At 42.7% G+C, this 72,089-nt stretch overlaps 2 protein-coding genes across 2 annotated transcripts; one reads left to right on the top strand and one right to left on the bottom strand.

Moving 5' to 3' along the window:
• Positions 1-33,014: 33,014 nt before the first annotated feature.
• On the top strand, positions 33,015-38,237 carry LOC125511179 (receptor-like cytoplasmic kinase 176). Its single transcript, XM_048676481.2, has 6 exons — positions 33,015-33,497; positions 35,636-35,961; positions 36,206-36,341; positions 36,458-36,600; positions 36,687-36,810; positions 37,560-38,237. Exons 1-6 carry the CDS (start codon positions 33,440-33,442, stop codon positions 38,069-38,071), a joined length of 1,299 nt encoding a protein of 432 aa, XP_048532438.1. The 5' UTR covers positions 33,015-33,439; the 3' UTR covers positions 38,072-38,237.
• A 274-nt stretch (positions 38,238-38,511) lies between these two features.
• Positions 38,512-40,079, bottom strand: LOC147973542 (putative F-box protein At2g36090). Its single transcript, XM_087522109.1, has 2 exons — positions 39,758-40,079; positions 38,512-39,686 (listed from the first exon to the last, which is right to left on the bottom strand). The coding sequence occupies exon 2, from the start codon at positions 39,578-39,580 to the stop codon at positions 38,636-38,638; it is 945 nt and encodes a 314-aa protein (XP_087378235.1). The 5' UTR covers positions 39,581-39,686; positions 39,758-40,079; the 3' UTR covers positions 38,512-38,635.
• Positions 40,080-72,089: the final 32,010 nt, after the last annotated feature.

Raw genomic sequence — 72,089 nt, forward strand, 5'->3', positions numbered from 1 at the left:
CCTTGTTAATTGTCTTTTATTCATGCTATAATTGTGTTATCCGGAAATCGTAATACATGTGTGAATACATAGACACCAACATGTCCCTAGTAAGCCTCTAGTTGACTAGCTCGTTGATCAACGGATAGTCATGGTTTCCTGACTATGAACATTGGATGATTGATAACGAGATCACATCATTAGGAGAATGATGTGATGGACAAGACCCAATCCTAAACATAGCACAAGATCGTATAGTTCGTTTGCTAGAGTTTTTCCAATGTCAAGTATCTTTTCCTTAGACCATGAGATCGTGTAACTCCCGGATATCGTAGGAATGCTTTGGGTGTACCAAAGTCACAACGTAACTGGGAGACTATAAAGGTATACTACGGGTCTTCATCAACCTCTCCTCCCCCCTTGCTGGATCAAGAAGGAGGAGACGTCACGCTGACCGTACGTGTGTTGAACGCGGAGGTGCCGTCCGTTCGGCGCTAGGATCTCCGGTGATTTGGATCACGTCGAGTACGACTTCCTCATCCCCGTTCTTTGAACGCTTCCGCGCGTGATCTACAAAGGTATGTAGATGCAATCCGATCACTCGTTGCTAGATGAACTCATAGATGGATCTTGGTGAAACCGTAGGAAAATTTTTGTTTTTTTCAACGTTCTCCAACAGTGGCATCATGAGCTAGGTCTATGCGTAGTTATCTTTGCACGAGTAGAACACAATTTGTTGTGGGCGTAGATGTTGTCAACTTTTTTGCCGCTACTAGTCTTATTTTGCTTCAGCAGTATTGTGGGATGAAGCGGCCCGGACCAACCTTACACATACGCTTACGTGAGACCGGCTCCACCGACTGTCATGCACTAGTTGCATAAGGTGGCTGGCGGGTGTCTGTCTCTCCCACTTTAGTTGGAGCGGATTCAATGAAAAGGGTCCTTATGAAGGGTAAATAGAAATTGACAAATCACGTTGTGGCTTTCACGTAGGTAAGAAAACGTTCTTGCTAGAACCCTATTGCAACCATGTAAAACTTGCAACAACAATTAGAGGATGTCTAACTTGTTTTTGCAGCAAGTGTTTTGTGATGTGATATGGCCAAAGTTGTGATGAATGATGAATGATATATATGTGATGTATGAGATGTTCATGCTATTGTAATAGGAATCACGACTTGCATGTCGATGAGTATGACAACCGGCAGGAGCCATAGGAGTTGTCTTTATTTTTTGTATGACCTGCGTGTCATTGAGAAACGCCATATAAATAACTTTACTTTATTGCTAAACGTGTTAGCCATAGTAGTAGAAGTAATAGTTGGCGAGCAACTTCATGGAGACACGATGATGGAGATCATGGTGTCATGCTGGTGACAAGATGATCATGGAGCCCCAAGATGGAGATCAAAGGAGCTATGTGATATTGGCCATATCATGTCACTATTATTATTTGATTGCATGTGATGTTTATCATGTTTTTGCATCTTTTTTACTTAGAACGACGGTAGTAAATAAGATGATCCCTCATAATAATTTCAAGAAAGTGTTCCCCCTAACTGTGCGCCGTTGCGACAGTTCGTTGTTTTGAAGCACCACGTGATGATCGGGTGTGATAGATTCCAACGTTCACATACAACGGGTGTAAGACAGATTTACACATGCAAACACTTAGGTTGACTTGACGAGCCTAGCATGTACAGACATGGCCTCGGAAGACAGAAGACCGAAAGGTCGAGCATGAGTCGTATAGAAGATACGATCAACATGAAGATGTTCACCGATGTTGACTAGTCCGTCTCACGTGATGATCGGACACGGCCTAGTTAACTCAGATCATGTTATACTTAGATGACTGGAGGGATGTCTATCTGAGTGGGAGTTCATTAAATAGATGAACTTAATTATTATGAACTTAGTCTAAAATATTTACAATATGTCTTGTAGATCAAATGACCAACGTTGTCCTCAACTTCAACGCGTTCCTAGAGAAAACCAAGCTGAAAGACGATGGCAGCAATTATACGGACTGGGTCCGGAACCTGAGGATCATCCTCATAGCTGCAAAGAAAGATTATGTTCTAGAAGCACCGCTAGGTGACGCACCTGTTCTCCCTGTGGAACAAGACGTTATGAACGCTTGGCAGACACGTGTTGATGATTACTCCCTCGTTCAGTGCGGCATGCTTTACAGCTTAGAACCGGGGCTCTAAAAGCGTTTTGAGAGACACGGAGCATATGAGATGTTCGAAGAGCTGAAAATGGTTTTTCAAGCTCATGCCCGGGTCGAGAGATATGAAGTCTCCGACAAGTTCTTCAGCTGTAAGATGGAGGAAAATAGTTCTGTCAATGAGCACATACTCAAAGAAGGACGGCAAGGGAGTTGCCGCGCCCGGCAAGCAAGCTGCCGGGAAGAAGCCAAAGAATGGACCCAAGCCCGAGACTGAGTGCTTTTATTGCAAGGAAAGTGGTCACTGGAAGCGGAACTGCCCCAAATACTTAGCGGACAAGAAGGCCGGCAAAACGAAAGGTATATGTGATATACATGTAATTGATGTGTACCTTACCAGTACTCGTAGTAGCTCCTGGGTATTTGATACCGGTGCAGTTGCTCACATTTGTATCTCAAAGCAGGAGCTACGGAATAAGCGGAGACTGGCGAAGAACGAGGTGACGATGCGCGTCAGGAATGGTTCCAAGGTCGATGTGATCGCCGTCGGCACGCTACCTCTACATTTACCTACGGGATTAGTTTTAAACCTCAATAATTGTTATTTAGTGCCAGTTTTGAGCATGAACATTGTATCAGGATCTCGTTTAATTCGAGATGGCTACTCATTTAAATCCGAGAATAATGGTTGTTCTATTTATATGAGAGATATGTTTTATGGTCATGCTCCGATGGTGAATGGTTTATTCTTAATGAATCTCGAGCGTAATGCTACACATATTCATAGTGTGAATACCAAAAGATGTAAGGTTGATAATGATAGTCCCACATACTTGTGGCACTGCCGCCTTGATCACATAGGTGTCAAACGCATGAAGAAGCTCCATGCAGATGGACTTTTAGAGTCTCTTGATTACGAATCATTTGACACGTGCGAACCATGCCCCATGGGTAAAATGACCAAGACTCCGTTCTCAGGAACAATGGAGCGAGCAACCAACTTATTGAAAATCATACATACTGATGTGTGCGGTCTAATGAGTGTTGAGGCTCGCGGTGGCTATCGTTATGTTCTCACCCTCACTGATGATTTGAGTAGATATGGGTATGTCTATTTAATGAAACACAAGTCTGAGACCTTTGAAAAGTTCAAGGAATTTCAGAGTGAGGTTGAGAATCAACGTGACAGGAAAATCAAGTTCTTGCGATCAAATCGTGGGGGAGAATACTTGAGTCACGAATTTGGCACACACTTAAGAAAATGTGGAATAGTTTCACAACTCACGCCGCCTGAAACACCTCAGCATAATGGTGTGTCTGAACATCATAATCGCACTCTATTAGATATGGTGCGATCTATGATGTCTCTTACCGATTTACCGCTATCATTTTGGGGCTATGCTTTAGAGACTGCCGCATTCACTTTAAATAGGGCTCCATCGAAATCCATTGAGACGACATCGTATGAATTATGGTTTGGGAAGAAACCTAAGCTGTCATTTCTAAAAGTTTGGGGATGCGATGCTTATGTCAAGAAACTTCAACCTGAAAAGCTCGAACCCAAGTCGGAAAAATGCATCTTCATAGGATACCCTAAAGAAACTATTGGGTATACCTTCTACCTCAGATCCGAAGGCAAGATCTTTGTTGCCAAGAATGGATCCTTTCTAGAGAAAGAGTTTCTCTCGAAAGAAGTAAGTGGGAGGAAAGTAGAACTTGATGAAGTATTACCTCTTGAACCGGAAAATGGCGCAACTCAAAAAAATGTTCCCGAGGTGCCTGCACCGACTAGAGAGGAAGTTAATGATGATGATCATGAAACTTCAGATCAAGTTGCTACTAAACTTCGTAGGTCCACAAGGACACGTTCCGCACCACAGTGGTACGGCAACCCTGTCTTGGAAATCACGTTGTTAGACAACGGTGAACCTTCGAACTATGAAGAAGCGATGGCGGGCCCGGATTCCGACAAATGGCTGGAAGCCATGAAATCCGAGATAGGATCCATGTATGAAAACGAAGTATGGACTTTGACTGAATTGCCCGTTGAGCGGCGAGCCATAGAAAATAAATGGATCTTTAAGAAGAAGACAGACACGGATGGTAATGTGACCATCTATAAAGCTCATCTTGTCGCTAAGGGTTATCGACAAGTTCAAGGGGTTGACTACAATGAGACTTTCTCACCGGTAGCGAAGCTGAAGTCCGTCCGAATCATGTTAGCAATTGCCGCATTCCATGATTATGAGATATGGCAAATGGACGTCAAAAAGGCATTCCTTAATGGTTTCCTTAAGGAAGAATTGTATATGATGCAGCCAGAAGGTTTTGTCGATCCTAAGAATGCTGACAAGGTGTGCAAGCTCCAACGCTCGATTTATGGGCTGGTGCAAGCATCTCGGAGTTGGAACATTCGCTTTGATGAGATGATCAAAGCGTTTGGGTTTATGCAGACTTATGGAGAAGCCTGCGTTTACAAGAAAGTGAGTGGGAGCTCTGTAGCATTTCTCATATTATATGTAGATGACATACTTTTGATGGGAAATGATATAGAGCTTTTGGACAGCATTAAGGCCTACTTGAATAAGAGTTTTTCAATGAAGGACCTTGGAGAAGCTGCTTATATATTAGGCATCAAGATCTATAGAGATAGATCAAGACGCCTCATAGGTCTTTCACAATGCACATACCTTGATAAGATATTGAAGAAGTTCAATATGGATCAGTCTAAGAAGGGGTTCTTGCCTGTGTTGCAAGGTGTGAAATTGAGCTCAGCTCAATGTCCGACCACGGCAGAAGATATAGAAGAGATGAGTGTCATCCCCTATGCCTCAGCCATAGGTTCTATTATGTATGCCATGCTGTGTACCAGACCTGATGTAAACCTTGCCGTAAGTTTGGTAGGTAGGTACCAAAGTAATCCCGGCAAAGAACACTGGACAGCGGTCAAGAATATCCCGAAGTACCTGAAAAGGACTAAGGAAATGTTTCTCGTTTATGGAGGTGACAAAGAGCACGTCGTAAAGGGATACGTCGACGCTAGCTTCGACACAGATCTGGATGACTCTAAGTCACAAACCGGATACATGTATATTTTGAAGGTGGGGTAGTAAGCTGGTGCAGTTGCAAGCAGAGCGTCGTGGCAGGATCTACATGTGAAGCGGAGTACATGGCAGCCTCGGAGGCAGCGCATGAAGCAATTTGGGTGAAGGAGTTCATCACCGACCTAGGAGTCATACCCAATGCGTCGGGGCCGATCAAATTCTTCTGTGACAACACTGGAGCTATTGCACTTGCCAAGGAGCCCAGGTTTCACAAGAAGACCAGGCACATCAAGCGTCGCTTCAACTCCATTCGTGAAAATGTTCAAGATGGAGACATAGATATTTGTAAAGTACATACGGACCTGAATGTAGCAGATTCGTTGACTAAACCTCTCCCTAGAGCAAAACATGATCAACACCAGAATTCCATGGGTGTTCGATTCATCACAATGTAACTAGATTATTGACTCTAGTGCAAGTGGGAGACTGTTGGAAATATGCCCTAGAGGCAATAATAAAAGGATTATTATTATATTTCCTTGTTCATGATAATTGTCTTTTATTCATGCTATAATTGTGTTATCCGGAAATCGTAATACATGTGTGAATACATAGACACCAACATGTCCCTCGTAAGCCTCTAGTTGACTAGCTTGTTGATCAACAGATAGTCATGGTTTCCTGACTATGGACATTGGATGTCATTGATAACGAGATCACATCATTAGGAGAATGATGTGATGGACAAGACCCAATCCTAAACATAGCACAAGATCGTATAGTTCGTTTGCTAGAGTTTTTCCAATGTCAAGTATCTTTTCCTTAGACCATGAGATCGTGTAACTCCTGGATACCGTAGGAGTGCTTTGGGTGTACCAAACGTCACAACGTAACTGGGTGACTATAAAGGTATACTACGGGTATCTCCGAAAGTGTCTGTTGGGTTGACACGGATCAAGACTGGGATTTGTCACTCCGTATGACGGAGAGGTATCTCTGGGCCCACTCGGTAATGCATCATCATAATGAGCTCAAAGTGACCAAGTGTCTGGTCACGGGATCATGCATTACGGTACGAGTAAAGTGACTTGCCGGTAACGAGATTGAACAAGGTATACGGGGTTGCTTGAATCCTCGACATCGTGGTTCATCCGATGAGATCATCGAGGAGCATGTGGGAGCCAACATGGGTATCCAGATCCCGCTGTTGGTTATTGACCGGAGAGCCATCTCGGTCATGTCTGCATGTCTCCCAAACCCGTAGGGTCTACACACTTAAGGTTCGGTGACGCTAGGGTTGTAGAGATATGAATATGCAGTAACCCGAAAGTTGTTCGGAGTCCCGGATGAGATCCCGGACGTCACGAGGAGTTCCGGAATGGTCCGGAGGTGAAGAATTATATATAGGAAGTGCATTTTCGGCCATCGGGAGAGTTTGGGGAGTCACCGGTATTGTACCGGGACCACCGGATGGGTCCCGGGGGTCCATCGGGTGGGACCACCCATCCCGGAGGGCCCCATGGGCTGAAGTGGGGAGGGGAACCAGCCCATAGTGGGCTGGTGCGCCCCCCTTGGCCCACCCCCTGCGCCTAGGGTTGGAAACCCTAGGGTGGGGGGGGGCGCCCCACTTGCCTTGGGGGCCACTCCACCCTTGGCCGCCGCCCCCCCTCTCCTAGGGCCGGCGCCCCCCCCCCCTTGGGGAGCCTATATAAAGGGGGGAGGGAGGGGCAGCCGGACCCTTGACTCTTGGCGCCTCCCTCTCCCCTGCTACACCTCTCCCTCTCGCAGAAGAACGGCGAAGCCCTGCTGCGGTGACTGCTGCATCCACCACCACGCCGTCGTGCTGCTGGATCTTCATCAACCTCTCCTCCCCCCTTGCTGGATCAAGAAGGAGGAGACGTCACGCTGACCGTACGTGTGTTGAACGCGGAGGTGCCGTCTGTTCGGCGCTAGGATCTCCGGTGATTTGGATCGCGTCGAGTACGACTTCCTCATCCCCGTTCTTTGAATGCTTCCGCGCGTGATCTACAAAGGTATGTAGATGCAATCCGATCACTCGTTGCTAGATGAACTCATAGATGGATCTTGGTGAAACCGTAGGAAAATTTTTGTTTTCTTCAACGTTCCCCAACAAAAATAATTACAAACAAAACTCCCCCGGGACTGTTGTTAGTTGGAGGCACTTGTTGTTTCGACCAAGCCATGAATTGATGCTTGTTGGTGGAGGGGGAGTATAAACTTTACCATTCTGTTTGGGAACCGCCTATAATGTGTGTAGCATGGAAGATATCACCATCTCTTGGTTATTATGTTGACAATGAAAGTATACTGCTCAAAATATTATTCACGTCTATTTCAAAACCAAGCTCTGGCACCTCTACAAATCCCTGCTTCCCTCTGCGAAGGGCCTATCTATTTACTTTTATGTTGAGTCATCATCCTCTTATTAAAAAGCACCTGTTGGAGAGCACCTCTATCATTTGCATTCATTACTGTTAGTTTACGTTGAGTATGACTTGACTGGATCTCTTTTACCATGAATTACAATGTCTAGTCAGTCATTGATCTTTAAAGGTGCTCTGCATTTATGTTTTGCGGTCTCAGAAAAGGCTAGCGAGATACCATCTTGTTATATCATATTATGATTGTTTTGAGAAAGTGTTGTCATCCGAGATTTATTATTATTTCTCGCTAGTTGATTATGCCATTGATATGAGTAAACATGAGACCTAAGAGTTATTGTGAATATGGTTAGTTCATAATCTTTGCTGAAATCTTGAATGCTGGCTTTACATATTTACAACAACAAGAGCAAACATAGTTTGTAAAAGTTTTTCTTTATCACTTTCAGTTTGTCAATTGAATTGCTTGAGGACAAGCAAAGGTTTAAGCTTAGGGGAGTTGATACGTCTCCGTCGTATCTACTTTTCCAAACACTTTTGCCCTTGTTTTGGACTCTAACTTGCATGATTTGAATGGAACTAACCCGAACTGACGCTGTTTTCAGCAGAATTGCCATGGTGTTATTTATGTGCAGAAACAAAAGTTCTCGGAATGACCTGAAACTCCACGGAGATTATTTTTGGAAATAATAAAAAATACTGGCAAAGAATCAAGGCCAGGGGGCCCACACCCTAGCCACAAGGGTGGGGGCGCGCCTGCCCCCCTGGGCCCGCCCCCTGCCTCGTGGCCCCCCTGGAGCTCCACCGACCTCAACTCCAACTCCATATATTCGTATTCGGGGAGAGAAAAATTAAGAAGAAGGATTCATCACGTTTTACGATACGGAGCCGCTGCCAAGCTCTAAACTCTCTCGGGAGGGCTGATCTGGAGTCCTTTCAGGGCTCCGGAGAGCGGAATCCGTCGCCATCGTCAGCATCAACCATCCTCCATCACCAATTTCATGATGCTCACCGCTGTGCGTGAGTAATTCCATCGTAGGCTTGCTGGACGGTGATGGGTTGGATGAGATTTATCATGTAATCGAGTTAGTTTTGTTAGGGTTTTATCCCTAGTATCCACTATGTTCTGAGATTGATGTTGCTATGACTTTGCTATGCTTAATGCTTGTCATTAGGGCCTGAGTGCCATGATTTCAGATCTGAGCATATTATGTTTTCATGAATATATGTGAGTTCTTGATCCTATCTTGCAAGTCTATAGTCACCTACTATGTGTTATGATCCGGCAACCCCGAAGTGACAATAATCGGAACCACTCCCGGTGATGACCGTAGTTTGAGGAGTTCATGTATTCCCTGTGTGTTAATGCTTTGGTCCGGTACTCTATTAAAAGGAGGCCTTAATATCCCTTAGTTTCCACTAGGACCCCGCTGCCATGGGAGGGTAGGACAAAAGATGTCATGGAAGTTCTTTTCCATAAGCACGTATGACTATATTCGGAATACATGCCTACATTACATTGATGAATTGGAGCTAGTTCTGTGTCACCCTAGGTTATGACTGTTACATGATGAACCGCATCCGGCATAATTCTCCATCACCGATCCATTGCCTACGAGCTTTTCCATATATTGTTGTGCTTATTTACTTTTCCGTTGCTATTGCTATCATCACTATGAAACACCAAAAATATTATTTTTGCTATCGTTACCTTTTGCTACCGTTACCACTACTATCATATTACTTTTCTACTAAACACTTTGCTGCATATATTAAGTTTCCAGGTGTGGTTGAATTGACAACTCAGCTGCTAATACTTGAGAATATTCTTTGGCTCCCCTTGTGTCGAATCAATAAATTTGGGTTGAATACTCTACCCTCGAAAACTGTTGCGATCCCCTATACTTGTGGGTTATCAACGTCCACTCCAAGTCCTCTGGATCACGTTTGTTCCAAAAATCACGTTCCCGAAGGTTTCATTCCGTTTGGACTCCGTTTCATATTCCTTTTCTACGGAACACTGAAATAGGCAAAAAACAACAATTTGGGCTGGGCCTTTGGTTAATAGGTTAGTCCCAAAAATAATATAAAAGTGTAAAATAAAGCCCATTAACATCCAAAACAGATAATATAATAGCATGGAACAATCAAAAACTATAGATACGTCGGAGACGTATCAATCCCCCTCTAGGCGACATCCACGATCTTTCAAAATGATTCCACACATCTTTGTGCTAAGCGAGGTTGTTCGCTTAATGTGACCGAAAGCTGGTTGGACTCCACTCCTAGCTTCCTGATCAACAGCCTCCTGGCTGACTGGTCGGCGAATGCGTTCGTTGAATAAAGCTCTCAATTTCCCTCGCAAAAAATGAATTTCAAAATGGTAAACTTTTGAATATTCTGATCTTCAGATGTTTTCTCCAGTGAGTTAGCTGATTTAAGAGTTCTTTTTTCAAAAAAACTTATGATCTATTCATCCTCAATCATGATAGTAAAGTGAACACCAGAAATAATAAAAAATTCATTTAGGTCGGTAGACCACCTGGCAGCGATTAAAAGCATTGAAGCGAGCCGAAGGCGCGCCGCTATCATTGCCCCTCTCGAGCCAGACAAAACTTGTTGTAGTACACAGTCAGAAGTCACCGTGCTAAGGCCCCATAGAATCAGCGCACCAGAACAACAAACGCCACCGATGAAGAGTAGCGTAGATCGGAAGGATCCAACTTGAGAATACACGAACATAGACAAACAATGACCAAATCCAAGCAGATCCCTCCAAAGACAGATTCGTTGGAGACACACATCCACACGCCCACCGGCAATGCTAGATGCACCACCGTGGCGGGGACTAGATGAAGAGAACCTTATTTCATCTTCATGGAGCCGTCGCCGTCTCGCCTTTCTAAGCAAGAAAAAACCCTAACAAAACTCAAGGAAACATCTAAAAATGGAGCATCGTCTTGTAGCTATAAAATTCAGGTTTCTTTCTTTGAATTTCCATTGGAAGTTGCTGTAAGTGTGAACCACACATGCACAAGTTTATCCGTTGGGTGTATGTGCGGTTCCCTATCGGTGCAACAAACCATGGGTCTGTTGCCTAGACTGTTGATACGTCCATTTTGCATCATATTTTCTTACTGTTATTTATAATGTTTTTATCCATAATAATGCCTTTTAGAGTAATTCTAATGCCTTTTCTCTCATAATTTGCAAGGAACGCACCAAGAGGAAGAATTCCGGCAGCTGGAAATCTGGACCTAAAAAAGCTACGTCAGGCTACCTATTCTGCACAACTCCAAATAAGCTGAAACTTCACGGGGATTTTTATGGAATATTTAAGAAATATTGGAGCCAATAACTACCAGAGGGGGACACCAGGTGGGCACAACCCATGTGGGCACGCCGAGCCCCCAGGCGTGCCCTGGTGGGTTGTGGCCTCCTTGGCCCACCTCCGGTGCCCATCTTTTGGTATATAAGTGATTTTGACCTAGAAAAAAATAAGGAGAGGACTTTCGGGAGAAGCGCCGCCGCCTCGAGGCGGAACTTGGGCAGGAGCACTTTTGCCCTCCGACGGAGAGATTTCGCCGGGGGAACTTCCCTCCCGGAGGGGGAAATCATCGTCATCGTCATCACCAACAACTCTCCCATCTTGGGGAGGGCAATCTCCATCAACATCTTCAACAACACCATCTCCTCTCAAACCCTAGTTCATCTATTGTGTTCAATCTTGTTACCGGAACTATAGATTGGTACTTGTGGGTGACTAGTAGTGTTGATTACATCTTGTAGTTGATTACTATATGGTTTATTTGGTGGAAGATTATATGTTCAGATCCAATATGCTATTTAATACCCCTCTGATCATGAGCATGTTTATTATTTGTGAGCAGTTACCTTTGTTCTTGAGGTCACGGGAGAAATCATGTTGCAAGTAATCATGTGAATTTGATATGTGTTCAGTATTTTGATAGTATGTATGTTGTGATTCCCTTAGTGATGTCATGTGAATGTCGACTACATGACACTTCACCATATTTGGGCCTAAGGGAATGCACTGTGGAGTAGCAATTAGATGATGGGTTGCGAGAGTGATAGAAGCTTAGACCCCAGTTTATGCGCTATTCCGTAAGGGACCGATTGGATCCTAGAGTTTAATGCTATGGTTAGAATTTATTCTTAATATTTTTCTCGTAGTTGCGGATGCTTGCGGGAGGGTTAATCATAAGTAGGAGGTTTGTTCAAGTAAGAACAACACCTAAGCACCGGTCCACCCACATATCAAATTATCAAAGTTGCGAACACAAATCGAACCAACATGATGAAAGTGACTAGATGAAATTCCCGTGCACCCTCAAGAACGCTTTGTTTATCATAAGAGACCGTTTTGGCCTGTCCTTTGCCTCGAAAGGATTGGGCCTTCTCCAAGTTGCTTTCCACTCAAATCCTTCTTCCATCATAGCCAAATCGATGAGAGAGAATTGAGTGTTGGGGAGACTATCATTTGAAGGACAAGAGCAAGGAGTTCATCATCTACACACCATCTATTACCTTTTGGAGAGTGGTGTCTCCTAGATTGGTCAGGTGTCGCTTGGGAGCCTCCGACATGATGTGGAGTTGAACCAAAAAGTTTGTAAGGGCAAGGAGATTGCCTACTTCGTGAAGATCTACCCGAGTGAGGCTAGTCCTTCGTGTACGGAAGCCATGGTAGAGTAGACAAGGTTGCTTCTTCATGGACCCTTCATGGGTGGAGCCCTCCATGGACTCAGACAACCTTTACCCTCCGTGGGTTGAAGTTGTTGGGGAACGTAGTAATTTCAAAAAAATTCCTACGCACACGCAAGATCATGGTGATGCATAGCAACGAGAGGGGAGAGTGTTGTCTATGTACTCTCGTAGACCGAAAGCGGAAGCGTTAGCACAACGCGGTTGATGTAGTCGTACGTCTTCACAATCCGATCGATCAAGTACCGAACGCACGGCACCTCCGAGTTCTGCACACGTTCAACTCGATGACGTCCCTCAAACTCTGATCCAGCCGAGTGTTGAGGGAGAGTATCGTCAGCACGACGGCGTGGTGATGATGATGATGCTCTACCGACGCAGGGCTTCGCCTAAGCACCTCTACGATATGACCGAGGTGGATTATGGTGGAGGGGGGCACCGCACACGGCTAAGAGATCAAGAGATCAATTGTTGTGTCTTTGGGGTACCCCTGCCCCCGTATATAAAGGAGTGGAGGAGGGGGAGGGCCGGCCCTCTCTATGGCGCGCCCTAGGGGAGTCCTACTCCCACCGGGAGTAGGATTCCCCCTTTCCTAGTAGAACTAGGAGCCCTTCCATGTAGTAGGAGTAGGCGGGAAGGAAAGGGAAGGGAAAAGGAGAAGGAAGGAAGGGGGCGCCCCCCTCCCTAGTCCAATTCGGACCAGCCCATGGGGAGGGGTGCGGCCACCCTTTGAGGCCTTTCTCTCCTTTCCCGTATGGCCCATTAAGGCCCAGTACGAATTCCCGTAACTCCCCGGTACTCCCGAAAATACCCGAATCACTCGAAACCTTTCCGATGTCCGAATATAGTCGTCCAATATATCGATCTTTATGTCTCAACCATTTCGAGACTCCTCATCATGTCCCAGATCTCATCCGGGACTCCGAACTCCTTCGGTACATCAAAACACATAAACTCATAATATAACCGTCATCGAACTTTAAGCATGCGGACCCTACGGGTTCGAGAACTATGTAGACATGACCGAGACACGTCTCCGGTCAATAACCAATAGCGGAACCTAGATGCTCATATTGGCTCCTACATATTCTACGAAGATCTTTATCGGTCAAACCGCATAACAACATACGTTGTTCCCTTTGTCATCGGTATGTTACTTGCCCGAGATTCGATCGTCGGTATCTCAATACCTAGTTCAATCTCGTTACTGGCAAGTCTCTTTACTCGTTCCGTAATACATCATCCCGCAACTAACTTATTAGTTGCAATGCTTGCAAGACTTGAGTGATGTGCATTACCGAGAGGGCCCAGAGATACCTCTCCGACAATCGGAGTGACAAATCCTAATCTCGAAATACGCCAACAAAACAAGTACCTTTGGAGACACCTGTAGAGCACCTTTATAATCACCCAATTACGTTGTGACGTTTGGTAGCACACAAAGTGTTCCTCTGGTAAACGGGAGTTGCATAATCTCATAGTCATAGGAACATGTATAAGTCATGAAGAAAGCAATAGCAACAAACTAAACGATCAAGTGCTATGCTAACGGAATGGGTCAAGTCAATCACATCATTCTCCTAATGATGTGATCCCGTTAATCAAATGACAACTCATGTCTATGGTTAGGAAACATAACCATCTTTGATCAACGAGCTAGTCAAGTAGAGGCATACTAGTGACACTCTATTTATCTATGTATTCACACATGTATTATGTTTCCGGTTAATACAATTCTAGCATGAATAATAAAAATTTATCATGATATAAGGAAATAAATAATAACTTTATTATTGCCTCTAGGGCATATTTCCTTCAGTCTCCCACTTGCACTAGAGTCAATAATCTAGTTCACATCGCCATGTGATTTAACATCAATAGTTCACATCACCATATGATTAACACCCATAGTTCACATCGACATGTGACCAACACCCAAAGGGTTTACTAGAGTCAATGATATAGTTCACATCGCTATGTGATTAACACCCGAAGAGTACTGAGGTGTGATCATGTTCTGCTTGTGAGAGAAGTTTAGTCAACGGGTCTGCCACATTCAGATCTGTAAGTATTTTGCAAATTTCTATGTCAACAATGCTCTGCATGGAGCTACTCTAGCTAATTGCTCCCACTTTTAATATGTATCCAGATTGAGACTTAGAGTCATCTGGATCAGTGTCAAAACTTGCATCGACGTAACCCTTTAAGACGAACCTTTTGTCACCTCCATAATCGAGAAACATATCCTTATTCTACTAAGGATAATTTTGACAAATGTCCAGTGATCTACTCCTAGATCACTATTGTACTCCCTTGCCAAACTCAGGGCAGGGTATACAATAGGTCAGGTACACATCATGGCATACTTTATAGAACCTATGGTTGAGGCATAGGGAATGACTTTCATTCTCTCTCTATCTTCTGCCGTGGTCGGGTTTTGAGTCTTACTCAACTTCACACCTTTGTAACACATGCAAGAACTCCTTCTTTGACTATTCCATTTTGAACTATTTCAAAATCTTGTCAAGGTATGTACTCATTGAAAAAACTTATCAAGCGTCTTGATCTATCTCTATAGATCTTGATGCTCAATATGTAAGCAGCTTCACCGAGGTCTTTCTTTGAAAAACTCCTTTCAAACACTTCTTTATGCTTTGCAGAATAATTCTACATTATCTCCGATCAACAATATGTCATTCACATATACTTATCAGAAATGTTGTAGTGCTCCCACTCACTTTCTTGTAAATACAGGCTTCACTGCAGGTATGTATAAAACTATATGCTTTGATCAACTTATCAAAGCATATATTCCAACTCCGAGATGCTTGCACCAGTCCATAGATGGACCGCTGGAGCTTGCATATTTTGTTAACACCTTTAGGATCGACAAAACCTTCTGGTTGCATCATATACAACTCTTCTTTAATAACTCCATTAAGGAATGCAGTTTTGTTTATCCATTTGCCAGATTTCATAAAATGCGGCAATTGCTAACATGATTCGGATAGACTTAAGCATAGATACGAGTGAGAAACTCTCATCATAGTCAACACCTTGAACTTGTCGAAAACCTTTTGCGACAATTCTAGCTCTGTAGATAGTAACACTACTATCAGCGTCCATCTTCCTCTTGAAGATCCATTTATTTTCTATGGCTTGCCGATCATCGGGCAAGACAACCAAAGTCTACACTTTGTTCTCATACATGGATCCCATCTCAGATTTCATGGCCTCAAACCATTTTGCGGAATCTGGGCTCATCATCGCTTCCTCATAGTTCGCAAGTTCGTCATGGTCTAGTAACATGACTTCCAGAACAGGATTACCGTACCACTCTGGTGCGGATCTCACTCTGGTTTACCTACGAGATTCGGTAGTAACTTGATCTGAAGTTACATAATCATCATCATTAGCTTCCGCACTAATTGGTGTAGTAGTCACAGGAACAGATTTCTGTGATGAACTACTTTCCAATAAGGGAGAAGGTACAATTACCTTATCAAGTTTTACTTTCCTCCCACTCACTTCTTTCGAGAGAAACTCCTTCTCTAGAAAGGATCCATTCTTAGCAAGGAATGTCTTGCCTTCGGATCTGTGATAGAAGGTGTACCCAACTTTCTCCTTTGGGTATCCTATGAAGACACATTTCTCCGATTTGGGTTTGTGCTTATCAGGATGACATTTTTTCACATAAGCATCGCAACCCCAAACTTTAAGAAACGACAACTTTGGTTTCTTGCCAAACCATAGTTCATATTGTGTCGTCTCAATGGACTTAGATGGTGCCCCTTTTTAATGTGAATGCAGCTGTCTCTAATGCATAACGCCAAAACGATAGTGGTAAATCGGTAAGAAACATCATAGATTGTACAATATCCAATAAAGTACGGTTATGACGTTCAGACACACCATTATGCTGTGGTGTTCCAGGTGGCACGAATTTGTGAAACTATTCCACATTGTTTTAATTGAAGACCAAACTCGTAACTCAATTATTTGTCTCCGCGATCAGATCGTAGAAACCTCATTTTCTTGTCACGATGATTTTCCACTTCACACTGAAATTCTTTGAACTTTTCAAATGTTTCAGACTTATGTTTCATCAAGTAGATATACCCATATCTACTCAAATAATCTGTGAAGGTCAGAAAATAACGATACCCGCCGCGAGTCTCAGCACTCATCGGATTGCATACATCAATATGTATTATTTCCAATAAGTCAGTTGCTCGCTCCATTGTTCCGAAGAACGGAGTCTTTAGTCATCTTGCCCATAAGGCATGGTTCGCAAGCATCAAGTGATTCATAATCAAGTGATTCCAAAATCCCATCAGCATGGAGTTTCTTCATGCGCTTTACACCAATATGACCTAAACAACAGTGCCACAAATAAGTTGCACTATCATTATTAACTTTGCATCTTTTGGCTTCATTATTATGAATATGTGTATCACTACGATCGAGATCCAACAAACCATTTTATTGGGTGTATGACCATAGAAGGTTTTATTCATGTAAACAGAACAACAATTATTCTCTAATGTAAATGAATAACCGTATTGCAACAAACATGATCAAATCATATTCATGCTCAACGCAAATACCAAATAACACTTATTTAGTTTCAACACTAATCCCGAAAGTATAGGGAGTGTGCGATGATGATCATATCAATCTTGGAACCACTTCCAACACACATCATCACTTCACCCTTAACTAGTTTTTGTTCATTCTGCAACTCCCGTTTCGAGTTACTACTCTTAGCAACTGAACCAATATCAAATACCGAGGGGTTGCTATGAACCCTAGTAAAATACACATCAATAATCTGTATATCAAATATACCATTGTTTACTTTGCCATCCTTCTTATCCGCCAATTACTTGGGGTAGTTCCGCTTCCAATGACCAGTCCCTTTGCAGTAGAAGCACTCAGTTTCAGGCTTAGGTCCAGACTTGGGTTTTTTCACTTGAGCAGTAACTTGTTTGCCGTTCTTCTTGAAGTTCCCCTTTCTTCCCTTTGCCCCTTTACTTGAAACTAGTGGTTTTGTTTACCATCAACACTTGATGCTTTTCTTGATTTCTACCTTCGTCGATTTCAGCATCACGAAGAGCTTGGGAATCGTTTCCGTTATCCCTTGCATATTGTAGTTCATCACGAAGTTCTACTAACTTGGTGATGGTGACTAGAGAATTCTGTCAATCACTATTTTATCTGGAAGATTAACTCCCACTTGATTCAAGCGATTGTAGTACCCAAACAATCTGAGCACATGCTCACTGATTGAGCTATTCTCCTCCATCTTTTAGCTATAGAACTTGTTGGAGACTTCATATCTCTCAACTCGGGTATTTGCTTGAAATATTAACTTCAACTCCTGGAACATCTCATATGGTCCATGACGTTCAAAACGTCTTTGAAGTCCCGATTCTAAGCCATTTAAGCATGGTGCACTAAACTATCAAGTAGTCATCATATTGAGCTAGCCAAACGTTCATAACATCTGCATCTGCTCCTGCAATAGGTTTGTCACCTAGAGGTGCATCAAGGACATAATTCTTCTGTGCAGCAATGAGGATAAACCTCAGATCATGGATCCAATCCGCATCATTGCTACTAACATCTTTCAACTTAGTTTTCTCTAGGAACATATCAAAAATAAAACAGGGGAGCTAAACGCAAGCTATTGATCTACAACATAGATATGCTAATACTACCAGGACTAAGTTCATGATAAATTTAAGTTCAATTAATCATATTACTTAAGAACTCCCACTTAGATAGACATCCCTCTAATCCTCTAAGTGATCACGTGATCCATATCAACTAAACCATGTCCGATCATCACGTGAGATGGAGTAGTTTCAATGGTGAACATCACTATGTTGATCATATCTACTATATGATTGACGCTCGACCTTTCGGTCTTAGTGTTCCGAGGCCATATCTGTTATATGCTAGGCTCGTCAAGTTTAACCTGAGTATTCTGCTTGTGCAACTGTTTTGCACCCGTTGTATTTGAACGTAGAGCCTATCACACCCGATCATCACGTGGTGTCTCAGCACGAAGAACTTTCGCAATGGTGCATACTCAGGGAGAACACTTGTACCTTGATAATTAGTGAGAGATCATCTTATAAAGCTACCGTCGAACTAAGCAAAATAATATGTATAAAAGATAAACATCACATGCAATCAAAATATGTGACATGATATGGCCATCATCATCTTGTGCCTTTGATCTCCATCTCCAAAGCATCGTCATGATCTCCATCGTCACCGGCATGACACCATGATCTCCATCATCTTGATCTATATCAATGTGTCGTCACATGGTTGTCTCGCCAACAATTGCTTTTGCAACTATTGCTATCTTATAGCGATAAAGTAAAGCAATTATTTGGCGCTTGCATCTTATGCAATAGAGAGATAACCATAAGGCTTTTGCCAGTTGCCGATAACTTCAACAAAACATGATCATCTCATACAACAACTTGTATCTCATCACGTCTTAACCATATCACATCACAACATGTCCTGCAAAAACAAGTTAGACGTCCTCTACTTTGTTGTTGCAAGTTTTACGTGGCTGCTACGGGCTGAGCAAGAACCTTTCTTACCTACGCATCAAAATCACAACGATAGTTTGTCAAGTTGGTGCTGTTTTAACCTTCGCAAGGACCGAGCGTAGCCACACTCGGTTCAACTAAAGTTGGAGAAACTGACACCCGCCATCCACCTGTGTGCAAAGCACGTCGGTAGAACTAGTCTCGCGTAAGCGTACGCGTAATGTCGGTCCGGGCCGCTTCATCCAACAATACCGCCGAACCAAAGTATGATATGCTGGTAAGCAGTATGACTTATATCACCCAAAACTCACTTGTGTTCTACTCGTGCATAACATCAACGCATAAAACCTAGGCTCGGATGCCACTGTTGGGGAACGTAGTAATTTCAAAAAAATTCCTACGCACACGCAAGATCATGGTGATGCATAGCAACAAGAGGGGAGAGTGTTGTCTACGTACCCTCGTAGACCGAAAGCGGAAGCGTTAGCACAACGCGGTTGATGTAGTCGTACGTCTTCACAATCCGACCGATCAAGTACCGAACGCACCGCACCTCTGAGTTTTGCACGCGTTCAACTCGATGACGTCCCTCGAACTCCGATCCAGCCGAGTGTTGAGGGAGAGTATCGTCAGCACGACGGTGTGGTGACGATGATGATGTTCTACCGATGCAGGGCTTCGCCTAAGCACCGCTACGATATGACCGAGGTGGATTATGATGGAGGGGGGCACCGCACACAGCTAAGAGATCAAGAGATCAATTGTTGTGTCTTTGGGGTACCCCTGCCCCCGTATATAAAGGAGTGGAGGAGGGGGAGGGCCGGCCCTCTCTATGGCGCGCCCTAGGGGAGTCCTACTCCCACCGGGAGTAGGATTCCCCCTTTCCTAGTAGAACTAGGAGTCCTTCCATGTAGTAGGAGTAGGAGGGAAGGAAAGGGAAGGGAAAAGGAGAAGGAAGGAAGGGGGCGCCCCCCTCCCTAGTCCAATTCGGACCAGCCCATGGGGAGGGGTGCGGCCACCCTTTGAGGCCTTTCTCTCCTTTCCCGTATGGCCCATTAAGGCCCAGTATGAATTCCCGTAACTCCCCGGTACTCCCGAAAATACCCGAATCACTCGGAACCTTTCCGATGTCCGAATATAGTCGTCCAATATATCGATCTTTACGTCTCGACCATTTCGAGACTCCTCGTCATGTCCCAGATCTCATCCGGGACTCCGAACTCCTTCGGTACATCAAAACACATAAACTCATAATATAACCGTCATCAAACTTTAAGCGTGCGGACCCTACGGGTTCGAGAACTATGTAGACATGACCGAGACACGTCTCCGGTCAATAACCAATAGCGGAACCTAGATGCTCATATTGGCTCCTACATATTCTATGAAGATCTTTATCGGTCAAACCGCATAACAACATACGTTGTTCCCTTTGTCATCGGTATGTTACTTGCCCGAGATTCGATCGTCGGTATCTCAATACCTAGTTCAATCTCGTTACCGGCAAGTCTCTTTACTCGTTCCGTAATACATCATCCCGCAACTAACTTATTAGTTGCAATGCTTGCAAGACTTGAGTGATGTGCATTACCGAGAGGGCCCAGAGATACCTCTCCGACAATCGGAGTGACAAATCCTAATCTCGAAATACGCCAACAAAACAAGTACCTTTGGAGACACCTGTAGAGCACCTTTATAATCACCCAGTTACGTTGTGACGTTTGGTAGCACACAAAGTGTTCCTCTGGTAAACGGGAGTTGCATAATCTCATAGTCATAGGAACATGTATAAGTCATGAAGAAAGCAATAGCAACAAACTAAACGATCAAGTGCTATGCTAACGGAATGGGTCAAGTCAATCACATCATTCTCCTAATGATATAGGGAAATAAATAATAACTTTATTATTGCCTCTAGGGCATATTTCCTTCAGAAGTCTCCATCAACGTGGATATACAATAGCACAATCTATCGGAACCACGCCAAAAATCATCGTGTCTTCATTGCATTTGAAATCTCCAAACCCCTGCTTTACTTACATATGCAATGCTTTACTTTCCACCGCTGTACTCTTAGAATTACATGTGTAGGGTGATACTTGACTTGTTAGAATTGCTAAAAACTGCCTACAACTAAAATTGGGGAAATGTTAAGTTTTATTTGGTCAAGTAGTCTAATCACTCCCTATAGACATACTTTCGATTCTACAATTGTCAGCTTCTCTAGATGGCCATTGGGTCGTTCAGGACGTGCTCAGTGCTCTCTCTGATCTCTGAAGGCTGCCTCCATGTCGCCTGGTTGATCCCCTCCCTATTGGATCATCCTCTCCTTTGATCGACTTGGTGGTGGCCGACTAGGCTGTGCGAGGTGCTTGCTATGTGGCATCTCTATGGTCGTCTTCTCATGTTTGGCGCCTTGCTCAGGCACATTCTGGTTTACCTTGGTATTTGGTTGATGCTATCTCGGTAATGCTCACATCTGTTGTGGTTTTTCGTGTTCTACCTGGTGCCGCCGACTCTTCTACAGAGAGTCGATGCCCCGTGCTACTAGTGTTAACTTCCATGTATCATTTGGGTTGCTAAGTTTTTTGTTTTAGGTTTTAAGGTCGTTGACAGTTGTCTATGTCATTCTAGGGTGTGCTCGTGATGTTTATTTCATGCCATTTTCTATGATGTAAGGTTGTGGGGGTGTTTAGTGATGTATCAATCATGTTGTCTTCGATGTGTATTCTCTTTCTTCTATTTAAATGTGTGCAACTCTCTTGCATGGTTCAAAATACCAGTCGTCAAATTTTCTTGCCAAAGGTTATTAACAGTACTAGGGCATGGATCACCGGGTCAGTGAAATAAGGTTATCGTATTCGTTAGTCTAACCTAGGGAAAAGGACTAGACCAAATACAACAATTAACATTGACACTTTGAAGATGACATAAACTAATCACACGGGGAGGTGTTTAACAATGGAAGATAAAAAGGAAAATTTGTGGTAGAGTGGCAAGCTTACCAAATAGAGGAATCAGAAAAGTATACGTAATTACATCCGTCAAACGAGTTAGATTCTTTAATGATGTACCAAGATGACATTGCAATTAAAGCATTGTTCACAATGTGAAGATCTTGATGTATGAACTCCCTTTTCAATATGCTTGCAATTCTAAGGCAAAGAGGTTCATATAAATTGTTTTTGCGAATACTAATCTGCCAAAAAATTCTTACAGTGGAAGTAAGTTGGGAAATCATTTTTTATTCAAAAAATACAAAACATGTGGTAAAAAAAATATGAAAGGAAGAGGGATTTTTTTCTGGAATACCAAGGATGAGGGATTTTATTGAGGTTAGCCCTCCATCATGTGAATGTCCATTTGCTTTGTGTCCTGCTAAGGTAGCTTTGAGTTTGCCCACAAGAAAATAAAGAGGTAGAACCGTAAAAAAAGAGATCATTTACAAACATGAGAGAGCGGATAAGGTAATAAGAGGGACCTAAATGGATGCCATTTACAACACTAGAGTTAAAGCCACAATTTTTTAATTGCAAGGACAAAAAGATACCACTATTATTGAAAACTTTGTTGGTTGCCTTGAGACTCCCAAACGCCCAAAGGTATGACCATTAATGATGTCATCAAACGAAGGAGATGAAATGCATTTAGGTATGGTGAAATGACCATGTAACCCTTCACGTACCATAGCTCTAACATCGAAGTCACATTCATTTCCATTAAACGCTTTAGCTAAATAACTATTAACACGAAAAAAATCATGTTTCCAGTAAAAAGGTTGGAAAGAATATGCAATTTCCTGAGCAATGATGATATTACTCGGGAGTTCTATGGCCTTGAATAAAATCTTGCTAAGTTTCATGGTTGTAACCCAACATATGATCTTTGAGCCTATTAGCCCGAGCTTGTAATGTTGGAAATATGCCCTAGAGGCAATAATAAAATGGTTATTATTATATTTCTTTGTTCATGATAATTGTCTATTGTTCATGCTATAATTGTGTTATCCGGAAATCGTAATACATGTGTGAATACATAGACCACAACACGTCCCTAGTGAGCCTCTAGTTGACTAGCTCGTTGATCAAAGGATAGTCATGGTTTCCTAACTATGGACATTAGATGTCATTGATAACGGGATCACATCATTAGGAGAATGATGTGATGGACATGACCCAATCCTAAGCTTAGCTCAAAGATCGTGTAGTTCGCTTGCTGTAGCTTTTCTGAATGTCAAGTATCATTTCCTTAGACCATGAGATTGTGCAACTCCCGGATACCGTAGGAATGCCTTGGGTGTGCCAAAGGTCACAACGTAACTGGGTGACTATAAAGGTACATTACAGGTATCTCCGAAAGTGTCTGTTAGGTTGGCACGAATCGAGACTGGGATTTGTCACTCCGTATGACGGAGAGGTATCTCTGGGCCCACTCGGTAATGCATCATCATAATGAGCTCCATGTGATCAAGTGGTTGATCACGGTATCATGCATTATGGTACGAGTAAAGTGACTTGCCGATAACGAGACTGAACAAGGTATTGGGATACCGACGATTGAGTCTCGGGCAAGTAACGTACCGATTGACAAAGGGAATTGTATACGGATTGATTGAATCCTCGACATCGTGGTTCATCCAGTGAGATCATCGTGGAGCATGTGAGAGCCAACATGGGTATGCAGATCCCGCTGTTGGTTATTGACCGGAGAGGTTTCTCGGTCATGTCTGCACGTCTCCCGAACCCGTAGGGTCTACACACTTAAGGTTCGGTGACGCTAGGGTTGTAGAGATATTAGCACACGGTAACCCGAAAGTTGTTCGGAGTCCTGGATGAGATCCCGAACGTCACGAGGAGTCCCGAAATGGTCCGGAGGTAAAGATTTATATATAGGAAGTCTAGTTTCGGCCATCGGGAAGGTTTCGGGGTCACCGGTATTGTACCGGGACCACCGGAAGGGTCCCGGGGGTCCACCGGGTGGGGCCACCTATCCCGGAGGGCCCAATGGGCTGAAGTGGGAGGGGAACCAGCCCCTAGTGGGCTGGTGCACCCCCCCTTGGGCCTCCCCCTGCGCCTAGGGTTGGAAACCCTAGGGGTGGGGGCGCCACCCTTGCCTTGGGGGGCAAGGCACCCCCTTGGCCGCCGCCCCCTAGGAGATTGGATCTCCTAGGGCCGGCGCCCCCCCTAGGCACCCTATATATAGTGGGAGGGAGGGAGGGCTGCGCACCCAAGCCCCTGGCCTCTCCCTCTCCCTCCCGTGACACTCCTCCGTCTCCCAGCGCTTGGCGAAGCCCTGCCGAGATCACCGTTGCTTCCACCACCACGCCGTCGTGCTGCTGGATCTTCATCAACCTCTCCTTCCCCCTTGCTGGATCAAGAAGGAGGAGACATCTCCCAACCGTACGTGTGTTGAACGCGGAGGTGCCGTCCGTTCGGCACTAGGTCATCGGTGATTTGAATCACGTCGAGTACGACTCCATCAACCCCGTTCTCTTGAACGCTTCCGCTTGTGATCTACAAGGGTATGTAGATGCACTCCTCTTTCCCTTGTTGCTAGATGACTCCATAGATTGATCTTGGTGATGCGTAGAAAATTTTAAAATTCTGCTACGTTCGCCAACAGTGGCATCATGAGCTAGGTCTATGCGTAGTTACTATGCATGAGTAGAACACAAAGTAGTTGTGGGCGTCGATATTGTCAATTATCTTGCCGTTACTAGTCTTATCTTGATTCGACGGCATCGTGGGATGAAGCCGCCCGGACCAACCTTACACGTACGCTTACATGAGACCGGTTCCACCGACTGACATGCACTAGTTGCATAAGGTGGCTGGCGGGTGTCTGTCTCTCCCACTTTAGTCGGATCGGATTCGATGAACAGGGTCCTTATGAAGGGTAAATAGAAATTGGCAATTCACGTTGTGGTTTTGGCGTAGGTAAGAAACGTTCTTGCTAGAATCCTATAGCAGCCACGTAAAAACTTGCAACAACAATTAGAGGACGTCTAACTTGTTTTTGCAGCAAGTGCTTTGTGATGTGATATGGCCAAAGGATGTGATGAATGATATATGTGATGTATGAGATGATCATGTTCTTGTAATAGGAATCACGATTTGAATGTCGATGAGTATGACAACCGGCAGGAGCCATAGGAGTTGTCTTTATTTATTTATGACCTGCGTGTCAACATAAACGTCATGTATTTACTTCACTTTATTGCTAAAGCGTTAGCCATAGTAGTAGAAGTAATAGATGACGTGACAACTTCAAGAAGACACGATGATGGAGATCATGGTGTCATGCCGGTGACAACGATGATCATGGAGCCCCGAAGATGGAGATCAAAGGAGCAAATGATATTGGCCATATCATGTCACTATTTGATTGCATGTGATGTTTATCATGTTTTACATCTTATTTGCTTAGAACGACGGTAGCTTAAATAAGATGATCCCTCGTAATAATTTCAAGAAAGTGTTCCCCCTAACTGTGCATCGTTGCGAAGGTTCGTTGTTTCGAAGCACCACATGATGATCGGGTGTGATAGATTCTAACGTTCGAATACAACGGGTGTAAACCAGATTTACACACGCAATACACTTAGGTTGACTTGATGAGCCTAGCATGTACAGACATGGCCTCGGAACACAGAAGACCGAAAGGTCAAGCATGAGTTGTATAGAAGATACGATCAACATGAAGATGTTCACCGATGTTGACTAGTCCGTCTCACGTGATGATCGGACACGGCCTAGTTAACTCGGATCATGTTATACTTAGATGACTAAGGGATGTCTATCTGAGTGGGAGTTCATTGAATAATTTGATTAGATGAACTTAATTATCATGAACTTAGTCTAAATCTTTACAATATGTCTTGTAGATCAAATGGCCAACGTTGTCCTCAACTTCAATGCGTTCCTAGAGAAAACCAAGCTGAAAGACGATGGCAGCAACTATACGGACTGGGTCCGGAACCTGAGGATCATCCTCATAGCTGCCAAAAAAGATTATGTCCTAGAAGCACCGCCAGGTGACGCACCCGTCCCACAGAACCAAGACGTTATGAACGCTTGGCAGACACGTGCTCATGATTACTCCCTCATTCAGTGCGGCATGCTTTACAGCTTAGAACCGGGGCTCCAAAAGCGTTTTGAGAGACACGGAGCATATGAGATGTTCGAAGAGCTGAAAATGGTTTTTCAAGCTCATGCCCGGGTCGAGAGATATGAAGTCTCCGACAAGTTCTTCAGCTGTAAGATGGAGGAAAATAGTTCTGTCAGTGAGCACATACTCAAAATGTCTGGGTTGCATAACCGCTTGACTCAGCTGGGAGTTAATCTCCCGGATGACGCGGTCATTGACAGAATCCTTCAGTCACTTCCACTGAGCTACAAGAGCTTTGTGATGAACTTCAAAATGCAGGGGATGGAAAAGACCATTCCTGAAGTATTTGCAATGCTGAAATCAGCAGAGGTAGAAGTCAAAAAGGAACATCAAGTGTTGATGGTGAATAAAACCACTAAGTTCAAGAAAGGCTAGGGTAAGAAGAACTTCAAGAAGGACGGCAAGGGAGTTGCCGCGCCCGGTAAGCAAGCTGCTGGGAAGAAGCCAAAGAATGGACCCAAGCCCGAGACTGAGTGTTTTTATTGCAAGGGAAGTGGTCACTGGAAGCGGAACTGCCCCAAATACTTAGCGGACAAGAGGGCCGGCAACACGAAAGGTATATGTGATATACATGTAATTAATGTGTACCTTACCAGTACTCGTAGTAGCTCCTGGGTATTTGATACCGGTGCGGTTGCTCACATTTGTAACTCAAAGTAGGAGCTGCGGAATAAACGGAGACTGGCGAAGGACGAGGTGACGATGCGCGTCAGGAATGGTTCCAAGGTCGATGTGATCGCCGTCGGCACGCTACCTCTACATTTACCTACATGATTAGTTTTAAACCTCAATAATTGTTATTTAGTGCCAGCTTTGAGCATGAACATTGTATCAGGATCTCGTTTAATACGAGATGGCTACTCATTTAAATCCGAGAATAATGGTTGTTCTATTTATATGAGAGATATGTTTTATGGTCATGCTCCGATGGTGAATGGTTTATTCTTAATGAATCTCGAGCGTAATGCTACACATATTCAAAGTGTGAATACCAAAAGATGTAAGGTTGATAATGATAGTCCCACATACTTGTGGCACTGCCGCCTTGGTCACATAGGTGTCAAACACATGAAGAAGCTCCATGCAGATGGACTTTTAGAGTCTCTTGATTACGAATCATTTGACACGTGCGAACCATGCCTCATGGGTAAGATGACCAAGACTCCATTCTCAGGAACAATGGAGCGAGCAACCAACTTATTAGAAATCATACATACTGATGTGTGCGGTCCAATGAGTGTTGAGGCTCGCGGTGGCTATCGTTATGTTCTCACCCTCAGTGATGACTTGAGTAGATATGGGTATGTCTACTTAATGAAACACAAGTCTAAGACCTTTGAAAAGTTCAAGGAATTTCAGAGTGAGGTTGAGAATCAACGTGACAGGAAAATCAAGTTCTTGCGATCAGATTGTGGAGGAGAATACTTGAGTCACGAATTTGGCACACACTTAAGAAAATGTGGAATAGTTTCACAACTCACGCCGCCTGGAACACCTCAACGTAATGGTGTGTCCGAACATCGTAATCGCACTCTATTGGATATGGTGCGATCTATGATGTCTCTTACCGATTTACCGCTGTCATTTTGGGGCTATGCTTTAGAGACTGCCGCATTCACTTTAAATAGGGCTCCGTCGAAATCCGTTGAGACGACATCGTATGAATTATGGTTTGGGAAGAAACCTAAGCTGTCGTTTCTAAAAGTTTGGGGATGCGATGCTTATGTCAAGAAACTTCAACCTGAAAAGCTCGAACCCAAGTCGGAAAAATGCGTCTTCATAGGATACCCTAAAGAAACTGTTGGGTATACCTTCTACCTCAGATCCGAAGGCAAGATCTTTGTTGCCAAGAATGGGTCCTTTCTAGAGAAAGAGTTTCTCTCGAAAGAAATAAGTGGGAGGAAGGTATAACTTGATGAAGTATTACCTCTTGAACCGGTAAGTGGCGCAGCTCAAGAAAATGTTCCTGAGGTGCCTGCACCGACTAGAGAGGAAGTTGATGATGATGATCATGAAACTTCAGATCAAGTTGCTACTGAACTTCGTAGGTCCACAAGGACACGTTCCGCACCAGAGTGGTACGGCAACCCTGTCTTGGAAATCATGTTGTTAGACAACGGTGAACCTTCGAACTATGAAGAAGCGATGGCGGGCCCGGATTCCGACAAATGGCTGGAAGCCATGAAATCCGAGATAGGATCCATGTATGAAAACGAAGTATGGACTTTGACTGACTTGCCCGTTGATCGGCGAGCCATGGAGAATAAATGGATCTTTAAGAAGAAGACAGACGCGGATGGTAATGTGACCATCTATAAAGCTCGGCTTGTCGCTAAGGGTTATCGACAAGTTCAAGGGGTTGACTACGATGAGACTTTCTCACCCATAGCGAAGCTGAAGTCCGTCCGAATCATGTTAGCAATTGCCGCATTCTATGATTATGAGATATGGCAAATGGACGTCAAAACGACATTCCTTAATGGTTTCCTTAAGGAAGAATTGTATATGATGCAGCCGGAAGGTTTTGTCGATCCTAAGAATGCTGACAAGGTGTGCAAGCTCCAACGCTTGATTTATGGGCTGGTGCAAGCATCTTGGAGTTGGAACATTCGCTTTGATGAGATGATCAAAGCGTTTGGGTTTATGCAGACTTATGGAGAAGTCTGCATTTACAAGAAAGTGAGTAGGAGCTCTGTAGCATTTCTCATATTGTATGTGGATGACATACTGTTGATGGGAAATGATATAGAATTCTTGGGAAGCATAAAGGCCTACTTGAACAAGTGTTTTTCAATGAAGGACCTTGGAGAAGCTGCTTATATATTAGGCATCAAGATCTATAGAGATAGATCGAGACGCCTCATTGGTCTTTCACAGAGTACGTACCTTGACAAGATATTGAAGAAGTTCAAAATGGATCAGTCAAAGAAGGGGTTCTTGCCTGTATTGCAAGGTACGAGATTGAGCACGGTTCAATGCCCGACCACGGCAGAAGATAGAGAAAAGATGAGTGTCGTCCCCTATGCCTCGGCCATAGGGTCTATCATGTATGCTATGCTGTGTACCAGACCTGATGTAAACCTTGCCGTAAGTTTGGTAGGAAGGTACCAAAGTAATCCCGGCATGGAACACTGGACAGCGGTCAAGAATATCCTGAAGTACCTGAAAAGGACTAAGGAAATGTTTCTCGTTTATGGAGGTGACGAAGAGCTCGTCGTAAAGGGTTACGTCGATGCTAGCTTCGACACAGATCTGGATGACTCTAAGTCACAAACCGGATACATGTATATTTTGAATGGTGGGGCAGTAAGCTGGTGCAGTTGCAAGCAAAGCATTGTGGCGGGATCTACATGTGAAGCAGAGTACATGGCAGCCTCGGAGGCAGCACAAGAAGCAGTCTGGGTGAAGGAGTTCATTACCGACCTAGGAGTCATACCCAATACGTTGGGCCCGATGACTCTCTTCTGTGACAACACTGGAGCTATTGCCCTTGCCAAGGAGCCCAGGTTTCACAGGAAGACCAGGCATATCAAGCGTCGCTTCAACTCCATTCGTGAAAGTGTTCAAAATGAAGACATAGAGATTTGTAAAGTACATACGGACCTGAATGTAGTAGATCCGTTGACTAAACCTCTCCCTAGAGCAAAACATGATCAACACCAGAACTGCATGGGTGTTCGATTCATCACAATGTAACTAGAATATTGACTCTAGTGCAAGTGGGAGACTGTTGGAAATATGCCCTAGAGGCAATAATAAAATGGTTATTATTATATTTCTTTGTTCATGATAATTGTCTATTGTTCATGCTATAACTGTGTTATCTGGAAATCGTAATACATGTGTGAATACATAGACCACAACACGTCCCTAGCGAGCCTCTAGTTGACTAGCTCGTTGATCAAAGGATAGTCATGGTTTCCTGACTATGGACATTAGATGTCATTGATAACGGGATCACATCATTAGGAGAATGATGTGATGGACATGACCCAATCCTAAGCTTAGCTCAAAGATCGTGTAGTTCGTTTGCTGTAGCTTTTCTAAATGTCAAGTATCATTTCCTTAGACCATGAGATTGTGCAACTCCCGGATACCGTAGGAATGCCTTGGGTGTGCCAAACGTCACAACGTAACTGGGTGACTATAAAGGTACATTACAGGTATCTCCGAAAATGTCTGTTGGGTTGGCACGAATCGAGACTGGGATTTGTCACTCCGTATGACGGAGAGGTATCTCTGGCCCCACTCGGTAATGCATCATCATAATGAGCTCAATGTGATCAAGTGGTTGATCACGGGATCATGCATTACGGTACGAGTAAAGTGACTTGCCGGTAACGAGACTGAACAAGGTATTGGGATACCAACGATCGAGTCTCGGGAAAGTAACGTACCGATTGACAAAGGGAATTGTATACGGATTGATTGAATCCTCGACATCGTGGTTCATCCAATGAGATCATCGTGGAGCATGTGGGAGCCAACATGGGTATCCAGATCCCGCTGTTGGTTATTGACCGGAGAGGCTTCTCGGTCATGTCTGCATGTCTCCCGAACCCGTAGGGTCTACACACTTAAGGTTCGGTGACGCTAGGGTTGTAGAGATATTAGCACACGGTAACCCGAAAGTTGTTCGGAGTCCCGGATGAGATCCCGGACGTCACGAGGAGTTCCGGAATGGTCCGGAGGTAAAGATTTATATATAGAAAGTCTAGTTTCGGCCATCGAGAAGGTTTCGGGGTCACCGGTATTGTACCGGGACCACCGGAAGGGTCCCGGGGGTCCACCGGGTGGGGCCACCTATCCCGGAGGGCCCCATGGGCTGAAGTGGGAGGGGAACCAGCCCCTAGTGGGCTGGTGCGCCCCCCTTGGGCCTCCCCCTGCGCCTAGGGTTGGAAACCCTAGGGATGGGGGCGCCACCCTTGCCTTGGGGGGCAAGGCACCCCCTTGGCCGCCGCCCCCCATAGGAGATTGGATCTCCTAGGGCTAGCGCCCCCCCTAGGCACCCTATATATAGTGGGAGGGAGGGAGGGCTGCGCACCCAAGCCCCTGGCCTCTCCCTCTCCCTCTCCCTCCCGTGACACTCCTCCGTCTCTCAGCGCTTGGCGAAGCCGTGCCGAGATCACCGTTGCTTCCACCACCACGCCGTCGTGCTGCTGGATCTTCATCAACCTCTCCTTCCCCCTTGCTGGATCAAGAAGGAGGAGACGTCTCCCAACCGTACGTGTGTTGAATGCGGAGGTGCCGTCCGTTCGGCACTAGGTCATCGGTGATTTGAATCACGTCGAGTACGACTCCATCAACCCCGTTCTCTTGAACGCTTCCGCTCGTGATCTACAAGGGTATGTAGATGCACTCCTCTTTCCCTCGTTGCTAGATGACTCCATAGATTGATCTTAGTGATGCGTAGAAAATTTGAAAATTCTGCTACGTTCCCCAACATGTAAACCATGATGCAGAACTAATAGGTCTAACATCACCAGGAATTAAAAAGAGTTGTCTCTTTTTGGAATAAGGGTAATAAAGTTACCATTAAGCTTGACATGAAGTTCACCTTCTAATAGGATATCTGGGTAGTAAGAGTAATACCATCTCTAATGAAGCTCAAAGCCGAAACATAAAAAGGCATCATTTTGACTATCCTCATTAGGATATGCGTTTCTTTTCGTGCGGAGGTGAAGCCAATGGAAGGGGCAGTCGTACACGAAGTGGAATGGGTGAAGGTTGTCGTCCCTGTCCCACAAACATCACCATTGTTGTATGCAAGGGGCAAAATTTCATGTCATGTCGTTTTTTAAGTTGTTGCACCGAAGGCGACGGAAGCCTTGTCAAAGGATCATGAAGTTTCGACCAGGAAAATATGGAAAGGGGGCACATGTAGTTTGGAGGTGACTAAGAGAGAGGTGGAGAGGTTGGGCACTAGAGGCATACATGTATGTGGAGCAAAAGAGGGACGAGAAGGGAAAAAATGAGGAAGATACTTATGTTTTGCTTCATGTTGTTGGACACACATTGTCCTAGTTACCTTGAATTGATGTAGACACGACATCATGAAAGTCAACTGAGAGGTCAACAAAGTTGAGCAACTTCGCAACGGTGTGCGGCATAAGGATGGGAAGGTAGATCGAGAAATGAAGATGATGCCTCTTTTGAAGGCCAGGGGTTGAATTGGAGACAAGCCAATGCGCGAGAACAAAATCACGTGGGTGCAGCGAGGGAAACTTGTCGCGACTCTGTCGGAACCGCACTAGCATATCGAGAGAAAGTATCGATGTTTGTCGCGACTCTGTTGAAACCGCACCGAGTAGCGAGAGAAAGCATCGCGTTTGCCGCAACTTTGTCGGAACGATGTTTGTCGCGACCTTGCCGGAACCGCTCCGACACGTCGGTACTTCCTCTCGAACGTTAGGATCCGGGCAGGAGAGAATCAATGCACGAGAACTGGATCGGAGGGAGGCGGCGAGGAAAACGCGCCAATGATTGTCGCGACTCCGTCGGAACAGACACAGCGAGATCCGTACCGACGTTTGCCGCGGCTCTGTCGGAACCGCGCCGACACAGCAGGAGAAACGCATCGGTGCCCGTCACGACCATGTCGAAGCCTGCGTGACGGGAGGAACGCGCCCGTGTTTGTCGCGGCTCTGTCGAAACCGCACGAGCACCCATCCATTCACACAAGAGAGACCCATAAAAAAGAAGAGCAAAACTTCTGTCAATGCCCGTATGCAGTTTTTTTCAACGTTATTAGGTGGCAACAACGCGCACGGATGTGCTAAGAAAAAAAAAACGCACACGGATAATATGGTGGTCGGTCGTCATCCCATGGGTCGCTCTCGGCCATTCATTCATTTCACCCCCTCCGGCGGTAAAAAGGGGAGAAACGGTAAGGAAAGCCGCGGCCCCCACCCCCCAGCGTCACGCGGCGCCTCCCCGCTTTTCCCCGAGAGTCGGCCGAGCCAGCGGCGCGGCTGCGCGGCTGCTGCTGCTGCTGCTGTGCTGCCTACCGCTCGCGCTAGTCGCTACCGTCCACCCGCCGCAGCCCGAGCGAGCAGAAGCGGACGCAGGAAAGCGCACGCTTCCCTCGCGCCCCTCCGCTCCCCGCCATTAACTCCTCTCGCTTTCGCCCACTCTCCCTCTCTCTCCTCACGCGCCCCGCCACGCCACCGCTCGCCGCGGCCGCTATTTATCCCCCTCCTCCTCCCCGCCGCCGCTCGGAGGAACCCTAGCCCGCCCGCTCGCCCGAATTCCCACCCCCGCATGAGGCGGACCGCTCGCCGCCGCCGCTTCATCCCCTCCGCGACCCTCGCCCGCTTGCTCCGTTTGGTCCGGTAAGGTTGTTGCAGTTGCTTGGTTGGTTGGTGCGCCGGGCCGACGCGGCCGATGGGGAACTGCTGGGGCACGCGGATCAAGGATGGGAGCACCCACCCCGGCGTCTCAGGTTCGCCCTCTTCTCCTCCCCTGGCTTTGCGGATTTTCGGTGATCCATGGATGGATGGATGGATGGATGGATGAGGTTTCGGCCGATTCCTGCTTGCGAGTTGCAGGGCTCCAAGGTCTGGTGGTTCCTAGATGCGAACAGCAACCCATTCCCGGTTCCCTATCGATTTACATGATCATTTCGTAGGATTCCGGTGGAAATCGGAGATATCAGCGGATGCTTATTGTGCGCAATTAGCCCTATGATGTTCGCGAAAGGCTTAACTTGTTTGTACGCGTGATTCGGTTGGTGGCCTATTTTGAGGCGATCCAGTAGCTTGATTTGGTTGCATAGCTAGTGGCCTAGTAGCCTCAAAGCGTTCAATCGGCACACTAAAGCGAGATATCGCAGTTGCTTTTAGAGTGGTCTCCCCAAAGTAAGCCTTGGCTGCCTTGTGAGGCTTCTTAGGACCTGTGCCATTGGTGGTATAGGCTTTATTAGGTGGTGGGTACCTTCTATTGCACAGTCACTGGACATTGATGCTTCGGTCCTTACATTATTGTTTCACTAGGCTAGTACCATGTGTAGTACTGTAGTACATGCTCTTCCATCATGAATTGGATAGTGCTTATCGTTATCAGACGCCAATGGTATTGTATGGGACAGGACATGTACCTGGCTCTCAGTGTGGTGTGTGTTATGTGTTGGGGTGTGGTGTGGATGTTTTAGCATCGTATGTGTTGGTACTCTGCGCTAACCATTTAGCACGATGAATTCAAAACACCCTTGATTCAGTTGCTGATGCTGAGCAAGAAACATTTGATTGTGGTGGATCATTTTAGCATCGTATCTGTTGATACTCTGCACTGACGCTTAGCTTGAATAATTCAAATCACCCTCTGTTGTTGACCAAGAAACATTTGATTGGCGTGGATATCTTAGCATCATATCTATTGCTACTCTGAGCTGACCACCTGTTGTTGACCAAGAAACATTTGGTTGAAGCAAGACTAATACAACAGTGCAGTACGTCTAGTGTGCCCTTGTAGTGGCATTCTGGCATGTATATGAATGACTATCAGTTGTCTTTGTTATTTGTTTTTCCTTAAAAAGTGTGTCACATGAACTTAGGGGCGGCTTGTCAAGGAAAAGAGAATCGTTAGGGTTGACTAATTGTTTCTATATTGCTATTCCTCTAAATTAATTATTGATAGGAACAGGAGAAGTGCTCAAGTTGTTCCTTGTTTAAGTTGATACTAAAATTTGTTAAACCACCTGTTCAGATATCATACATAAGTCCAGTATAGAGCACACACCTTGATTTTTGTATTCACACCGGTCTGTCTGTTTCCCGCGCATATTCACCAGTCATTAATTGTGTATGTTCCATGTCTACAAACAATTGGATATAATATAACGCTATTATTTTCTTTCCCAGTAACGGGCTGAACTTTTTTGTTTGTGCTTGACGTGTACTATCCAGTTCCATTATTCAACTGTGTCTACCAAAAAATCGGCGTTTAACTGCCATTATTAGGTGCCATTTCTATACCCAGTATATAAATATGCTAAGCCTCTGGATATGCTATGTGACATGGCAAGTGGGCAACGGACGTACATTTGGCGGGACAAGGTCTACTGTTAATTTATGTATCTGACCACTTCATGGAGGGGAACCTCTCTGATTTTCACCATATCCATTACGCGACAGTGCTCGACGCAAATAATCATTTAATCTTTTGGGTCAGAAGCATATTACCATTCACATTTAAATATCATCTGTGCCCTGTTGCTTGCCAACCCCTATCAAAATGCTCTTGGCACCAACTTCTGGGACACCAGTCAATCCATTATCACTAGCATCATCTACCACAGACTGCAATGGCTAGTCTTGCAACTCCTGATCCTCATATCAAGTTTCAGATAAAGCCAAGTGATGATTCCTTGTTACAACCAGTTCCTAATTACTGTGCAAAATTTCCTTAAAAAATGTCAAGTGTTCGGAACTTGCGATACATGATGTTCATTCTGTGGACCTGGGATAGACTAGTGCAAAAACTAATTCATGAGATAATACTTCCATTTCAAATAGATGACTTGATTTTGTATTTTATGTATGTTTCAGTCAGTAGAATCTGCACTAAAGACATTATTTGCAGGAATGTTCTCAAGGAGTAGTGGTAAAGATGGGAGTAGGCTTAGTGCCTGCAGCAGTCGAGCTTCTTCGGCTTCCATGCCTCCAAGTGCAAAGACTGAATGTGAGATCTTGCAGTCAGCCAATGTTAAGGTCTTCACTTATAATGATCTCAGGTTAGCCACAAGGAACTTCCGTCCTGACAGTGTGCTCGGCGAAGGAGGGTTTGGATCTGTCTACAAAGGATGGATTGATGAGCATACATTGTCAGCTTGCAAACCTGGTACTGGAATACCTGTTGCTGTGAAAAGACTCAACCTGGAGGGTTTGCAAGGGCACCGAGAGTGGTTGGTGAGCATGACTGCCACTCCATTTCTTGCTGTTGTTCTTGGATGTCATTTTTCTTTGAAGTTTACTTTTGAATATCGGCATATTTATGTGATGTATCTGAATTCCTTAGTTACAGCTTCAAAAGTCCAATGGTTCGCACCTGTGTCCTTTATGTGATGCACCTGAATTCATTAGAGGATATTTTTCAAAAGTGTTAACCAAACACCTGGATATTTTTCTGACTTTATTATGTGTCCATTTATAGGCTGAAGTTAATTACCTAGGTCAGTTTTGCCATACCAACCTTGTCAAGCTAATTGGGTACTGCCTGGAGGATGAACACCGGCTCCTAGTGTACGAGTGCATGCCACGTGGGAGCTTGGAAAATCATCTTTTCAGGAGTAAGTTAAATTATGACTTGGTGCTCTACTGCTGTCTTATTCATTTTGCATACGATATCGATTCAGACTGTAGCATGTTCTGGTTATAACTTGCTACATATGAATCCTTGATGTAGGGGGCTCGCACTTTCAACCTCTTTCATGGAACCTAAGAATGAAGGTTGCACTTGGAGCTGCTAAAGGACTAGCCTACCTTCACAGTGCAGAGGCTAAAGTTATTTATAGAGATTTCAAGACATCCAATATTCTCCTTGACACAGTAAGTGAAAGTGAATCATCAATACCATAGCTAACCTCTATGATCATCTGATATCTACTGAAACAAATGCATATTTTACTTCCCAGGACTATACCGCAAAACTCTCTGATTTTGGATTGGCAAAGGATGGCCCTGTTGGTGAGAAGAGTCATGTGTCCACAAGGGTAATGGGAACACATGGTTATGCAGCTCCAGAATATCTGTCAACAGGTAACCTTTGACTTGCAATTTTGTGTTTTACCGAGCCAGTATTCTGCACATTTGCTTGTCTTGGATATAAAACATTGTCATGTGACTGGAAGCATTGAATGTTAGCGCAGAGCTCTTAGTGCATTAGTTCATAGAAGTTAGTGTAAGCTGTAATTCATTAAAAATGTGTAAGCTATTTCCTCTATATGCGCATCATCTGTTGCTGCGCAGATCCCATTTTTGGAACGACTTTTACTTTGCTCAATTTGCTAGATAAAGCAGTATAAATGCATCCCATGTCAGACTCTGATTGAATATCTAACACCCAAATGCCAATACTTGAAATGCATGATTTATGTATATACGGTGTACCTTTTCTTTTGTGAATTATGCACAAAGGTGTGAATACAAACTATGTAGGGAAATGTTTGATGGTGATTTTAATTGTCTTCAACGATAAGTTGTTCCATGAAATGATACTGATTGTTATGTAATTACTCTTAATTTATTTTGCTGTGCAAATGGTGCTATGCTGCCTTCTGGTAAAATTTACCTAGAGTTCATATTCAGTATGTGGAAAATATTCATTTAACTAGTCAGTAGTCACTATTTTCAAATCATCTAACATTTTCCTCTTAATTTACTTTGTTGTGGGAATATTAAAATTCTGCCTTCTAGGCATAGAGCGTACTCTACTTTTTCATAACATTTACCCGCGAGCTCATATTCAGCATACGATGAACATCCATTTAACAAATCAACATTTTCAGGCCATCTTACTGCCAAGAGCGACATCTATAGCTTTGGGGTAGTGCTTCTGGAGATGCTGTCAGGCCGCCGTGCCATTGACAAGAACCGTCCCCAGGGCGAGCACAACCTTGTCGAATGGGCCCGGCCATATCTCACACACAAGCGCAAGATATTCCGTGTCCTTGATACCAGGCTAGAAGGCCAATACTCCCTGAACGGAGCCCAGACAATAGCTGCACTGGCTGTCGAGTGCCTGTCCTTTGAAGCTAAGATGAGGCCGTCCATGGACGCCGTGGTCTCTATTCTGGAAGGGATACAAGACTCCAGCGACCCAGCCAGAAGACCGGCAGACCCAGCCAGAAGACCGGCAGATCCAACCAGAAGACCGGCGGCAGAGAGGCCTCAAGACCCCAAGAGTGGAAGCAAGACGGCGCCCGGCGCAAGCAACAGCGGCAAAGGTCGCCGTAAAAGCTCGGGAGACCTTCTGAAGGAGCCTGGCCGAGACCCAAAGCCGTCGGCCTACTCGTCGTAGCGACCCCCGAGTCTGAGCCTGTTAGCTAGCTAGGGTGGTAGTGTGTAAATTTGGTGTGCATATTCCTGATCGTCGTCAGGCTTTTGGGCTGCTCAACTTGAGTTAACTGGGTGGATTTGTGTGTCATCATTGAACTATTGGCATTGGAGTCTGAGTTCGTGTTGCATCCAAGCTCGTGCCTGTGTGTGCATAGTCTTCACTGGATCATAATCCCTCCGTTCCATAATATGGGACGGAGGGAGTACCATATATCCAGTGAAGTATATCAGTGGTATGATTCTGGTGAGCGTCAGTTTTTTTTTTGGGGGGCGTCAGCTTAGCACCAGCAGTGAGTGCCGGTGGGATGTAGGGGATTGAAAGCCCACCAAACCGAACAAGCCCGGAGGAACACATATGCCAATGTGGGATTTGTCACCAATAGTCGCAGTAGACCACCGTGGTTTAATTGTGAGCACTGTGCTGCCTGAATTTTCAGGTCTAACAGTGTACAAATAGGATTGCCCGCTTCAGTGGAAAAACTGTTGTACATGTTTCACGAGGTACACAGATATCCGGTCCCTGACTCTACCGGAGCACGACGGAGGCGATGAAGCCGAGCACGGCGACGGCGCTGACGGCGGAGCAGCACAGGTCGACGAGCACCTCCCGCCTCGCCTTGGACTCCTTCCGCCCCCTCTTGCTCCTCACGAACTCCTCGTACCTCCTCTTGGCCTCTTCTCTTTCCCTCTCCCCTGCTTTGCTCCTCGGTCCATCCATCGCGGCCGCAAGGAGCCGCAGGCTGCCTTCGCCGCTCACCGCCGCGCCGTCGGCGTCCTCGACGGTCAGGCTGACCTCCCTGAGGTTAAGGCACCCGGCCTCCTCCGAGCAGGTGATCGTGGCCTCGAACTTGCTCCCGCCCAGCACCACCGCGTACCGCACCAGCGTCTCGCCCGTGTACCAGTGCCTGTCCACGGCCACCGCCCGCCGGCTCGACACGTTCACCGCCCGGCCGCTCCGGGGGTCGACCACGATCCAGCTCAGCTCCAGCTCCGCCGGAGAGAACGAGGCCGAGGCCATCCGTACCGGGTCCTTGCACTCCACGGCGTCCACGCGGAAGGGCGAGGCCAGGAACCACGAGGACGACGTGGAGGTCTCCATGACCCGTGAGAAGAGCGGCCGGGGCGAGCCATTCCGGTAGATGTCCACGGCGGAGATCAGCTCGCCGGGGAGGCATTGGTCGGCTGCGGCGGCATCCCTTGGACTGGAAGTGGACGGGAAGGGGAAGGCGTCGGCGAAGAGGCGTTGCGGGGAGACGGCCGGAGAGCCGAGGACGTTGTGTTGCCGCTCGGTCTCCAGGCCCAGCGACGGCCACCGCGCGAGGCAGAGCGCGCGCCACGTCTCCGGGTCCGCGGCGAGGGCGCGGAGGCCTGCCGTGGCGCAGCTCGCGGCGGCCAGGGACGGGCCGTCGAGGCGGCGCAGAGCGCAGGCCAGCACGTCGGCGGGCAGGTCCTCCACGGTGGTCGTCGGCATTTTCCTGGCCTCCCGCCGGTGCGTCGACTACAACAAGCGGGAGCGGCCGGAGGTCGATCGAGCAACACTCTCCAAGCTCCAGACGCCGAGCGGGGGAATGCGATGGCTGGCAACGCGAGCAAAGAGTTGTTTTATAGGCGTGCAAACCCTGTTTCGTTTCCAGGAAGGATTATTTACCTGGCACCTTGTCGTGTCTTCCCTGTTGGTGTCGGCCATGGCGAAAATGACAGCACCACAGCCCGGGCACGCTCGGCCAAACGGAAGGACACGATGGCAGGCCGACAGGGCGCCGGGCACGGTCGGCCGAAGGGAGAGTTGGACCTTTGCTCCTGCATGGATTACAAATGGAAAGAGCCGGTTGAAGCAGTTGCGTTGCTGCTGTAATCCCGACTAAAATACCACATCCGGTACCACGACCGGCCGCCGGATTGACGTGGGCACCAGCCGCCTGCGAGCCCCATGTCAGCGTCGAATGAGCGATACTGCAGCTCAGGCCGGAGCAGCTGGAGCAGGCTCTGTAAACGGATTGGCCTTGCGCCTGGTTAGGTTAAGCGTAGTGGTTCGGATGAGATGGATGGAGACATGCATATGCTTACCTCCCGCGCACTTTATGTTTATGGTCTCGATGCATTGGCCGGCTAGTTCTCTGCCTCATGATGTCCTGCGCTTTTCTTACGTTAGCGTAGGAAAACCGGCCTAACATTTTTTTAAGTCTGAAAGCACGCCCATTTCGTCATATGTTACACATTTCTTGATCACCAGTCGTTCTCAGTTATGCTCTTCAGCAGGATGTGCAAAAGCTTGAGAGACTACAATCGTGTATCTATTGAGTAGGCTGTGCTTTATTTATACCACGGACCACTTACTCACACACTGACACACCGAGCGGTTGTAGGCATGCATCACCGTCCATGGTATAGAGGGCATGCATCACCATCCATCGTGTGAATTATACTAGTGTGAAAATTACACTATCATATGTTTATACTCTGCATATTACAAAAGTGATATTTTAGTGCAAAATTGTGTGCATTCTTTTCATTGTATTTTTTTTAATTTAAGGATAATACCAAGGCAAAGGAAAAACTTAGGAAACAAAATAAAATATAAAACAAAGACCAAAAAAAGAAAAGAATATTTCCAAAGTTACATAACGAACATTTTAGAAAATATGACAACATTGAAAAACACAATCAATATTACAAAACACACCGTGAACAGTTTAGATCCATGATTAATATTTTATGAATTATACTGTATGATGAACGTTTTTTAAATAAATTATGATCATTTTTTACATGGTATATATTTTTAAAATACATGATCAATATTTTCTAAATGTGCGGTTAACATTTTCTAAATGTTTGACCAACATTTTTAATACACATCGAATATTGTAGTACATAATGAAACATTTTTCAATACACAAATGTTTTTTTAAAATACCCCTATAAAAACATTTTCATACATTATAAATATTTCTAATACAAAAAATAGTATTTAAATATGTCATGAACATTTTAAATACATGGTGAAAAAATAAGAGCTAAACAACTAAAAACATGGAAAAAATAGAAAAAAAGAAAAATAAAATTAAAAATAAAAGGAAAAAGGAAAAAAGAGGATAAGACGAAGAAATAAACATGAAAAAAAGGAAAAGGAAGCACAAAAATAAAGAAACAAGATAGGAAAAGAAAAAATGAAGAAAAAGTGAGGAAACCAGACACAAATCACATAATAAGAACCACACGAAAACGACGGAAAGCGCTCCATGAAAAAAGCCGAAAAACAACAAGGTCGCCGCTACTGGGCCTGGCCGAGGCCGCGTCGCGCTAGAAGGAAGGGCTAGCACTATCTCGCAATTACCGACATATAGCTTTTACGCGACCTCCCCAATTCGGTCAAAGACCGTGAGATCCACATCTCGTTTATAGTGTGGCTATCTTTTGTCTCGCCCGAAGGTTTTTCCGTGTTGTGTCCATTACTGGGCCAGTCCGTTTCTTAGCGCTCGCTCGCTCACTGGTAGCATTCGATACATTTTGCTATGCTTTTCTGCTTCTTTTCATTTGTTCCTTCTATTTTTTTCTTCACGGGTTTCTTCATTTTTTTGCTTTTCCCTTTGCTTTTCCGCCGGTATTCTTTGTTTTATTCCTAGATTTTATTGGTTTTGTTTCTTTTCCATCCTTTTTCTATGGTTTGGTATTTTTTTTCTATTTTCATTTGTTATTCCTTATTTCTTTTTCTTTGTTTTCTTTGTTTCTTTTCTATTTTCAGTTTTTCTTTTATTTTCCCTTTCCCTTAGTTTTCCTTGGTTTGTTTTATTTGTTTTCTTCCTTTCTATTTTTTTGTTTTGTTTCTTTGTTTTCACCATTCCATTCTTTTTCATTGGTTTTATACTGTTTTATTTTATTTTTTGGTTAACTTTGTTTTTATTGGGTTTATTTGTTTTTATTTGTTTCTTTGTCGATTTTCCTCGGCTTGTTTTTTGTTCAACACATGTCCACTTTTTGGTAGACATTCGATATTTTTTGTATACATTTGAAACATATTTTATATACATGTTTAACATTTTGAAAATACATGAATAACTTTTTGAAAATTATTTTTTTCATGTCTAATATTTTCCATACACATTGTACATTTTCAGTATATATTTATTTAATTTTTATACACACATTTATATTTTTTCAAATAAAAGTTTAACATTTTTTAATACATGGTAAGCAATTTTCAATAAATGGGGAATTTTATAATGGCAATAAAGATTTTTTCACACACAATGTACATTTTATATACAACAAATTTTTTACACGTTGAATTTAAAAAAAAATGATCAATATTTTTTATACACATTGTATTTGTTTTGTACATATTTTTCATATACACGACAAATATTTTTTTTGTACACATTTAACATTTTATCAAATGCTTGATTAATAGTTTTCAAATACTTGATTAAAATCTTCAACTGCTTGTTTTAACTTTTTTATAGGACAATATATTTGGCACTAGTGTGCACGATAGAAAAAAATACTGAATGTACCTCCCCACCCACGAGGCCGAGTGCGGTACTAGGCCCAACAGAAAAAGGCCCAGCACCACTCAACCACCCCTACGACGCACTCCCTGAAGGAAATATGCTCTAGAGGATATAATAAAGTTGTTATTTTATATTTTCTTATTCAGGATAAAGGTTTATTATTCATGCTAGAATTGTATTGATCGGAAACTTAAATACATGTGTGAATACATAAATAAATACCATGTCCCTAGTAAGCCTCTACTAGACTAGCTCGTTGATCAAAGATGGTTAAGGTTTCCTAACCATAGACATGTGTTGTCATTTGATAACGGGATCACATCATTAGGAGAATTATGTGATGGACAAGACTCATCCGTTAGCTTAGAATAATGATTGTCCAGTTTTATTGCTATTGCTTTCTTAATGTCAAATACACATTCCTTCGACTATAAGATTATGCAACTCACGGATACCGGAGGAATACATTGTGTGCTATCAAACGTCCCAACGTATCTGGATGGTCATAAAGATGCTCTACAGGTATCTCTGAAGGTGTTTATTGAGTTGGCATAGATCGAGATTAGGATTTGTCACTCCGAGTATTAGAGAGGTATCTCTGGGCCTCTCGATAATACACATCATAAGCTTGCAAGCAAATGACTAAAGGAGTTAGTCACAAAGTGATGTATTACAGAACGAGTAAAGAGACTTGCTGCTACCTCTTGAGCACTGCGTTGGATTTCCCCGAAGAGGAGAGGATGATGCAGCAAAGTAGCGTAAGTATTTCCCTCAGTTTTTGAGAACCAAGGTATCAATCCAGTAGGAGGCTACGCTCGAGTGCCTCGTACCTACACAAAAAAAATAGCTCAACGCAACCAACGCGCTTAGGGGTTGTCAATCCCTTCACGGTCACTTACGAAAGTGAGATCTGATAGAGATGATAAATAATATTTTTTGGTATTTTTGGTTTAGAGATGCAAAGTAAAAAAGTAAAAGCAAAGCAATAATAAAGTGATGGAGATTAATATGATGAGAAAGAGACCCGGGGGCCATAGGTTTCACTAGTGGCTTCTCTCAAGAGCATAAGTATTCTACGGTGGGTGAACAAATTACTGTTGAGCAATTGACAGAATTGAGCATAGTTATGAGAATATCTAGGTATGATCATGTATATAGGCATCATGTCCGAGACAAGTAGACCGAAACGATTCTGCATCTACTACTATTACTCCACTCATCGACCGCTATCCAGCATGCATCTAGAGTATTAAGTTAAAAACAGAGTAACGCCTTAAGCAAGATGACATGATGTAGAGGGATAGTTTCATGCAATATGATAAAAACCCCATCTTGTTATCCTCGATGGCAACAATACAATACGTGCCTTGCTGCCCCTTCTGTCACTGGGAAAGGACACCGCAAGATTGAACCCAAAGCTAAGCACTTCTCCCATGGCAAGAAAAACCAATCTAGTAGGCCAAACCAAACTGATAATTCGAAGAGACTTGCAAAGATAACCAATCATACATAAAAGAATTCAGAGAATATTCAAATATTATTCATAGATAGACTGGATCATAAACCCACAATTCATCGGTCTCAACAAACACACCGCAAAAAGAAGATTACATCAAATAGATCTCCACAAGAGAGGGGGAGAACATTGTATTGAGATTCAAAAAGAGAGAAGAAGCCATCTAGCTACTAACTATGGACCCGTAGGTCTGAAGTAAACTACTCACACTTCATCGGAGGGGCTTGGATGATGATGTAGAAGCCCTCCGTGATCGATGCCCCTTACGACGGAGCTTCCGGAATAGGCCCCAAGATGGGATCTCGTGGATACAGAAAGTTGCGGCGGTGGAATTAGGTACGTGGATATATATAGGAGGAAGAAGTACGTCGATGGAGCTTCGAGGGGCCCACGAGGCAGGGGGCGCGCCCCAGGGGGGGGGCGCCCTCCACCCTCGTGACCGCCTCATGGCTTTCTTGACGGAGGGTCCAAGTCTCCTGGATCTTATCTGATGAGAAAATCACGTTTCCGAAGGTTTCATTCCGTTTGGACTCCGTTTGGACTCCGTTTGATATTCCTTTTCTTCGAAACCCTAAAACAGGCAAAAAACAACAATTCTGGGCTGGGCCTCCGGTTAATAGGTTAGTCCCAAAAATAATATAAAAGTGGATAATAAAGCCCAATAATGTCTAAAACAGTAGATAATATAGCATGGAGCAATCAAAAATTATAGATACGTTGGAGACGTATCAAGCATCCCCAAGCTTAATTCCTGTTCGTCCTCGAGTAGGTAAATGATAAAAACAGAATTTGTGATGCGGAGTGCTACTTAGCATAATTTTAATGTAATTCTTCTTAATTGTGGTATGAATATTCAGATCCGAAAGATTCAAGACAATAGTTCATATTGACATAAAAATGATAATACTTCAAGCATACTAACTAAGCAATTATGTCTTCTCAAAATAACATGGCCAAAGAAAGTTCATCCCTACAAAATCATATAGTTGAGTCATGTTTCATTTTCGTCACACAAGAATGCTCTCATCATTCACAACCCCGATGACAAGCCAAGCAATTGTTTCATACTCAAACCTATAAACTTTCATGCAATATATGAGCGTGAGTCATGGACATAGCACTATGGGTGGAATAGAATATAATGAAGGGGTTATGTGGAGAAGACAAAAAGGAGAAAGTCTCACATCAACGAGGCTAATCAATGGGCTATGGAGATGCCCACCGATTGATGTTAATGCAAGGAGTAGGGATTGCCATGCAACGGATGCACCAGAGCTATAAATGTATGAAAGCTCAACAAAAGAAACTAGTGGGTGTGCATCCAACTTGCTTGCTCATGAAGACCTAGGGCACTTGAGGAGGCCCATTGTTGGAATATACAAGCCAAGTTCTATAATGAAAAATTCCCACTACTATATGAAAGTGATAACATTAGAGACTCTCTACTATGAAGATCATGGTGCTACTTTGAAGCACAAGTGTGGTAAAAGGATAGTAACATTGTCCCTTCTCTATTTTTCTCTCATTTTTTGGGCCTTTTCTTTTTTATGGCCTTTCTCTTCTTTTTTTGGGCCTTCTCTTTTTTTATGGCCTTTCTCTTTTTTTATTCCTCACTTGGGACAATGCTCTAATAATGATGATCATCACACTTCTATTTATTTACAACTCAATGATTACAACTCGATACTAGAACAAAGATGACTTTGTATGAATGCCTCCGGCGGTGTACCGGGATATGCAATGAACCAAGAGTGACATGTATGAAAGAATTATGAATGGTGGCTTTGCCACAAATACTATGTCAACTACATGATCATGCTAAGCAATATGACAATGATGAATGTGTCTTGATGAACGGAATGATGGAAAGTTGCATGGCAATATATCTCGGAATGGCTATGGAAATGCCATAATAGGTAGGTATGGTGGCTGTTTTGAGGAAGATATAAGGAGGTTTATGTGTGAAAGAGCGTATCATATCACGGGGTTTGGATGCACCCGCGGAGTTTGCGCCAACTCTCAATGTGAGAAAGGGCAATCCACGGTACCGAAGAGGCTAGCAAGGATGGAAGGGTGAGAGTGCGTATAATCCATGGACTCAACATTAGTCATAAAGAACTCACATACTTATTGCAAAAATCTACAAGTCATCAAAAACCTCGGCACTACGCACATGCTCCTAGGGGGATAGATTGGTAGGGAAAGACCATCGCTCATCCCCGACCGCCACTCATAAGGAAGACAATCAAATAACACCTCATGTTTCAAATTTGTTGCATAACGTTTACCATACGTGCATGCTACGGGACCTACAAACTTCAACACAAGTATTTCTCAATTTCACAACTACTCAACTAGCATGACTTTGATATTATTACCTCCATATCTCAAAATAATCATCAAGCATCAAACTTTTCTTAGTATTCAATACACTCATACGAAAGTTTTATTATTAATCTTGCATATCAAGCATATTAGGATTTTAAGAAAATTACCATGCTATTAATACTCTCAAAATAATCTAAGTGAAGCATGAGAGATCAATAGTTTCTATAAAACAAATCCACCACCGTGCTCTAAAAGATATAAGTGAAGCACTAGAGCAAAACTATAAAGCTCAAAAGATATAAGTGAATCACATAGAGTATTCTATCAAATTCCAAATCATGTATGGCTCTCTCAAAAGGTGTGTACATCAAGGATGATTGTGGTAGACTAACAAGCAAAGACTCAAATCATAAAAGACGCTCCAAGCAAAACACATATCATGTGGTGAATAAAAATATAGCTCCAAGTAAAGTTACCGATAGAAGTAGACGAAAGAGGGGATGCCTTCCGGGGCATCCCCAAGCTTTGGCTTTTAGGTGTCCTTAGATTATCTTGGGGGTGCCATGGTCATCCCCAAGCTTAGGCTCTTGCCACTCCTTGTTCCATAATCCATCAAATCTTTACCCAAAACTTGAAAACTTCACAACACAAAACTTAAAGTAGAAAACTCGTGAGCTCCGTTAGCTAAAGAGAACAAAAGACCACTTCAAGGTACTGTAATGAACTCATTATTTATTTATATTGGTGTTAAACCTACTGTATTCCAACTTCTCTACAGATTATAAACTATTTTACTAGCCATAGATTCATCAAAATAAGCAAACAACACACAAAAAACAGAATCTGTCAAAAACAGAACAGTCTGTAGTAATCTGTAGCTAGCGCAAGATATGGAACCCCAAAAATTCTAAAATAAATTTCTGGACGTGAGGAATTTATCTATTAATCATCTGCAAAAATAATTAACTAAATAGCACTCTCCAAATAAAAATTACAGCAGTTCCCATGAGCGCAAAAGTTTCTGTTTTTACAGCAAGTTCAACAAGACTTTCCCCAAGTCTTCCCAACGGTTCTACTTGGCACAAAACACTAATTAAACACAAAAAACACAACCAAAACAGAGGCTAGATAATTTATTTATTACTAAACAGGAGAAAAAAAAGCAAGGAATAAAAATAAAATTGGGTTGCCTCCCAACAAGCGCTATCATTTAACGCCCCTAGCTAGGCATAACAAGCAAGAATAGATCTAGGTATTGCCATCTTTGGTAGGCAATCCATAAGTGGCTCTCATGATATATTCATATGGTAATTTTATTTTATTTTTAGGGAAGTGTTCCATGCCCTTTTTTAATGGAAATTTAAATCTAATATTCCCTTCCTTCATATCAATAATTGCACCAACCGTTCTAAGGAAAGGTCTACTGAGAATAGTAGGGCAAGAAGGATTGCAATCTATATCAAGAACGATAAAATCTACGGGCACATAATTCCTATTTGCAACAATAATAACATCATTAATTCTTCCCATAGGTTTCTTAATAGTGGAATCCGCAAGATGCAAGTTTAGAGAGCAATCATCAAAATCACGGAAATCTAGCAAATCACACAAAGTTTTGGGAATCGTGGAAACACTAGCACCCAAATCACATAAAGCATAGCATTCATGATCTTTAATTTTAACTTTAATAGTTGGTTCCCACTCATCATAAAGTTTTCTAGGGATAGAAACTTCCAATTCAAGTTTTTCTTCATAAGATTGCATCAAGGCATCAGCGATATGTTTAGTAAATGCTTTATTTTGACTATAAGCGTGAGGAGATTTTAGCACGGATTCCAAAAAGGAAATACAATCAATTAAAGAGCAATTTTCATAATTAAATTCCTTGAAATCCAATATAGTGGGTTTAGCAATATCTAGGGTTTTAATTTCTTCAATCCCACTTTTATCAAATTTAGCATCAAGATCAAAAGATTCAGAATTATTGGAACACCTTCTAGGTAAAGGTGGATCATATTTAGTCCCATCATTATCAAGATTCATATTGCAAAACAAAGATTTAATAGGGGATACATCAATAACTTTTAGATCTTCATCATTATTTTCATAGGAACTAGAAGAACACGCTTTTATAAAGGCATCTTTCTTAGCATGCATCCTAGCGGTTCTTTCTTTGCACTCGTCAATGGAAATTCTCATGGCTTTGAGAGACTCATTGATATCATGTTAGGTGGAATAGATATAAGTTCCAAAGAATCAACATCAAGAGCAATTCTATCAACGTTCTTAGCCAAATCATCAATCTTAAGCAATTTTTCTTCAATCATAGCATTAAAATTCTTTTGCGAAGAAATAAATTCTTTAATATTAGATTCAAAATCAGAGGGCATCTTATTATAATTTCCATAAGAATTGTTGTAGGAATTACCATAATTATTAGAGGGATTACTGGGATAAGGCCTAGGATTGAAATTTCCTCTATACGCGTTGTTATCAAAATTGTTCCTACCAACAAAATTCGCATCCATAGATTCATTATTATTCTCAATCAAAGTAGACAAGGGCATATCATTAGGATCATAAGAAACACTCTTATTAGCAAATAATTTCATAAGTTCATCCATCTTTCCACTCAAAACATTAATTTCTTTTATCGCATGCACCTTTTTATTAGTAGATCTTTCAGTATGCCATTGAGAATAATTAACCATAATATTATCTAGGAGTTTAGTAGCATCTCCTAAAGTGATTTCCATAAAAGTGCCTCCCGCGGCCAAATCTAAAAGATTTCTAGAAGAAAAATTCAATCCGGCATAAAAATTTGTATAATCATCCACAAATTCAAACCATGAGTAGGGCAATTACGTATCATTAATTTCATTCTCTCCCAAGCTTGTGCAACATGTTCGTGATCAAGTTGCTTAAAATTCATAATATCGTTTCTAAGAGAGATGATCTTAGCGGGAGGAAAATACTTAGAGATAAAAGCATCTTTGCACTTGTTCCATGAATCAATACTATTTTTAAGCAAAGATGAAAACCAAGCTTTAGCACGATCTCTAAGCGAAAAAGGAAATAGCTTGAATTTAACAATATCATTATCGACATCTTTCTTCTTTTGCATGTCACACAAATCAAAGAAGCTATTAAGATGGGTAGCGGCATCTTCACTAGGGAGGCCGGAGAAACGGATCTTTCATGACAAGATTCAACAAAGAAATATTAATTTCACAAGATTCAGCATCGGTAAGAGGAGCAATCGGAGTGCTAAGGAAATCATTATTGTTGGTATTGGTTAAGTCACACAATTTAGTATTATCTTGAGCCATCGTGACAAACAAGCAATCCAACACACGAGCAAACAAAAAGCAAACGGGCAAAAGAGGCAAATAGAGAGAGAGAGGGAGGATAGAGAGAGAGAGGGCGAATAAAACAACAAGGGTGAAGTGGGGGAGATGAAAACGAGAGGAAAATGGCAAATGATGTAATGCGGGAGATAGGGATTGTGATGGGTACTTGGTATGTCGACTTTTGCACAGACTCCCAGGCAACGGCGCCAGAAATTCTTCTTGCTACCTCTTGAGCACTGCGTTGGATTTCCCCGAAGAGGAGAGGATGATGCAGCAAAGTAGTGTAAGTATTTCCCTCAGTTTTTGAGAACCAAGGTATCAATCCAGTAGGAGGCTACACTCGAGTCCCTCGTACCTACACAAAAACAATAGCTCAACGCAACCAACACGCTTAGGGGTTGTCAATCCCTTCACGATCACTTACGAAAGTGAGATCTGATAGAGATGATAAATAATATTTTTGGTATTTTTGGTTTAGAGATGCAAAGTAAAAAAGTAAAGGAAAAGCAATAATAAAGTGATGGAGATTAATATGATGAGAAAGAGACCCGGGGGCCATAGGTTTCACTAGTGGCTTCTCTCAAGAGCATAAGTATTCTACGGTGGGTGAACAAATTACTGTTGAGCAATTGACAGAATTGAGCATAGTTATGAGAATATCTAGGTATGATCATGTATATAGGCATCATGTCCGAGACAAGTAGACCGAAACGATTCTGCATCTACTACTATTACTCCACTCATCGACCGCTATCCAGCATGCATCTAGAGTATTAAGTTAAAAACAAAGTAACGCCTTAAGCAAGATGACATGATGTAGAGGGATAGTTTCATGCAATATGATAAAAACCCCATCTTGTTATCCTCGATGGCAACAATACAATACGTGCCTTGCTGCCCCTTCTGTCACTGGGAAAGGACACCGCAAGAGTGAACCCAAAGCTAAGCACTTCTCCCATGGCAAGAAAAACCAATCTAGTAGGCCAAACCAAACTGATAATTCGAAGAGACTTGCAAAGATAACCAATCATACATAAAAGAATTCAGAGAAGATTCAAATATTATTCATAGATAGACTGGATCATAAACCCACAATTCATCGGTCTCAACAAACACACCGCAAAAAGAAGATTACATCGAATAGATCTCCACAAGAGAGGGGGAGAACATTGTATTGAGATCCAAAAAGAGAGAAGAAGCCATCTAGCTACTAACTATGGACCCGTAGGTCTGAAGTAAACTACTCACACTTCATCGGAGGGGCTTTGATGATGATGTAGAAGCCCTCCATGATCGATGCCCCTTCCGGCGGAGCTCCGGAACAGGCCCCAAGATGGGATCTCGTGGATATAGAAAGTTGCGACGGTGGAATTAGGTTTTTGGCTCCGTCCCTGATCGTTTGGGTGGACGTGGATATATATAGGAGGAAGAAGTACGTCGGTGGAGCTTCGAGGGGCCCACGAGGCAGGGGGCGCGCCCTAGGGGGGGCACCCTCCACCCCCGTGACCGCCTCGTGGCTTTCTTGACGGAGGGTCCAAGTCTCCTGGATCTTATCTGATGAGAAAATCACGTTTCCGAAGGTTTCATTCCGTTTGGACTCCGTTTGATATTCCTTTTCTTCGAAACCCTAAAACAGGCAAAAAACATCAATTCTGGACTGGGCCTCCGGTTAATAGGTTAGTCCCAAAAATAATATAAAAGTGGATAATAAAGCCCAATAATGTCTAAAACAGTAGATAATATATCATGGAGCAATCAAAAATTACAGATACGTTGGAGACGTATCACTTGCCAGTAACGAGATTGAACTAGGTAATAATATACCGACGATCCAATCTCGGGCAAGTAACATACCGATGGACAAAGGGAATTACGTATGTTGTCATAACGGTTCGTCCGATAAAGATCTTCGTAGAATATGTAGGAGCCAATATGGGCATCCAGGTTCCGCTAGTTATTGACCGGAGATGTGTCTCGGTCATGTCTACATAGTTCTCGAACCCGTAGGGTCCGCACGCTTAACGTTCGATGACGATATAATATTATATGAGTTATATGATTTGGTGAATGAATTTTGTTCGGAGTCCCGGATGAGATCACGGGCATGACGAGGAGTCTCAAAATGGTCGAGAGGTAAATATTGATATACAGGACGGTAGTATTCCAACACCGGAAGTGTTTTGGGGGGGTACCGGGTACTTATCGGGTCACCGGAAGGGGTTTCGGGCACCCCCGGTAAAAATATGGGCCTTATGGTCCAAGAGGGGAAACACACCAGCCACAAGGGGCTGGTGCGCCCCCCATATGGGCCGGCCAAGGAGGAGAAGGAAAGAGGGGAAGGGAAAGGAAAGAGAGGAATAGGATTCCCTCTTCCATCCTCCCCCCTCTCTTTCCTTCCCCCTCCGACATATATGGTAGGGGACGCGCGGCTAGGGAGGTGCTCCTAGCACACCCCGGATAATTGTTTTAGCCGTGTGCGGCGCCCCCCTCCACCATTTACACCCCCGATCATATTTTCGTAGTGCTTAGGCGAAGCCATGGGAGGACCACTTAACCATCACTATCACCACACTGTCGTGCTGACATAACTCATCTACTACCTCGACGTCTTACTAGATCAAGAAGGCAAGGGACGTCACCGAGCTGAACATGTGTAGAACACGGAGGTGCCATGCATTCGGTACTTGATCAGTTGAAGCGCGAAGAAGTTCGATTACATCAACCGCGTTGAGAAACACTTCCACTTACGGTCTAAAAGGGTACATAGACACACTCTCCCCTCATTTCTATGCATCTCCATGGACAGATCATTGTGTGTGCGTAGATTTTTTTGTTTTCCATGCAACGATTCCCAACAGTGGCATCATGAGTCAGGTCTATACGTAGATGATATGCACGAGTAAAACACAAAGAGTTGTGGGTGGTGATAGTCATACTTCTTACCACCAACGTCTTATTTTGATTCGGCGGTATTGTGGGATGAAGCAGCCCAGACCGACCTTACATGTCCACGCACATGAGACCGGTTCCATTGACAGACATGCAACTAGTTTTGCATAAAGGTGGCTGACGGGTGTCTGTTTCTCCTACTTTAGTTGAATCAAATTTGACTGCGTCCGGTCCTTGAAGAAGGTTAAAACATCAAACTTGATGAATCACCGCTGTGGTTTTATGCGTAGGTAATAACAGTTCTTGATAGAAGCCCGTAGCAGCCACGTAAAACTTGCAACAACAGAGTAGAGGACGTCTAACTTGTTTTTGCAGGGCATGTTGTGATGTGATATGGTCAAAATATGATGTGATATATGTTGATGTATGAGATGATCATGTTTTGTAATATCGACAACCGATAGGAGCCTTAGGGTTGTCTCTTTATTGTATGAAGTGCAAGCACCACGTAATTGCTTCACTTTATCACTATGCTTTAGCAATAGTTGTAGAAGCAATAGTTGGCGTGATGACCTTGACGCAACGATGCTATGATGGAGATCAAGGTGTCAAGCCGGTGACAATGGAGATCATGATGATGCTTTGGAGATGGAGATCAAAAGCACAATATGATGGCCATATCATGTCACATATTTTGATTGCATGTGATGTTTATCTTTTATGCATCTTATTTTGCTTAAGAATGGCGGTAGCATTATAAGATGATCCCTTCACTTAATTTCAAGATAAAAGTGTTCTTCCTGAGTATGCACCGTTGCTACAGTTCTTTGTTTTGAGACACCATGTGATGATCAGGTGTGATAGACTCTACGTTCACATACAATGAGTGTAAGACAATTTTACACATGCAGAATACTTGGTCTAAGCTTGAAGAGCCTAGCATGTACAGACATGGTCTCGGAACACTGGCGAAATGTCGAACATGTCTCATATAGTAGATATGATCAACATAGAGATGTTCACCATTCATGACTACCCTATCTCACGTGATGATCGGATATGGGTTAGTTGATTTGGATCATTTATCACTTAAATAACTTGAGGATGTTAATTTAAGTGGGAATTCAATAGTTATTTGATTAATTGAACTTAAATTTATCATGAACTTAGTCTTAATAGTTTTTGCATATCTATGTTGTAGATCAATAGCTCGCAATATAGCTCCCCTATTTTTGATATGTTCCTAGAGAAAAATAAGTTGAAAGATGATAGTAGCAATGATGCGGACTGGATCCGTGATCTGAGGATTATCCTCATTGTTGCACAGAAGAATTATGTCCTTGATGCACCGCTAGGTGACAGACCTATTGCAGGAGCAGATGCAGACGTTATGAACGTTTGGCAAGCTCGATATGATGACTACTTAATAATTTAGTGCGCCATGCTTTACGGCTTAGAACCAGGACTTCAAAAACATTTTGAACGCCATAGAGCATATGATATGTTCCAAGAGCTGAAATTGGTATTTCAGACTCATGCCCGTGTCGAGAGGTATGAGACCTTTGACAAGTACTTTGCCTACAAGATGGAGGAGAATAGCTCAACCAGTGAGTATGTGCTCAGAATGTCTGGGTACTACAATCACTTGAATCAAGTGGGAGTTAATCTTCCAGATAATGTAGTGATTGACAAAGTACTCTAGTCACTATCACCAAGCTACTAGAACTTTGCGATGAACTATAATATGCAAGGGATGATGAAAATGATTCTCGAGCTCTTTGCGATGCTGAAATCAGTGGTGATAGAAATCAAGAAGGAGCATCAAGTGGATGGTTAACAAGACCACTAGTTTCAAGTAAAAGGGCAAGGGAAAGAAAGGGAACTTCAAGAAAGAATGGCAAGCAAGTTGCCACTCCCGAGAAGAAGGCCAAAGCTGGACCTAAGCCTGAAACTGAGTGCTTCTACTGCAAAGGGACTGGTCACTGGAAGCAGAACTGCCTCAAATACTTGGCGGATAAGAAGGATGGCAAAGTGAACAAAGGTATATTTGATATACATTTTATTGATGTGTATTTTACTAGTATTCGTAGTAACCCCTAGGTATTTGATACCAGTTCAGTTGCTAAGATTAGTAACTCGAAACAGGAGTTGTAGAGACTAGTTAAAAGCGAGGAGATGATGTGTGTTAGAAATGTTTCCAAGGTTAATGTGATCACCATCGCACACTCCCTCTACCTTTGGGAATAGTGTTGAACCTAAATAAATGTTATTTGGTGTTTGCGTTGAGCATGAATATGATTAGATCATGTTTATTGCAATACGTTTATTCATTTAAGTCAGAGAATAATTGTTGTTCTGTTTACATGAATAAAACCTTCTATGGTCATACACCCAATGTGAATGGTTTATTGAATCTCGATCATAGTGATACACATATTCATAATATTGATGCCAAAAGATGCAAAGTTGATAATGATAGTGCAACATACATGTGGCACTGCCGTTGATATGTCTCCAACGTATCTACTTTTCCAAACACTTTTTCCCTTGTTTTGGACTCTAACTTGCATGATTTGAATGGAACTAACCCGGACTGACGCTGTTTTCAGCAGAATTACCATGGTGTTATTTATGTGCAGGAGCAAACGTTCTCGGAATGACCTGAAACTTCACGGAGACACTTTTTAGAAAATAAGAAAAATACCCGCCAAAGATGAAGGCCAGGGGGCCCACCACCTTGCCACGAGGGTGGGGGGCGCGCCTGCCCCCCTAGGGCGCCCCTACCTCGTGGGCCCCCTATTGCCTCTTCGACTCCAACTCGACCTCCATATATTGAGTTTCGGGGAGAAAAAAATCAGGGAGAAGAAATCATCGCGTTTTACGATACGGAGCCGCCGTCAATCCCTAAAACCTCTCGGGAGGGCTGATCTAGAGTCCGTTCGGGGCTCCGGAGAGGGGAATCCGTCGCCATGATCATCATCATCAACCATCCTCCATCACCAATTTCATGATGCTCACCGCCGTGCGTGAGTAATTCCATCGTAGGCTTGCTGGACGGTGATGGGTTGGATGGGATCTATCATGTAATCGATTTAGTTTTGTTAGGGTTTGATCCCTAGTGTCCACTATGTTCTGAGATTGATGTTGCCATGACTTTGCTATGCTTAATGCTTGTCACTAGGGCCCGAGTGCCATGATTTCAGATCTGAACCTATTATGTTTTCATCAATATATGAGTGTTCTTGATCCTATCTTGCAAGTCTATAGTCACCTATTATGTGTTATGATCCGTTAACCCCGAAGTGACAATAATCGGGATACTTACCGGTGATGACCGTAGTTTGAGGAGTTCATGTATTCACTATGTGTTAGTGCTTTGTTCCGGTTCTCTATTAAAAGGAGGCCTTAATATCCCTTAGTTTCCGTAAGGACCCCGCTTCCACGGGAGGGTAGGACAAAAGATGTCATGCAAGTTCTTTTCCATAAGCACGGATGACTATGTTCGGAATACATGCCTACATTATATCAATGAACTGGAGCTAGTTCTGTGTCACCCTAGGTTATGACTGTTACATGATGAACCGCATCTGGCATAATTCTCCATCACTAATCCATTGCCTACGAGCTTTCCAGATATTGTTCTTCGCTTATTTACTTTTCCGTTGTTGTTGCTATTATCACTACAAAATACCAAAAACATTACTTTTACTACTGTTACCTTTTGCTACCGTTATCACCACTATCATATTACTTTGCTACTAAACACTTTGCTGTAGATGTTAAGTTTCCAGATGTGGTTGAATTGACAACTCAGCTGCTAATACTTGAGAATATTCTTTGGCTCCCCTTGTGTCGAATCAATAAATTTGGGTTGAATAATCTACCCTCGAAAACTGTTGCGATCCCCTATACTTGTGGGTTATCAAGACTATTTTCTGGCGCCGTTTCCGGGGAGCATAGCTATATTCTTTGAGTCACTTGGGATATGTATCTTCTTATCATTATGAAGAACTTGAGAGATCCAAAAACCAAGATCTATCCCTCAACTACGAGGGGAGGTAAGGAACTGCCATCTAGCTCTGCACTTGATTCACCTTCTGTTTTGAGTAAGCTTGCAACACCTACACCTGCTTCTGCTATTCGTTCTGATATGTCGCATGTTATTGATGATGCCACTTCTGCTATGCATGATACTTATGATGAAACTACCTCTATGCCTGATACTACCATGCCACTTAGTGCTTTTCTTGATGAACAACTTGCTAGGGCTAGAGAAATTGAAAATATTGAATCTGATGATACTAATGAAAGTGATGATGAAGAACCACTTGCCATTCCGAAGGGTTATGTTTTTGATCAAGATGCTTCTTTAGCTATTTTAGCTTGCAGAAATAGAACTGAACTTAAAAGATTATTAGCTAAATGGAGTAAGCAATCTCTAAATGCTAGAATGAAACCTGACCCTGCTTTTGCTACTTCACCTATCTTTGTTACTGATAAGGATTATGAATTCTCTGTTGATACTGATATAATTACTTTGGTTGAATCTGATCCTTTTCATGGTTATGAATCTGAAACTGTTGTGGCACATCTTACTAAATTGAATGATATAGCCACCCTATTCACTAAAGATGAGAGAAGTCGCTACTTTTATATCCTTAAAATATTTCCGTTCTCATTAAAGTGTGATGCTAAGATATGGTTTAATTCTCTTGATCCTGGTTGTGTGCGTAGTCCCTAGGATATGATTTATTACTTCTCTGCTAAATATTTCCCTGCTCATAAGAAACAAGCTGCTTTAAGGGATATATATACAATTTTGTGCAAATTGAAGAAGAGAGTCTCCCACAAGCTTGGGGGAGGCTTCTCCAATTACTTAATGCTTTGCCTGATCATCCTCTTAAGAAAAATGAAATACTTGATATCTTTTATAATGGACTAACCGATGCCTCCAGAGATTACCTGAATAGTTGTGCTAGTTCTGTTTTCAGGGAAAGAACACCGGATGAAGTTGAAACTCTATTGAATAATTTGTTGACAAATGAAAATAATTGGACACCTCCGGAGCCAATTCCTAAGCCTATTCCTAAACCAACTCCAAAGAAGAGGGGTATTCTATTTCTCAGTCCTGAAGATATGCAAGAGGCAAAGAAATCTATGAAAGAAAAGGGTATTAAAGCTGAAGATGTTAAGAATTTACCTCCTATTGAAGAAATACATGGTCTTAATTTACCGCATGTTGAAGAAACATATAATCCAAATCCTTCTCCTATTGAAGAAACTCATGGTCTTGATAACCCGACACGGGTAGTAAAGGTAAATTCTCTCTATAGATATGATAAAGCTGTAATCCCATTTACTAAAATTGCTAGCCCATGCTTAGATGAGTTTGATAAATTTATGGCTAAGCAAGAAGATTTTAATGCTTATTTTGGTAGACAATTAAAATACAATTCAAATATGCTTGGACACTTGGGTGATTATATGGCTAATGTCAAAGGTGAACTTAAACTTATTAGTAAACATGCTTCTATGGTTACCACTCAAGTAGAACAAGTACATAAAGCTCAAAATGATTTGCTCAATGAATTGAGTAATAAGAATAATGATAATACTGTTAGAGTGGCTACTAGAACTGGTAGAATGACTCAGGAACCTTTGTATCCTGAAGGCCACCCTAAGAGAATTGAGCAAGATTCTTAGAGAAATAAAATAGATGCACCTAGTTCTTCTAAAAGGAAGAAAAATAAAAATGATAGGACTTTGCATGCTTCTAGTGATCCTATTGTTGAAACACCTGAGAATCCAAATGATATTTCTATTTCTGATGCTGAAACACAACCTGGTAATGAAACTGAAACTAGTGATAATGTTAATAATAATGTTCATGATGATGCTCAACCTAGTAATGATAATGATATAGAAATTGAACCTGCTGTTTGATCTTGATAACCCACAATCAAAGAATCAACGTTATGATAAGAAAGACTTCGTTGCTAGGAAACACGGTAAAGAAAGAGAGCCTTGGGTTCAGAAACCCATGCCCTTTCCTCCCAAACCATCCAAGAAAAAGGATGATGAGTATTTTGAGCGCTTTGCTGAAATGATTAGACCTATCTTTTTGCGTATGCGATTAACTGATATGCTCAAAACAAATCCTTATGCTAAGTACATGAAAGATATTATTACAAATAAAAGAAAGATACCGAAAGCTGAAATTTCGACCATGCTTGCTAATTATACTTTTAAGGGTGGAATACCAAAGAAACTTGGAGATCCAGGAGTACCCACTATACCATGCTCCATTAAAAGAAACTATGTTAAAACTTCTTTATGTGATCTTGGAGCCGGTGTTAGTGTTATGCCTCTCTCTTTATATCGTAGACTTGATTTGAACAAGTTGACACCTACTGAAATATCTTTGCAAATGGCTGATAAATCAACTGCTATACCTGTCGGTATTTGTGAGGATGTGCCTGTTGTAGTTGCAAATGTTACTATTTTAACGGACTTTGTTATTCTTGATATTCCCCAGGACGATAGTATGTCTATTATTCTTGGAAGACCCTTTTTGAATACTGCAGGGGCTGTTATTGATTGCACTAAAGGCAATGTCACTTTTCATGTTAATGGTAATGAGCACACGGTACACTTTCCGGGGAAACAACCTCAAGTTCATAGTATCAACTCTATTGGAAAAATTCCATCGATTATATTTGGAGGTTTTGAATTTCCTCTTCCTACTGTCAAGAAGAAATATGATATTCTTGTTATTGGGGATGTGCATATCCCCGTTGAGGTAACATAGTGTTATTCGAAATTTCTCCGGTTCCATGTTATTCAGAATGAGTTCGTTAACAAGACTTGATCAACCTTGTTAGTGGATTCCTTTTGATGACCATGAGATGGACGAAACTAGAAGGCACAACCTTTTGTACCCCACTTTTACTTTCTGTTATTTATATTAAATAAAATAAAAATAAATATTTTTCTGTCTGTTATCTGATTATCCGTGCAAGATAAAAATAGCTCGAAAATAAAAGTTCTCCAAATGCCCTAAAATTTAAATATGATTTTTTCTAGAATATTTGAGGATTTATGGAACTGAGAACACACTAGGGGGCCATCCACCTGCCCACGAGGGTGGAGGGCGCGCCTACCCCTCTAGGGCACGCCCCCTGCCTCATGGGCCCACGGTGGCCCTCCTCCACTTATCCTTTCACCCATACACTCCTTCTCCCCCCCAAACACGAATAACCAGCTCAAACCCGAGGCCAAGCTCGTTTTACTGCCATTTTCGATCTCCTTGCTCAAAGCACCTCTCACAAAACTGCTTGGGGAGATTGTTCCTTGGTATGTGAGTCCTCCATTGGTCCAATTAGTTTTTGTTCTAGTGCTTTATTCATTGCAAATTTTTGTTGCTTAGGTGACCCTGTTCTTGAGCTTGCATGTCAAATTTATATGGTCAAAAGTAGTTTTGATGCATGATATAGGCCCTAGGCACTTGTAGGAGTAGTTGCTATCAATATTATTGAGTTTGGTTTACTTTTATTTTGAAGTTACTAAAATTTTCAGAATTTTTCAAAAAATGATGAGGAGACTATTGAGGGGCTCATCGAGCCAAAGCTCGAAGGAAAAGGCACCAAAGCCTAAGTATAATTTGCCGCGCACCACGGAGATTCGGGCATGTGAATGGCCTTCCGATGAATTCTTGAGAGCAGCCGGGATTTATGAAGATTTTCATGAATTGGCTCATAATGCAGGCCTCACCACTTTCCTCCATGACCAATGCGATCAGTATCTCTTGCTCACAAATACCCTTGTGCAAAACTTTCATTTTCATTCTAGGAACTCACCACCTACGGTGGGGAGATGTCACTTTATGATTTCTGTCAGATTTTTCTAGTCCCTTTTGAGGGCAAGACAGAAGAACCACATCGTGATGATGTGGAGGGTTTTATTGATACTATCACTGTAGGGGAAACTAGGAAAGTTTCCGATGCACGAATCACTAGCATACATTTTCCTGTTTTACCTTACTTTGCATTATTTGCTAGTTGTTGCTTAGTTGGTCGCGGAAACTGTGGAAACCTTAGTATCCCTGATATTATTATTTTTCTTCAAGGTTTATACAGTGATAACACTTTTAGCATGGGCGGTATTATTGCTAAACGGTTAAGTCTGAACCGTACCAAGGGCCCCATCTTTGGAGGCATCTATGCCTCACGCCTAGCTGTACATTTTAACATACCTATTAGGCATGCTAAGAAGGAAGAAAAGATGCTGCCCCGTGTTTATCTAGATTATAAAAGTATGGCGGCACATGATTTTATTGTTAAGAATAGGGCAGGAGAGCTTAAATATCAATTGTTCTTTAATAAACATCATCCTGAGACTATTACCCTGCCTGCTCCTTCTTTGTTTGCTCTATCTTCAGGCACGTACCTTGTTCCGTTGACGGCTATTCAAGCCTACCGAAACATTGCACCAGCCGAGGAGCCAGAGTCGGAACCACAATTTGATCCCTCACGACAGTCTAATTACCAGTGGGATCCGGAGATGATTGCCAGCCAGTGGCAATCGGAGCCCTCTTCTTCCTCATCGCAGTATGACCCCAACTATTATTATGGATATCCGCCAGGCCAGCCATGGCCATAGACCAACTTAGGCCAAAAGCCTAAGCTTGGGGGAGTATGTATTTCCCACCGACATTACATTTATGTTCACACACTCATTGCTAGATGTCGGTGCTCATACTTTTTCATTTGTATCATCCATGCTAGTTTATTTCCTTTTATGCTTTCTTCTTGTGTGTTTAATAAACCTTAAGAAAAAACCAAAAAAAATAGTTGTAGCTTTTAATTAGTTTACTTTCCATGCTTGTAGTATTAAATAAAAAGAAAACCCCAAAAGATTTCCTGTTCTTCTTTTGCTTGTTGGGAGCTTTCCCGTGTAAATAGTTTTATTTCTTTTCTTTTCCTTGGGGGTTGATAGGAGAAGACCATAATTAAATTGTTGAAGAGGCTCTTATATGCATTATTGTTGATCTGACAAAAGAGCACATATTGCCTTGTCTTCTCCTGTTTATTGAATGCCTGCAGATTCCAGCTTAGTCCAATGCTCGTGCACTATTATTATTATTCACATCGTTCGGTCGTGCAAGTGAAGGGCAATTATGATGATATATGGCGGATTGGCTGAGATGAGAAAAGCTGGTATGAACTCGACCTCTTTTGTTTTTGTAAATATGATTAGTTCATCGTTCCTGATTCAGCCTATTATGAATAAACATGTTTGCAATGACAACTAGAGATCATAGTTTCTTGTGCCATGCTTGATTAGCTATGAGTTATAATGGTTTACCTTGCGTGCCAACATGCTATTAAAATGGTTATGATAGGGTGGCATCCTCCTCTGAATGATTTAAGTGACTTGACTTGGCACATGTTCACGCATGTAGTTGAAACAAAATCAACATAGCCTCCACAATATTTATGTTCATGGTGCATTATATCCTACTCATGCTTGCATTCGGTGTTGATTAATTTTAATGCATGTTCATGAATGTTTTCGCTCTCTAGCTTGTCGCTTCCCAGTCTTTTGCTAGCCTTCACCTGTACTAAGCGGGAATACTGCTTGTGCATCCAATCCCTTAAACCCCAAAGTTATTCCACATGAGTCCACTATACCTACCTATATACGGTATCTACCTGCCGTTCCAAGTAAATTTGTATGTGCCAAACTCTAAACCTTCAAATAAATATCCTGTTTTGTATGCTCGAATAGCTCATGTATCAACTAGGGTTGTCTGTATCTTCCATGTTAGGCGGGTTATTCTCAAGAGGAGTGGACTCCGCTCCTCACTCATGAGATAAATGGCTGGTCACCGGGATGCCTAGTCCCATGCTTTATGCAAACTAAATCAAAATAATTGCAAACAAAACTCCCCTGGGACTCTTGTTAGTTGGAGGCACTCGTTGTTTCGAGCAAGCCATGGATTGATGCTTGTGGTGGAAGGGGGAGTATAAACTTTACCATTCTGTTTGGGAACCGCCTATAATGTGTGTAGCATGGAAGATATCGCCATCTCTTGGTTGTTATGTTGACAATGAAAGTATACCGCTCAAAATATTATTCACCTCTGTTTCAAAACCAGGCTCTGGCACCTCTACAAATCCCTACTTCCCTCTGCGAAGGGCCTATCTATTTACTTTCATGCTGAGTCATCATCCTCTTATTAAAAAGCACCAGTTGGAGAGCACCGCTGTCATTTGCATTCATTACTACTAGTTTACATTGAGTATGACTTGACTGGATCTCTTTTACCATGAATTACAATGTCTAGTCGGTCCTTGGTCTTTAAAGGTGCTCTGCATTTATGTTTTGCAGTCTCAGAAAGGGCTAGCGAGATACCATCTTGTTATATCATATTATGATTGTTTTGAGAAAGTGTTGTCATCCGAGATTTATTATTATGGCTCGCTAGTTGATTATGCTATTGATATGAGTAAGCTTGAGACATATGCGTTATTGCAAATGTGGTTAGTTATAATCTTTGCTGAAAACTTGAATGCTGGCTTTACATATTTACAACAACAAGAGCAAAAAGAGTTTGTAAAAGTTTTTCTTTATCACTTTCAGTTTGTCAAATGAATTGCTTGAGGACAAGCAAAGGTTTAAGCTTGGGGGAGTTGATACGTCTCCAACGTATCTACTTTTCCAAACACTTTTGCCCTTGTTTTGGACTCTAACTTGCATGATTTGAATGGAACTAACCCGGACTGACGCTGTTTTCAGCAGAATTACCATGGTGTTATTTATGTGCAGGAGCAAACGTTCTCGGAATGACCTGAAACTTCAGAGACATTTTTTAGAAAAATAAGAAAAATACCTGCCAAAGATGAAGGCCAGGGGGCCCACCACCTTGCCACGAGGGTGGGGGGCGCGCCTGCCCCCCTAGGGCGCACCCCCTACCTCATGGGCCCCCTGTTGCCTCTCTGACTCCAACTCCACCTCCATATATTGAGTTTCGGGGAGAAAAAAATCAGGGAGAAGACATCATCACATTTTACGATACGGAGCCGCCGCCAAGCCCTAAAACCTCTCGGGATGGCTGATCTGGAGTCCGTTCGGGGCTCCGGAGAGGGGAACCCGTTGCCGTCGTCATCATCAACCATCCTCCATCACCAATTTCATGATGCTCACCGCCTTGCATGAGTAATTCCATCGTAGGCTTGTTGGATGGTGATGGGTTGGACGGGATCTATCATGTAATTGAGTTAGTTTTGTTAGGGTTTGATCCCTAGTGTCCACTATGTTCTGAGATTGATGTTGCTATGACTTTGCTATGCTTAATGCTTGTCACTAGGGCCCGAGTGCCATGATTTCAGATCTGAACCTATTATGTTTTCATCAATATATGAGTGTTCTTGATCCTATCTTGCAAGTCTATAGTCACCTATTATGTGTTATGATACGTTAACCCCGAAGTGACAATAATCGGGATACTTACCGGTGATGACCGTAGTTTGAGGAGTTCATGTATTCACTATGTGTTAATGCTTTGTTCCGGTTCTCTATTAAAAGGAGGCCTTAATATCCCTTAGTTTCCGGAAGGACCCCGCTTCCACGGGAGGGTAGGACAAAAGATGTCATGCAAGTTCTTTTCCATAAGCACGTATGACTATGTTCGGAATACATGCCTACATTATATCAATGAACTGGAGCTAGTTCTGTGTCACCCTAGGTTATGACTGTTACATGATGAACCGCATCCGGCATAATTCTCCATCACTGATCCATTGCCTACGAGCTTTCCAGATATTGTTCTTCGCTTATTTACTTTTCCGTTGCTGTTGCTATCATCACTACAAAATACCAAAAACATTACTTTTACTACTGTTACCTTTTGCTACCGTTATCACCACTATCATATTACTTTGCTACTAAACACTTTGCTGCAGATATTAAGTTTCTAGGTGTGGTTGAATTGACAACTCAGCTGCTAATACTTGAGAATATTCTTTGGCTCCCCTTGTGTCGAATCAATAAATTTGGGTTGAATACTCTACCCTCGAAAATTGTTGTGATCCCCTATACTTGTGGGTTATTAGCCGTTTAGCTCATATTGGTGTAAAGCGCATGAAGAAACTCCATGCAGATGGTCTTTTGGAATCACTTGATTATGAATCATTTGATACTTGCGAACCATGCCTCATGGGCAAGATGACTAAAACTCCGTTCTGTGGAACAATGGAGCGGGCTAATGACTTATTGGAAATAATACACACCGATGTATGCGGTCCGGTGAGTGTTGAAGCACGCGGCGGGTATCTTTATTTTCTGACCTTCATAGATGATTTGAGTAGGTATGGGTATATCTACTTGATGAAACACAAGTCTAAAACATTTGAAAAGTTCAAAGAATTTTAAAGTGAAGTGGAGAATCATCATAACAAGAAAATAAACTTTCTACGATCTGATCGTGGAGGCAAATATTTGAGTTACGAGTTTGGCCCTCATTTAAAATAATGTGGAATAGTTTCACAACTCACGCCACACCACAGCGTAATGGTGTGTCCGAACGTCGTAACCGTACTTTATTAGATATGGTGCGATCTATGATGTCTCTTACCAATTTACCACTATCATTTTGGGGTTATGCATTAGAGACAACCGCATTCATGTTAAATAGGGCACCATCTAAATCCATTGAGATGCCACCATATGAACTATGGTTTTGCAAGAAACCTAAGCTGTCGTTTCTTAAAGTTTGGGGTTGCCCTATGTCAAAAGGCTTCTACCTGATAAGCTCGAGCCCAAATCGGAGAAGTGCATCTTCATAGGATACCCTAAGGAAACAATTGGGTACACCTTCTACCACAGATCCGAAGGCAAGATTTTTGTTGCTAAGAATGGAACATTTCTAGAGAAGGAGTTTCTCTCGAAAGAAGTGAGGGGGAGGAAAGTAGAACTTGATGAGGTAATTGTACCTTCTCTCAAATTGGAAAGTAGCACATCAGGGAAATCCGTTCCCGTGATGACTGCACCAACTAGAGAGGAAGCTAATGATGATGATCATGAAACTTAAGATCAAGTTTCTACTGGACCTCATAGGTCGAACAGGGCACGTTCCGCACCAGAGTGGTACGGTAATCCTGTCTCGGAAGTCATGTTACTAGACCATGGCGAACCTACGAACTATGAAGAAGCTACGATGAGCCTAGATTCTGATAGATGGCTTGAGGCCATGAAATCTGAGATAGGATCCATGTATGAGAACAAAGTGTGGAGTTTGGTGGACTTGCCCAATGATTGGCAAGCCATTGAGAATAAATGGATCTTTAAGAAGAAGACAGACGCCGATGGTAATGTCACCATCTACAAAGCTCAACTTGTCGCAAAAGTTTTTCGACAAGTTCAAGGGGTTGACTACGTTGAGACCTTCTCACCCGTAGCGATACTTAAGTCAGTCTGAATCATGTTAGCAATTGCTGCATTTTATAATTATGAAATTTGGCAAATGGAAGTCAAATCTACATTCCTTAATGGATTTCATAAAGAAGAGTTGTATATGATGCAACCAGAAGTTTTTGTCGATCCTAAAGGTGCTAACAAAGTGTGCAAGCTCCAGCGATCCATCTATGGACTGGTGCAAGCATCTCGGAGTTGGAATATAGGCTTTGATGAGGTGATCAAAGCATATGGTTTTATACAGACTTACGATGAAGCCTGTATTTACAAGAAAGTGAGTGGGAGCTCTGTAGCATTTCTGATATTATATGTGGATGACATATTGTTGATCGGTAATGATATAAAATTTCTGGATAGCATAAAAGGATACTTGAATAAGAATTTTTCAATGAAAGACCTTGGTGAAGATGCTTATATATTGGGCATCAAGATCTATAGAGATAGATCAAGACGCTTGATAGGACTTTCACAAAGCACATACCTTCATAAAGTTTTGAAGAAGTACAAAATGGATCAGTCAAAGAAAGGGTTCTTGCCTGTGTTACAAGGTGTGAAGTTGAGTAAGACTCAAAACCCGACCACGACAGAATATAGAGCGAGAATGAAAGTCATTCCCTATGCCTCAGTCATAGGTTCTATAAAGTATGCCATGCTGTGTACCAGACCTGTTGTGTGTCTTGCCATGATTTTGGCAGAGGGGTACAATAGTGATCCAGTAGTAGATCACTAGACACCGGTCAAAATTATCCTTATGTACCTAAAGAGGACTGGGGAAATATTTCTCGGTTATGGAGGCGATAAAGAGTTTGTCGTAAAGAGTTACGTCGATGCAAGCTTTGACACCGATCCGGATGACTCTGAACTCTATCTGGATACATATTGAAAGTGGGAGCAATTAGCTAGAGTAGCTCCATGTAGAGCATTGTAGACATAGAAATTTGAAAAATACATACAGATCTGAATGTGACAGACCCGTTGACTAAACCTCTCTCACAAGAAAAACATGATCACACCTTAGTACTCTTTGGGAGTTAATCACATGGTGATGTGAACTAGATTATTGACTCTAGTAAACTCTTTGGATGTTGGTCACATGGCGATGCGAACTATAGGTGTTAAATCACATGGTGATGTGAACAAGATTATTGACTCTAGTGAAAGTGGGAGACTGAAGGAAATATGCCCTAGAGGCAATAATAAAGTTGTTATTTTATATTCCTTATTCATGATAAAGGTATATTATTCATGCTAGAATTGTATTGATCGGAAACTTAAATACATGTGTGAATACATAAACAAATACCATGTCCCTAGTAAGCCTCTATTAGACTAGCTCGTTGATCAAAGATGGTTAAGGTTTCCTAACCATAGACATGTGTTGTCATTTGATAACGAGATCACATCATTAGGAGTATTATGTGATGGACAATACCCATCCATTAGCTTAGCATAATCATTGTTCAGTTTTATTGCTATTGCTTCCTTAATGTGAAATACATATTCCTTCAATTATAAGATTATGCAACTCCCGAATACCGGAAGAATATCTTGTGTGCTATCAAACGTCACAACGTAAATGGGTGATCATAAAGATGCTCTACAGGTATATCCTAAGGTGTTTGTTGAGTTGGCATAGATCGAGATTAGGATTTGTCACTCCGAGTATCGGAGAGGTATCTCTGGCCCTCTCGGTAATACACATCATAAGCTTGCAAGCAAATGAATAAAGGAGTTAGTCACAAGGTGATGTATTACAGAACGAGTAAAGAGACTTCCCGGTAACGAGATTGAACTAGGTATGAAGATACCGACGATCGAATCTCGGGCAAGTAACATACCGATGGACAAAGGGAATTGCGTATGTTGTCATAACGGTTCGACCGATAAAGATCTTCGTAGAATATGTAGGAGCCAATATGGATATCCAAGTTCCACTATTGGTTATTGACCGGAGAGGCGTCTCGGTCATGTCTACATAGTTCTCGAAACCGTAGGGTCCGCACGCTTAACGTTCGATGATGATATAGTATTATATGAGTTATGTGATTTGGTGACCGAATGTTTTTTGGAGTCCCGGATGAGATCACGGACATGACGAGGAGTCTTGAAATGGTTGAGAGGTAAAGATTGATATATAGGACAATAGTATTCGGACACCGGAAGTGTTTCGGGGGGTACCGGGTACTTATCGGGTCACCGGAAGGGGTTCCGGGCACCCCCGGCAAAAGATATGGGCCTTATGGGACAAGAGGGGAAACACATGCGCCCCCCATATGGGCCGGCGAAGGAGGAGAAGGAAAGAGGGGAAGGGAAAGGAAAGAGAGGAATAGGATTCCCCCTTCCTTCGCCCGCCCCCTCTCTTTCCTTCCCCCTTCGACATATATGGCAGGGGGGCGTGTGGCTATGGAGGAGCCCAAGTAGGATTCAGTCCTACTTGGGGCGCTGCTACCTCTTGAGCATGCGTTGGTTTTCCCTTGAAGAGGAAAGGGTGATGCAGCAAAGTAGCGTAAGTATTTCCCTCGGTTTTTGAGAACCAAGGTATCAATCCAGTAGGAGATAACACGCAAGTCACCTAGTACCTGCACAAACAATCAAGAACCTCGCAACCAACATGATAAAGGGGTTGTCAATCCCTTCATGGTCACTTGCGAAAGTGAGATCTAATAAAGATAGTAAGATAAATATTTTTGGTATTTTTGTTGTATAGATTCGAAAGTAAAGATTGCAAAATAGTAAACGAGATGCGATGTAAATAAAAAGAGATGCAATATGATAAGAAAGAGACTCGGGGGCCATAGGTTTCACTAGTGGCTTCTCTCATGATAGGAAGTATTACGGTGGGTGAACAAATTACTGCCGAGCAATTGATAGAAGAGCGCATAATTATGAGAATATCTAGGCAATGATTATGAACATAGGCATCACGTCCGTTTTAAGTAGACCGAAACGATTCTGCATCTACTACTATTACTCCACACATCGACCGCTATCCAGCATGCATCTAGAGTATTAAGTTCATAAGAACAGAGTAATGCATTAGGCAAGATGACATGATGTAGAGGGATAAACTCAAGCAATATGATATAAACCCCATCTTTTTATCCTCGATGGCAACAATACAATACGTGCCTTGCTGCCAATACTGTCACTGGGAAAGGACACCGCAAGATTGAACCTAAAGCTAAGGACTTCCCCCATTGCAAGAAAGACCAATCTAGTAGGCCAAACTAAATCGATAATTCAAAGAGACTTACAAAGATATCAAATCATGCATATAATAATTCAGAGAAGAACCAAATATTATTCATAGATAAACTTGATCATAAATCCACAATTCATCGGATCTTGGCAAACACACCGCAAAAAGTATTACATCGAATAGATCTCCAAGAACATCGAGGAGAACTTTGTATTGAGAACCAAAGAGAGAGAATAAGCCATCTAGCTGATAAGTATGGACCCGAAGGTCTATGGTAAACTACTCACACATCATAGGAGTGGCTATGGTGTTGATGTAGAAGCCCTCCGTGATCGAATCCCCCTCCGGCAGATCGCCGGAAAATGCCCCAGATGGGATCTCACGGGTACATAAGGTTGCGGCGGTGGAAAAGTGGTTTCATGGCTCTCTTTGATGTTTTTAGGGTATAAGAGTATATATAGGTGAAAGAAGTACGTCGGTTGAGCTCCGTGGGGCCAACGAGGGTGGGGGCGCGCCCTCCTGCCTCGTGGAAGCTTCGCGGAGTTCCAGACTTCCACTCGAAGTCTCCTGGTTTGTATTTGTTCCAAGAAAGATCCTCGCAAAGGTTTGTATCCATTTGGATTCCGTTTGATATTCCTTTTCTGTGAAACACTAAAATAGGCAAAAAAACAGAAACTGGCACTGGGCCTCCGGTTAATAGGTTAGTCCGAAAAATAATATAAAAGAGCATATTAAAGCCCATTAAACATCCAAAACAGATAATATAATAGCATGTAACAATAAAAAAATATAGATACGTTGGAGACGTATCACACATCCCCAAGCTTAATTCCTGCTCGTCCCCGAGTAGGTAAATGATAAAAACAGAATTTTTGATGTGGAATGCTACCTAACATAATTTTCAATGTAATTTCCTTTATTGTGGCATGAATCTTCAGATCCAACAGATTCATGACAAAAGTTTAGTATTGACATAAAAACAATAATACTTCAATCATACTAACCAAGCAATTATGTCTTCTCAAAATAACATAGCCAAAGAAAGCTCATCCCTACAAAATCATATAGTTTGGCCATGCTTCATTTTCGTCACACAAAATGCTCCCATCATGCACAACCCCGATGACAAGCCAAGAAATTGTTTCATACTTAGCCTTTTCAAACTTTTTCAACTTTTAGGCAATATATGAGCGCGAGCCATGGACATAGCACTATAGGTGGAATAGAATGGTGGTTGTGGAGAAGACAAAAGGGAGGAAGATAGTCTCACATCAACTAGGCGTATCAATGGGCCATGGAGATGCCCATCGATAGATATCAATGTGAGTGAGTAGGGATTGCCATGCAACGGATGCACTAGAGCTATAAGTGTATGAAATCTCAACAAAAGAAACTAAGTGGATGTGCATCCAACTTGCTTGCTCACGAAGACCTAGGGCAATTTGAGGAAGCCCATCATTGGAATATACAAGCCAAGTTCTATAATGTAAAATTCCCACTAGTATATGAAAGTGACAACATAAGAGATTCTCTATCATGAAGATCATGATGCTACTTTGAAGCACAAGTGTGGAAAAAGGATAGTAACATTGCCCCTTCTCTCTTTTTCTCTCATTTTTTTGTTTGGGCCTTCTCTTTTTATGGCCTCTTTTTATTTATTTATTTATTGTCCGGAGTCTCATCCTGACTTGTGGGGGAACCATAGTCTCCATCACCCTTTCCTCACATGGGACAATGCTCTAATAATGAAGATCATCACACTTTTATTTACTTACAACTCAAGAATTACAATGATACTTAGAACAAAATATGACTCTATGTGAATGCCTCCGGCGGTGTACTGGGATGTGCAATGAATCAAGAGTGACATGTATAAAAAATTATGAAAGGTGTCCATGCCACAAATACGATGTCAACTACATGATCATGCAAAGCAATATGACTATGATGAAGCATGTCATAATAAACGGAACGGTGGAAAGTTGCATGGCAGTATATCTCGGAATGGCTATGGAAATGCCATAATAGGTAGGTACAGTGGCTGTTTTGAGGAAGGTAAATGATGTGTTTATGATACCGGCGAAAGTTGCGCGGCACAAGAGAGGCTAGCAATGGTGGAAGGGTGAGAGTGCGTATAATCCATGAACTCAACATTAGTCATAAAAAACTCACATACTTATTGCAAAAGTCTACAAGTCATCAAAACCAAGCACTACACGCATGCTCCTAGAGGGATAGATTGGTAGGAAAAGGCCATCGCTCGTCCCCGACCGCCACTCATAAGGAAGGCACTCAAAGAACACCTCATGCTTCAAATTTGTCACACAACGGTTACCATACGTGCATTCTACGGGACTTGCAAACCTCAACACAAGTATTTCTCAATTTCACAATTACTCAATTAGCACGACTCTAATATCACCATCTTTATATCTCAAAACAATTATCAAGTATTAAACTATTCAATGCACTCTATATGAAAGTTTTTATTATACCCATCTTGAATTCCCATCATATTAGGACTAATTTTATAACCAAAGCAAATTACCATGCTTGTCTAAAAGACTCTCAAAATAATATAATTGAAGCATGATAGATCAATAATTTCTATAAAATAAAACCACTACCGTGCTCTAAGAAGATATAAGTGAAGCACTAGAGCAAAATTATCTAGCTCAAAAGATATAAGTGAAGCACAGAGTATTCTAATAAAT

Source organism: Triticum urartu, chromosome 5A, assembly GCF_056163025.1.
Source record: "Triticum urartu cultivar PI428250 chromosome 5A, HENAU_Tu73, whole genome shotgun sequence".
In the NCBI taxonomy this organism is placed as follows: Eukaryota; Viridiplantae; Streptophyta; class Magnoliopsida; order Poales; family Poaceae; genus Triticum; species Triticum urartu.

Excerpts from the sequence above, each read along its gene's own strand:
- LOC125511179 (XM_048676481.2), top strand. The coding sequence starts at position 33,440 with ATGGGGAACTGCTGGGGCACGCGGATCAAGGATGGGAGCACCCACCCC. Across the intron at positions 33,498-35,635 it reads CACCCACCCCGGCGTCTCAG|GAATGTTCTCAAGGAGTAGT; the intron begins GTTCGCCCTCTT and ends CATTATTTGCAG. Across the intron at positions 36,601-36,686 it reads CCAATATTCTCCTTGACACA|GACTATACCGCAAAACTCTC; the intron begins GTAAGTGAAAGT and ends TTTACTTCCCAG.
- LOC147973542 (XM_087522109.1), bottom strand. The coding sequence starts at position 39,580 with ATGCCGACGACCACCGTGGAGGACCTGCCCGCCGACGTGCTGGCCTGC.